The sequence below is a fragment of the Hibiscus syriacus genome, unplaced genomic scaffold (genome assembly GCF_006381635.1).
Source record: "Hibiscus syriacus cultivar Baekdansim isolate YM2019G1 unplaced genomic scaffold, ASM638163v2 tig00110840_pilon, whole genome shotgun sequence".
In the NCBI taxonomy this organism is placed as follows: Eukaryota; Viridiplantae; Streptophyta; class Magnoliopsida; order Malvales; family Malvaceae; genus Hibiscus; species Hibiscus syriacus.
Window position 1 is genome coordinate 215,244 of NW_024062887.1, and position 72,089 is coordinate 287,332.

The following is a 72,089-nucleotide window of genomic DNA, read 5'->3' on the forward strand; positions in this document are numbered from 1 at the left end:
TAAATGGATTAAGTAGATTGAATGGGAAACGATAAATGGTAAGTAATATTGAAGAACATGTACTTTTTTTCTCTTAAGTTATTGATTTTACTCTTAGAGAGGCTTGGTTTTAAAACCAGTTGTCTAATCTTAGATTATTTAATTTCGATAATGCATAAGTTAAATTAAAAATTAATTTCGGTAATGAATGATTTATCATGAATTAAAATTAACGTTATTTTTAATTAACATGTTTAACTTGAAGTCCAATTTAAAGCAGTACAATTTTAACTGCACCGGGACTAATTTAAATATTATAGATTGCACTGTTTTTTATTTGCACCTTCTTTTAATTGAGGTGGTTCTCGTACTAACGAATTAAAAAAAATAAAAAAAATTGAGCAACTCTCTAAAGAAGTTGAACCATCTATCTTTATTTCATGTCTCACAAGAACGAGGAATCACCATTTCAATTATACAAGGTTTAGAAATAATAAATGAGTTATTTTATATGCTTGGTGAAGTTGTTTGGACTGATTCTGAATTTTGTAAAGTTATAGTGATTATTTTGCATATTATGAAAATTTAGGGATTTAAGTGCAATTCTTCAATAGATGATATACTATGCTTGTAACATCCCAAACTATGGGTTAGTGACCAAATTGTAAAACTTCAGGATTTGGTGATTAAAGTAGAATAATTGAATAGTTCAATGACTTATTTGAGAATATTTTATGAAGGATGTTTAGTAATTATCAAATGAATTAAAGGGTAAAATGGTTATTTGACTAGATATATTTTTATTTTCCCTTATAAAATAAGGGAACCACGTGGAGAAGAGGAAAGAGAAGAGATTTCTCTAGAGCTTTCTTCTTCATACGAGAGAGCCAGAGCAAAGGTGAGTTTTATGGTTAGTTGATTATTTGTTGATTTTAAGAATGAGTTTTGATCATTAGGTGATACTTAAGCTTAAGGAAGCTTAGGTTGTCTTAAAATCAAAAGATGAAGAAGTTATAAGAGATTAAAGATAAGAGGTTTCTAAATGAATTTCTGGAAAAGAGTTGACAAGTTAAATTTGAAACTAAATTTGACTTGTTATCAACTTAATTAAGAGACATGAAGCGATAGAATTGAATTTATAATATATTGGAAAATTGGTATGATTATTGATTTCCATATGGAGAAAGGAATTTTGATGTTAATGATGAATTGAATGAGTAGAAATTGGTTTAAGTATGTGTACTTGAGTTAATAATATGAAAGGGAATGAAACATGAAGTATTGAAGCTGAAAAGAGTGAATTTTCGTACTTAAAATGTGATTTCTGGGTAAAGTGTATCGGTACACATTCAACAGGTACCGATACACTCTTAAATGAAAAACATCGAATGCAATAAGTGTATCGATACATAGGTAGTGTATCAATACCCCTTGAAATGAGAAATTTCGAATGTAATTTGTGTACTGATACATAGGTAGTATATCGATACATAGGTAGTATATCGATACATATGTTAAGGGATGTATCGATACACTATAGAGTGTACCGATACCTACTTTAAATAAGAAATGAAATAAGCCTTTCTTTTAGTTTAAGAAATGGAGGATTAGAATATATCAATTAGAATACTGATATGTATCAATGTATAACTATGTAGATATTGAACATACCTCTGTTCCGGAACAATCGAAGAAGTAGAATCAATTCGAATCAAGTGAGGCTAAGGTGAGTGCTTATTGGAGTTATAGTTCAATGGAATCAAGACTTGTGATAAGTCTATTCCTTATGTTAATTTTCATAGTATAATAGTTATGAACATGCATACATGATGATTGCTCTAATACATACATAAGTTATATATGGTTACATAAAATGAGAAATGATACATGATTCATGTGATATGTGATAGAAGAAAGACACATGTGATTACAAGAGAAATGACATGAGTACATGAACATATGAAACATAAGAATAATGCTCATGTTATATGATATGAGAGCTATAGGTATAATTGGTATGCCAAGAGTCGAGGGTTCTACGTGGTCCTTTGGGACATATATGTAATCATATGGAACACATATGCGGTATTTTGGTACACTTATTTGGTCCATTGGAATATGTGTATGGTTCTTAAAGAGTGGTCCTTCAGGACATATACAGAAGTCATTCGGGACAAATTCATAGGTCATTCGGGACAAATTTCACATGCCCCTAGTGGGACCCCATACGAGCTGTGGTGACAGCATAAGTGCACAACCTCAATGTACTTGCGTACCTTAAGTTCTCAGTAATGTACATGGGCCTACAAAAGGTATCAAAGGTGATTGCATTATTATTCGTCATCATGTTATTAGCATTTACACTGAATCATATGTGATATGATTGAATGATTAGATTACATGTTCATATTTATAGAAAATGCATTATTATTATATTTTATACCTCACTAAGTCTATGACTTAGCATGTAAGCGTTTTACACGTAGGCACTGAAAAGCAGAAGGATCCGATATAAGTTCAGCAGAACAACACATCTCCACTCAAAGATCAGATCAGAAGTAAATTACACAATATGTCTTTTTATGTAATAAATAAGTTGGCATGTAAACAAAGTCATTAAGTATGTATGCTTGAGTATTTTGGGAATTATATATAAACCTATGTACATTATCGTATTTTCTTAATATAAGTCCAAATGTTCTGTGATTTTGTTAAGAATATTGTTTTAAAAAGTCAATCTGACATCTCGGACTCGTATTCGGGTTGTGTACGGGTTAGGGGTGTTACAATGCTGGAAATTAATGTTAGAATGTTGAATTTGATGTTAGTGTGAATTTGAATTGTTTTGGAAAGTTGGTAAAGAATAAGGACCTATTCATATAATTTGAGAAACTTAGAGATTTATGTACAACTATGTAATAATTGATGTATTATGTTGAAAATTAAATGTTGAAGTGCTAAATTTGAATAATTGAAATATTGATTTTGGATTAATTTGGAAAATTAATAAAATTTGAGGACTAAATCATAAATAGGAAAAATGGAGACTAAAGTATATATTTTGTAATTATGGAGGTATTGTGTTTAAATTAAATTACTGGAATTTTAGTTGTGTTAATTAAAGCTTGAATTGAATTTAAATTATAAGATTGTTAAAGTTGGGGATTAAATTGCACTTTGTATAAGTTATGGGTATGAAATAGAAATTGATATAAGTTAATGAGTAGAAATTGAACATGTTGTAAGAATGTTCAAATCTGTTTTAAGATTCTTGAATTTGAAATTAAATGATAAAAAGGATTATATTGAATAAAATGAAAAAGTTGAGACGAAATTCTAAAAGAATTTATTCTATGGCTAAAATTATAGATTTGGAATTTAAATTGGAAGGTTATAAGAGTATAAGGACTAAACCATAAAAATGGAAGAAAGTCGAGGCTTAAAACGACAACTGCGTAGTTATTTAAAAATATTAAGTACTATGTTGGAAAAGAATATTAAAATATTGATTTAATATGGAATGTTGATTTTTGGACTAGTTTGTAAGTTTGTTAAAGTTTGAGAACGAAAAGGTAAAGTGCTTAAATAATGAGCTTAAAATTTACTGAATAAATATGAGCATTAAAGTACTTGAGAAGTAAACAATAGAATGGTGAATCTGAAGTTAAAATATTAAATTGGAACTGATTTGGAAATATGTATAAGTTAAAAAGCTAAATTGTAAATATGGAGGAATTATGGGTTAAAATAGAAATTGAATATAAGATAATATATGAAGTTTAAAAAGAATATCAAGGTATAATTTAGAATATTTTCAAAATATTTGGTTATATTTGAAAGAAAAGTTTATTGATGACTAAATGTGAAAAGAAGTAAAGTTAAATCAATAGTGGTAAGAAATAATTATTTAAGGTACTGAAAATGTTAATTTGATAAAGTTAAAGTTAATTATTGATCTAGTGAAAAAAATAACATTGAATATACATTAATGATATTGTTAGTATATCTATTCAAATATGGATTTATTATATTAGTTATAATTTTAATACATGAATAAAATAGTATATGAAATTAATAAAATATTTTATACATGTTTCATATTAAAATTTGTATAAGATTTAAATAAAAGCTCATTGCATAAAATATATGAGTTACTTATGCACGAGGTGAAGTGATTACATATTACCCAGACAGCATCCGAGTTTCGGATCACACCTCTGCAAGTTGCCAACCTCGTATCCTGTCGCCATCCTCCATCAATGTTCAGCTTCATCCACCCATTTGGGAGGGGGCACACCAAACCACTGCCCGATTCGTTGTAGCTCCCGGCTGTCTTCGCTTCTAGATACGACTTTGGTTCACATGAATTGCTTCCTCCTTCATGCGTGTACTCCTCTGAATAATACCATCAGTGACCGAATGATCTTTGTCAAAAATCAACTGGTTACGTCGACTCCAAACACACCAAACCATCGTGCCGAACAGAATGTCCCAATCCTCCTCCATAACTGGAAAATAACGAGGCTGTCGAAGGTTTTTGTCCACCCAAGCAACAAGATCTAGCTCCATAAATTCAGTCAAACGGCTAGGCTTTATCAGTCCTATCCTCGACTCCAAATCTAGCAGATACTCCCGCAAGATGTGAGAACTACTCTCAACAGTCGCACCACACAAGGAGCAGCTAGTGTCCGAAGTTAGATGCCGACGCCCTCGCTCCTTATTTTATTTTCTCACCAAATTCAAACTCATTCTATAAAAATAACTTATTAAAAACTATTGGTTCAATTATGAATTTAGAATCTAGATATTATTGTATTTTGGGATATTTTTGTAATTTTAGAACATTTTTAATTAATAATATTTTTAACTTTTTTTAATTAAAATTTCAAATAAATAAATAAATGTGGCATATATTAGATAATGATTGTTACGGTGTAATTAAAATTAGAAACATTAGACATTTATTTTAAATAAAAATACTTTATAAGTGAACAAATAGTATAATTGAGACACTTACTTTTATTAAATTTACAACAAATCAAATCAAATCAAATTTGAATTTATATTTAAAAAAAATCTAAATTTATTTATAAAAACCTATTTTTTAAACTTAATATTTTTATCAAGAACCTTATAAATTCAACCGAGTAACCTTCTAAACTCCTATCTGCCTCTAACTTCGCGGATTGTCTTAGGAAAGGCGGGCTAATATACGGTTAATATACGGCGTTGCCGGATATATTATAATATATTTAACAAATTCGGTTTAGCGTTACCTGAAATATCGAGTAATAACAATGTTGTAGGTGGAAATCATGAAGAAAATATTAAAAATTCCGATAATTAAATGTTGTAAAATATTATGTTATAGCTGGATGAGCATGGCCTCAAAACTATCTAGGTTTATTCACAAATATAGCTATTGAGACAACTATTAAATCAGTAAACAAACTGCTGGAATCAAACTTCAAAAATTAAAATTTATCTACTGTAATAAACATTCAAACCTAGCCTCAAAACCGTCTAAGTTCATTATGTGAAAGTCAAAATTAGAATTAACATCTAGCACAACTACAACTAATAAATACAAAAGATTAATTTTCGGATTTCCATCAATCCGACAGATAATTTCAACAATTAATTTGACTGATTTTAAAATTTATTTTGCCTATAAATATGTTTTAAAAACTCTCATTTCAATTTTAGTTTCAAATAAATTCTTCCATGCGACACGCATTACCATTACTATTACCATTACTCTGATCCGACTTGACCTAAGCCAACCAGACGACAATTACACGCGCGTGCGAGAGAGTCGTCTAATCACATTCAAGAAGGGAGGGAAAGAGTTACTCTTTAAATACCTTCCCAATGGTAACTTTCTTCTCAATGTGAGATAAGTGTCATTAACTTGTGGGCACAACCAACAAATATTACATCACAAGAAAAGAGACCCTTATTAAGCAAGAACACAAAAAATAAACGAGGAGAAGAATGAGAGGAGTTTGACTAAGCATAAAATAGAACTCTTTTGATTGATGTTTTAGCAATAGTTTAAGGGTCAAATTAAATATTAATTTTTTTTGTTAACGTTACCACATCATTTTAACGGGATGATGGTGGAGTGATTATTTTGTTACAAATCAATATATTAATGACCAGTATGTTACTTTTGAAACTTTAGTGGAAAAAAAATATATTTAAACATTAGTGACCATGAAAATTAATGAAACTCCCATTTACAGAAAGCTCTATATTTAGTTTCAACTAAACTAAAAAGAATAGACAGTCGGTTACTGGCCAGAACCAGCATTGCATATTCCCAAGAAAATACTAACTGATATGGTTTGCTTTCTGTTGAAAGATGAAAATGCTAAAAATATATTTAAATCTATTATAGTAATTAATTTAAATTTACAAAAAATTCTGTAATTAAATTGGCAGGTGCGAAAAATGCGGCGTTTAGGGATTTTAGAGCATTCCAACAAAAGTCCACGACGGTATTGTATACGATTAAAATAAAATGTTACCGACAAAATTAGTAAAAATGATCAAAAATATTATTTTTTATCGATTTTAATTATTTATATAAATAAATGCAGTAAAAAATTTAGTCAAAAATGATATTTTTGATAAAACGTTACTTAAAATATCATATTTTAACCGAAAATTTTTATCACTTTTACTTATATAGTTAATTAAAATCGATTAAAATAATAATATTTTTGATCAATTTTTATTAATTTTATTATTTAAAATAATAGCAAATTTGGTACCAACTTATTTTGGCCGTGCGCAGCACGTTAGCGAAACCGGGGACCGAATCAGCTGTCAGACTCATCTCCGCTTTGGTATGTTAGCGATATCAAGCGAATAATAAGCGTCACATCTCCGGGAAACCGCACCCCATCTAACTCCACCGCCGCAGCGCTATGGCGGCCACATCGCCGCCTCTGCCTTCCACTTTCCTAAACCGAAGAAGGCTTCTTTCCAATCTCACTTCCTTTAAACTTTTATCGATTTCCTTACGCGACGAGAGACGCTGTCGTTTTCAGTGTCAGATCAAGAGCTTTGAGAATCAACCTCCGAATTGGAGTGTTGACTTTCACTCCGGACCCGAACCGGTCCATTTGAATTCTACATCGCCGATGTCAATGCCCGCCGCTTCCGCCTCCGATTTCTCGATCAAAACCGTCAAGAGAGTCTGCCTCTTTTACTGCAACGAGACCAAGGCGCTTTCCGAGAGAGTCGCTGCTGAGTCGGACACCATTGAACTCCGCAACATCAACTGGCGGTAACCTCATCGAATATCTATCTATCGATAACCTTTTAGATATTATTGTTAATTAAATCCTTATTAATTAAGTTAACAAGTTTCAATTATATTTATTTTAGGTCTTTTGAAGACGGATTCCCCAACTTGTTCATACCAAATGCGCAAGGGATTCGAGGTCAAAATGTAGCCTTTTTAGCCTCATTTAGCTCGCCATCCGTGATTTTCGAGCAGTTATCGGTCATCTATGCATTGCCCAAACTGTTCATTTCCTCCTTCACGTTAGTTCTCCCGTTTTTCCCCACCGGAACCTCCGAGCGAATGGAGGACTAAGGAGATGTAGCAACGGCTTTTACTCTGGCTAGAATTTTGTCTAATATACCTACTTCTAGAGGGGGACCGACTAGCTTAGTTACATTCGATATCCATGCTTTACAGGTTTGTAATTTCTTATAATTATATGTACATATACATGTATGTATCTCCCAAAAGCTTAGTGGAAAAAATGACTTGGTTTTGTGTTTTTGCAGGAAAGATTCTACTTTGGTGATAATATACTGCCTTGCTTTGAGAGTGGGATTCCGTTGCTTATGAATAGGCTTCAACAGCTCCCTAACTCTGAAAAAGTAAGATTGATGACCTTTTCTGTTTGGTGTTTATGTGTTCGTTTTGTATGAAGGTGATTTCACTTTTATTCCAGGTCACTCATAATTCTGGTGAGAGTGTAAAATATGGGAATGCTCACAGGAATATTAAAAAATTTCCAAGTTTTTCCATATATTTGGAGGGACCCGGAGGTCATCAAACCCATGCCCTAAATATGTGTGTTAGACAAAGTTACTTAGATAGTAATGAAAAGTTTGAGCAATAGAACTAACGTAGCTTTGTAAGATTTGGTGTAGGTTGATTGAATGATTTTGTAATGAAAGCATGAACCTTAAGATTAAATAAGGAATTTCAGGGTTATCTTGTCTTTTTTATTTCTACACTTCTAAACTTCTCAAATTGAGAATAGGTTAATCTTTTCTTTTGTCCTGCATTATTGGATTTTAACTCATAATTCAAGAATATTGGTTTTGGTGGAGATTGTTATTTCTCAGTCAAATTAATTTTAAAGTGTGGAACTGGTCATTCTGTATGCTTAAAAGAGCTTTTTTTTTAATTTTTAATATTCTGCTATAATATTTCTTTGGTTTTCAGATATCCATTGCATTTCCGGATGATGGTGCATGGAAAAGATTTCATAAGCAGCTGCAACATTTTCCAACGGTATGTAACATCTGCAAAGAAAACAATGATATGCTACATCATTTATTGTTGTGTTTAGAGTTCATTGATTCATTCCTGATGTCATTTCACTAGCCTGAAAATGTTGATTCTTATTGTTTGTTTGCATCTGTGAATCATTTTTCAGCTATTAGTATTACCTGTTACACATGAGCTGATTTATCTGACCAGTTCAGGCAGCAACTTGTCTAATAGCCTATTCACTTTTGCGAAAAATCATGCAGGGTATGTAAGGAAAAAGGCCCTGAGGTTTTGTTTTATTATACATTTGAAACCTATTATTTTGTGTTTATAAATGGACAGACCTCTACGGGCATGGGTTTGATCTTATTAAGGAGAATATTATGTTGGGTTCATATTTCTTACTTAAAATATAATGTTTCCTGTCCATAGCATGGCTCAAGAGTTCTTGTTTCCTGCATTAGTATCATGCAAGTGGTGTATGAAATATCTAAATATGTTAGAAAGGCCCTAAATTCTACTGTAAAAACTTTCTAGTCTGCTGTTTTACCATGTGGATATATTCATGATGGTGAATGTTGTTTGCTTTTCTTGCATGTGTTCTCTGTGACATCTAGTTTTTATCTCATTTTGGAATACAAATAGAATGTTGTTGGAGCCAGTATTCCATCAGCGATTATTCTCCAATTTTTTTATTTGGGTGGACCACAAATAATATGGATGAACATTATGTGGAAGTTTTCTTTCAGCTAATTGGAGTTGAAAAAACTCTATATTCGTGACACCACATGTGCAGGTTTCTTATCCTTTTTTATGGAAGTGGTCAAGGTCTCCTTTTGGCTTTAGAGTTGTATCTAGATGTTTTTTAGATTTTTATGCGTTATTTAGTTAAACTGTCTCTCTCTCCATTCTTAAAGGGGGGAAAACATGTTAGTTGCATATGATACTGGCATAATCTTCTTGAATTGGTAACAGATTATCTGTAACAAGGTTCGGATAGGGGACAAACGAATCGTACGTATCAAGGAGGGAGAAGCTGCAGGACGGCATGTTGTGATCGTTGACGATTTGGTTCAATCAGGCGGCACTTTGATTGAATGCCAGGTATGTTACTTATAAATAGGAATTCCTCCTCACTAATTCTTTTTTCATATGCCAACCTCCTAGTTTCAATCTCATATTTTTTTATTGAATATAAAAAGTCTGTAATTCCATACTAACATCTCATTGTATTGATGTCTTGCAGAAAGCATTAGCAGCCAATGGAGCTGCTAAAATAAGTGCCTACGTGACGCATGGTATTTTCCCTAACAAGTCATGGCGACGATTTGAACGTGATAATGGAGGTAATGCACGCACCTATACACAGCATTTTGGAAGTATCATTACCTACAGTATATAGACACAATCACACACGAGAATATAATAAACTGAAAACGGTACCGGATGCTCTAAGTGTAGAACATTCAGATGCTTTGGTTTTTTCTTTATTTGTGGATTTAGTTTAAAACTTTTGGGCTGATGTTGTGTCAATTTATGTAGGGCACCCTGAGAATGGGCTGACCTATTTCTGGATTACTGATTCATGTCCTGGAACAGTGAAAGAGGTAATGAACAAATCTCCATTTGAAATTCTTAGCCTTGCTGGTTCCGTAGCTGCTGCTCTCCAAAAATAAGAACAAATTCATTAGCAGCTCGCACTTGTAGTGGACAAAAGTCGCTGTCTATGAATAATGAGACCAAACTTTTCTCGGCTGCTGAAATTTTCTATTCAGGTTTTGTTGATGTGGAAAAAAATTGAGTAACTTTTGGGTTGATAATGCTAATAAGTCGTTTGATCTTGTCCAAATTTCCAAGTTTTTATTTAATAATTTGGGAGATCATATCCTGGAAGAAAAATAAATCAGTGTAACATCTCCCAAATGATCTATTAATGGGTGTTCAGTCACACAAATAAAAAATACAACACTAATTCAATAAATGTAGTTAATCATCTTTAAAATTCACCATCGCAAGCTGGAACATTTTATTTGTTATATCTCAAAATACGATTTGTTGTTTAATTTTTTTTAATTAACAATAGACGTCTAAAGTTTTCTCGTTATATTTTTAGGGTTCTACAGTTTTTTTTCGTTATACTTTTAGTTATATTTTTAAAATTTTTTAATAATAAAAATATTATTTTTTAAAAGAAATCAAACCTCCACACCGTGTTGTCCCTCTCTCTTCCATCCTCCCACTGTCGGCAGCAAAGGGTCACAATCAGTTGGATTTTGTTCGGAGCAACACAATGAATTCAACGGTGGTGGTGGTATAACGTACAAACGGCTGTAGTCATCGAAATTGTCGGAAAACAACAAAAAAATTTAGAAATTCGAAGACCCTTCGAGGCGGTTTTTACGATGTTCGACTCAGTTTCATGGTAGGTGAGGGAATGGGTTTTGGTTGCAGTGGCGAGACGGTTTCAATGGTATCAACGATGACATTAACGGACTGACGGTGACCGATCAATAGTGGAAGATGTAAAATTTGGATGGCTTTTGGTTTTTCTTAATTATAATATTAATTTCATAAAAAATAATTTTTGAAATTTTAATTCGTGACGCATGTTAGATAATTATCAAATTTAATGACCGTTACGGTCTAATCACCTAAAGCTGTAATGTTGAAAACAATAGATATCTATTATTAGTAAAAAAAAATTCTTTAGATACCAAATCATATTTTAAGATATAATTTGAACCCTAAAAAGTGTATTAGTTCTATTTATAAACTTTTATACACACTGGCGGATTCGAATTTGTTCAACAATTCATTAAATAAAACATACTAACGTTCAAACATATATGGTAATAACTTTGAAGCCCCTATTATAATTTTGGATTTGATCATTTCTCGCTCGTGAGTCGTGACCTGTTCAAATCATTAAATAAAACTTTTTTCGTTTAAAAATTGAAGAAATAAATAATTTGCGGTTTGGATTCTGTTTAAATTTACCGAACATTTTTTTTTTCAGCGATCATGATTTGGCTAAAAATAGAGTTAATACCCAACTAAAAATATACAATTTGAGTACCAAAATGAACCTATTTGGTTAAGATAAAAGGGTTGATTCTGATGTAAGAGGACATAGCAAATAGAATCAAGTTTGGTAGAAGTCCATTTCTCCTTTCACACGAGAAATAAAAGGTTTTGTCCCTAAAAGACATGAAACTGAACAAAGCTGGCACACGTGAAGAATGCGGCTTAATTCAATTCATGGTTACTTGATTGGGTATGGTTTGTGTCGTCTTCTTAAAAACATGTTTTCTGCAACGTTTAAAAATGCCGTCGTACACAACGTCGAATTGAACGCCTCCTCTCTCTCTACTCAATATGAATAACAGGTGATCTCCCTCTACTATCTTGTAATACCTGCAATTTTTTCAATACGTTTCCATGTCAATCTGATGCAACACCACACACACACTACACAGGTAATGATCAACTAAACCATATGCCCGGCTGCAAAGTTTGGCACTCCGAATCATTTGTAACGGGACAGCTTGGGTGTTCGACAGGGAGACGAGGGTGAGTCATGGATATCGTATTCAGAGCTCCATCGTTCTCCAGCCAATACTCGTCCCTGCAAATACAGACTCAAAACCATGAGCATTGAGATCAACTCAAAAGCAACGAGATGGTTTATATGTGTTGCTAGGGGGCGCACCGGTAGCCTTTATATGGCGGAGGAACGTCGAGAGGATGATGATACAGGCTCATCTGTAGAACTCGCATAAAAAGAATAGGGTGTATACCAAGAACGCCGGAAGGAACTGTGAAACCAAGGAACTTCCTTGTACGCTTCGTGGCATAGCTGAAATAGAACGTGTTCGGAAAGGTTTGCAGATCACGGTTTAGCTTCATGGATCCTTGAATCGTAAGATCGGGGAGGATCCAATCTCCGGTAGCCCATGGCCCTGCATTCCCCAAGAGACAATCAACAAGACCCCATAGACCTACTTTCCTCCATGACAAGTTAAAGTGATCGAACCCGAAATTGTAGTAGGTCTTTAGCAAGGGGATATCCAACCAATCATATATTACAACTCCTATCCGGCAAAACTGCATCACACATATTCGTCTCAAATTTCTCCCATCTTCAGGCCTGAAACCAATCATAATCACAGCAGCTCTTATTCGGGATACCGTTTCTATTTATATCATTCGATTTAAAGAAAAGAAGATTGGTTTAAAAGGGAGCTCACAGCATGCCATCTAGATAAGTTCTTGTAGTCCCATTGAAGGCACCGGATAAGGCTGTTATGCTTAACACCCAATTCTCAGAAGTATTCTCATGATCCTTGAATGCCTAAAGAAAAAATGACTAATAGAATTGATCAGCACTCGAACGGAGAAAAATGTCGGTAAAAGACAACTCTGCGTACAAATTGGAAATGGACTAACTTTATCAGCAAGCATCTGCTGCAATACCCGTGCAACCTGAGCGCCTGCTGAATGGCCAACGATGTGAATAGGGTGATCTTCATCCCATTCTGGGTAATGCCCTGCAGTCCAAATATCACAGTACAACAACTTAAGCCATTCTTACATGGAAAACGGATCGATTCAGAACAAAGAACAAAAATTGAAAAGTACATCACTTAGGGGGCGTTTGGTTCGCAGAAAAGATCATTACCAATGGAAATTATTTTTTCCGAAATTGTATTCTCATGTTTAGTTCACAAAAAGATCATTACCAGCTAATAACTTATTACCGATAGTAGCATTTTTGGAATAAAAAGGTAGAAATGTCATTACATCTAATTTCTTTGGTAATGAACAATTCCTACCATTTTGGACAAAAATACTATTGAAATAATAATTTTTTATAAAGATCATTCTCAATTCTTATTCTTCATGTTTTACTCTAAATTATAAACTTAATAATAATAATAATAATAATATACAAAGAGTTTAATTTAATAAAATATTAATAAATTTGAGTAGTTAAAATTATTTTATAATTTTATGAGATGAAAATATTATTATTGTAAAAATGTAAATATTTAAAATAATATTTAATTTTAAGCTATTAAAAAATAGATTTTATACATTAAAAAATAATATATTTGTCTACTCGAGATTACAATATTATTTTTCATGTTATATTATATTTTATATAAATAAATATGATACTTATGAAAATTATTTAAAACTATAAGTTTGGTATACTAATTATATTAATTATATGTTAAATGTATTTTTTTATTTTAAACTTATATAGTGTAATAATTAAAATATTTTTATAATTTTTCATTCAAATATTTATAATTTAATATTAAAGTTTTATTTGTTAAAAAAATATATATCACAAGGATAATTTGGTAAAATATGCATCCAAGTAATCTTATATTCCTCCAACCAAACACTATAATCTTACATTCCTACTAAGCAAACCAAAAAGATGATACAATATTCCCAGAGTAATATTACATTCCGGTAATCTTATTCTCAAAGATAATCTTACATTCTGTGAACCAAATGTATCCATAAGAGATAGTCTTCTCTGGTTAGGGATGGGCATGGAACCAGTGACGGATGCACTAAGCCCCCATAGGGGCCAAGTGCATCCAATTATTTTGGAAAATTGATTAAATTCAACTTAATGTGTTAAGGGAAAAAAATTACAATTTTTGCATACCTATTATTTTTACGAAAAGAAAATTAAAATTTTGGATCTCCATTCTTAAATTTATGGATCCGCCATTGCATGGGACCCGAACCCGAGGGCTTCTGACCTGACCCAATTAGACCGGGTCGGATTCGGGTTTAGGATGAAAAATACCTGACCTGACCTAAGAAAAAAATATAATTTTACCTTATATATTTACGAATAATTACAATAATATCCATCTATATATTATTTTTTTCAATTAAATCACTGTTTTTATTAAATAAAAATAATAATTTTTATTATTTCAGGTCGGGTCGAGTCGGGTTTGGATTTTATCTAAAAAAATCAGATGGTGTTCAGGTCGGGTGAAGGGTATATATTTTTCGGGTCAGGTCAGGTTGGCCAAACCATAACCATGCCCATCCTTCTCTCTGGTCCACTTTAGTCATGATGGTTAACAGCAATATCTTACAAGTATATACTACTTGTTAATGGGGTGCAACGATTCGGAAATCGCCGGAGAGATGCCTATTTCGAGCAACAAACACTTGTTTATGCTAATCGAGTGGCCAAATTCATCCATTAAAACACATAAACAGCACTAATAGGTTAAAAAACTGGGAAATTTGAGCTTACCTTGTTCATAAAATCGTCCGAACTGAGAGTGGCCACAAGCCTTGCTATGTTCTTCACCATAGTCAACACTCCCACCTTTCAGATAATAGAACAATTCACGAGCCCTGAAACCAAAAATCCCATATAAACATACAATAATCAAACTAAATGGCAACCCTTAATGCTTACATGATCGACTTACCTATCATATATGCTTGTGAGAGACCCCAAATCAGGCACAAGAACCCTCTCATCTTTCTTTTCAGCCCCTCCAAAATACGAAAAACCTCCAAGTTTCTGCAAACAAAACCCAACATCAGATCATAAATTCAGTTGAAAGGAGAAAAAAAAACCAGAACAGCAGAAGAAAGAAGATGAACATACTCCTTCGCCAAATCCAAAAATGCCATGAATCAAAACAATAGGAGGCAGATCATCAACGTTGGTCGTAGAGGGATCTTGTTTTTTCACCTCTGAGATTGCATTAGCCTTGAAAATCCGGTCACTCAGAGCCTGTGGGAGGTCCACGGCAACGGCGGTGCTATATACGTAGAGCCCATATAAAAGATGAACCATTAAGCTAACAAACAGCTCGGCCAATTGGAAAGCTGAAACCCACCACCGTTTTATCATCTTCTCAAAAACTCCACCCAAAAGAATCAAAATTGAAGAAAGGATACAAAACAAAGCCTCGAGTTTCTGGGTCTCCACTGTGAATAAGATGCGATAAGTATATGCTACTCTGCCGTTGAACAGGGTGGAAGGTGAAACAGGTTACCAATTTCTTCGGTTTTGATTATGGAGTTCTCCTGGGTTTCAACTTTCAAAGCTTGAAAATTGTTTAACCGCAAAATTTTCCACCTCTCCAAACCTATATAAGAACTGACCAATAAGGAATAGGGTAAAGTATATAAATGGCCACGAAACTTTTAAGATGCTTGCATTTAGGTCCATAACTTTTAAAACTTGCAATACAGTCACCAAATATTTAGTTCGTTTGCAATATGATCCCGACGTAATAGCCGCTTCATTGACGATAGGGTAAATTATATAAATGGTCACTAAACTTTTTAGAAACTTGCATTTAGGTCCTCTAACTTTTAAAACTTGCAACACAGTCATCAATTACATTCTAAACCCAAAATCCAAAATACTTCAATTACATTCTAAACTTCAAATTCCAAAATACTTCAATTATAAGCCCAACCCCAAATTCATAATCCATTCTCAAAATCTACCATAACAAACTAAACTTGAAGCAACAACCTAAACCCTCAAAACATAATCATTTCAAAAAAAATTAACCAACTATAAGTGAACAATAAGTGATTATGTTGGGTTTAAGGTTTAGGGTTATGTTAGACCTAAATACTCAATTCAGTTTATAAAAGTTGACTCGAATTTTTTTCGATTTGAGTTTATAAAATTTAAGTCAAGTCGAATTGAATTGAATTTTCGAGTTTCTGTTTAAATTTAATTATAAATATTTATCATATTATAATATTATTTTATTCTAATTCAGTTCAATTTATAAAATAATTGACTCGAATTTTTTTTTATTTAATTTTATAAAATTTAAATAAAGTCGAACTGAATTGAATTTTCGACTGTTTAAATTTAATTATAAATATTTATAATACTATAATATTATTTGATTATAATTTAAATAGTATTTTAACCATATACAATACATATTTTTCTTCATATTTTTCCCATATGTGATATACATATATCATACAGAGTCAAGAGACTTGACTCAAACTCAAAAATTAATCCATTAATTACTAAAAATTGAGATATTCGAGTTGTATTTTACAACTCGATTTTAACTTGAAATTTTTTTAAGTTGAGTTTATGAAATTACAACTCAAAGTCAAATTGTATCAAATTTTTTGAATCAATTCAAGTCAAAAAATAAATTTTTTGAATCAAATTGAGTATTGTTCACTTAAAGTTGTTTAAATCTAACTTTTAAATCCTAAACCCAACATAATCACTTAGGTGGCGTTTGGTTGGATGGAATCCCTTGGAATTGGGGGGAATTGAAATCCAATTCCACCACTTTCCCATGTTTGGTTCAAGTTTTCCAAGGGAATTGGAATCCCTCATGGCTTTAACTTTCCATCAAATAAGGGAAAGTGAATTCCATCCAAGAATGGATGGAATTCAATTCCCTTGTTGGAGGGAATTGAAATTTGATCATACTACTCTTATCAATCTTTTGGTGACTTATTCATATATTGAATAAAAGTATTTTTTTATTATTTCGGGTAGGGTCGGGTTTCTAATTCATATATTTGGGTTGGGTCGGGTAAAACTTTATTTTGGTTGGGTTGGATCGGATCGGGTTTTTAAGTGTGATATTCGGGTCGGGTCGAGTTCGGGTTTAGGGTGAAAAATACCCAACCCGAAAATATATATAATTTTACCTTATATATTTAGAAATAATTACAATAATACCCCTATATATATATATATTTTAATTAAGTCACTATTTTTATTGAATAAAAATAATTTTTTATTATTTCGAGTCGGGTCAGGTCGGATTTCTAATTCATATATTCAGGTCGGGTCGGGTGAAACTTTATTTTGTTCGGGTTGGGTTTTTTAAGTGTGATATTTGGGTCGAGTCGGGTCGGGTTTTTTTAAGTGTGATATTCGGGTCGGGTTGGGGTTAGGGTAAAAAAATTGGACCGACCCAACAAATATATATAATTTTACCTTATATATTTAGGAATAATTACAATAATACCCCTATATATATAATTTTTTCAATTAAGTCAATGTTTTTATTGAATAAATTTTTTTTTATTATTTTGTGTCGTGTCGGGTCGGGTTTCTAATTCATATATTGAATAAAAATAGTTTTTGGTATATTTTTGGTAACTAATTAACATACTCCGATTAGAATGTATCGAAATATTGCTCTATCTTTTGATAACTTATTAACATATTTTGATTGCGATGATTTTAACTTATGATGTTTATTAGCATGATTTTTATAATTTATTGAAATGAATAATCAATCAATAAAATGAAAATTTAATATTTTTTAATTTTTTATAATATATTGCTACATGTAAGTTGTAAAACAAACTAAAATAAAGCAAAAAAAAAAGAAGAAGGGCAATTCTGTCATTTTACATTACTGAAATCAAATTCATCTGACATGTCTGCGAACCAAACAAAATATGGAATTGGATTCTAATTCCATTTCCTGCCAACCAAACAGAATATGGAATTGGATTCTAATTCCTGACATATTCCAATTCCTTCACAAATTCCAATTCCCTCATAAACATTCCAGCAAACCAAATGCCACCTTATTGTTATGGACCCAAGATGAACTAAATGTTGTTGATTATGTTGGGTTAATTGGTGGGGAAATTTAGCATTTAAGGTTATGTTTTGAGGGTTTAGGATTATTGTTTTAAGTTTAGTTTGTTATGGCTGATTTTGAGAATGGATTATGAATTTGTGGTTGAGCATGTAATTGAAGTATTTTTGAAATTTGAGGTTTAGAATGTAATTGAAATATTTTATAATTTGGGGTTTATAATATAATGGATGATTATGTTACAAGTTTTAAAAGTTGGGGGACCTAAATATAAGTGATTGAAAAGTTTAGTGACTATTTATATAATTTACCCTTAACGACAATGAAATGGTCGTTATGTTGGGGACCATATTACAAACGAACTAAATGTTTGGTGATTGTATTGTAAGTTTAAAAGTTTAGGGACCTAAATGCAAGTATCTGAAAAGTTCAGTGACCAATTATATACTTTACCCTAAGGAATAGGGATATAAAAAACTGACATGATGCGTAAAATTGACTATAACCAATTTGAATTAAAATTGTTTATGACTCAAGGTGTGGTGATCTAAAATTGATTCAAGTTTAAATTAGAGTTAACCTGAACTCGAGTTGGACTTGAAAATTTATGACTTATGCCCAACGTGCACCCAACCTGAGAACGACCTGAACCTGATAAAGTGATAATCGAACTCGACCTGCATCTGACCTGATATGAATCTGAACCAGAGATTAACTCGATAAATAATTGATATTACCTGACCTGTTATAAACCTGATATGTAATTGACTCAACTTATAAATGATCATACATGTTATTAAATGGAATTGATATTTACTTGACTTGTAAGTTACAATTGATGTTGTGAGATTTTGAAATTATAATAAACTATTATAATTAATATGATTATTTTTTAAAAGTTAAAACAATTTGTTAGTTAAGATAATTTTTTAACAATTAAATAAATTATGATAATTAATATGATTACTCTTTAAAAGTTAAAATAAATTGTTAGTTATGATAATTAAATTAATAAATTTATTTTCTATTTTAGTTATAATCCTTATATTATACATCTTAATTATAATAATTAAATTAATTTCATTAAATAATTTATTTATTGAACATTATTTTATTAGATTATATAAAATTAATTTAAATATTTATAATTTGAATTTATTTTTATGTACTAATTAATTAATAATTTAAATATAATTTAACTTAAAATTTTAATATATATATATAAGATAAATTTAATTAAGATTAAAAAAAATAAAATTTAAAATTTAAGAATCAATTTAAAATAAACAATATATATATATATATATATATATATTCACATGAGTGGTGTAGACACTCATTTTCGTCTGATTTATTTTTAATATATATATATATATATTAATATAGTATATTTTTTGAAAATATATATAATATATAGTTTTTGAAAACATTTTGAGTATATATATAATGTATAGTTTTTGAAAACATTTTGAAAAAATATATATATAATATATAGTTTTTGAAAACATTTTGAAAAAATATATATATAATATATAGTTTTTAAAACATTTTGAACACTTATATAATATATAGTTTTTAAAAATATTTTGAAAAAATATATATAATATATGGTTTTTAAAACATTTTGAAAATATGTATATAATATATAGTTTTTAAAACATTTTGAAAATATGTATATAATATATAGTTTTTAAAACATTTTGAATATATATATATATATATATAGTTTTTAAAACATTTTGAAAAAATATATATAATATATAGTTTTTAAAACATTTTGAAAAAATATATATAATATATAGTTTTAAAATATTTTTGAATATATATTATATTATATGATTTTGAAAACAATTATTTTAAAAACGCATATATGATATATAATTTTAAAAATTTATTTATTATTATTATTATATATTATATTATTATTAGTATTTATTTAATTTTATTTATTTACTTTTTTTTTGTTTTTACATGTACAATGGGTCCAAGGTTTGGGTATGGCAGAAATCCAATCAAGTTTGGGCATAATACAACCAGTGTAAGTTAGGGTTTGTAAAACCCTAATATATTAAGTTAACGGTACCGCAAGGGAGCGCGCGTGAAGCCATGCGCCAGTCAACACAGAAACGATCGGCCGAGATCCCCGGGACTGAACCATCTCGGGGTGTTCGGTCAATAAAAACCCACAACGCCGAGATCATCAGGACCTAAACGACCCCTTCAAAGCCTATAAAAGGGAGCCTCATCGGAGGAACATGAAACACATCAGTGAACCGTATATAGAGATAACAACAACCAACCACACATCGAACAAGAGAAGTAAACAGAGTCAAACACAACACAATGAGGGGAACCACGAAAAATAACAGAAACCAAAAATCAAAGCATCAACAGTCACTAAAAATTACAGAAAAGCGAGGGTTAGATTCGGTTTTGTTCACCGAGAACACGCAAGAGCCTAGCCAAAACCTAAGAGTCACCGAAACTCAAGAGACGCCGGTTTTAAAGGGTAAAAAACTAAAACTTTCACTTTAGATCTACGTCGTTTAGGGGATCTTTGTGGGCTTTGGGCTTTGGATCGGTGTTGGGGTTGTTGGGATTTTCAGAAGCTCGAATCGACAACCGGAATGGTTTGCAAAGAGGGGTCGGAACGATTTTGTGTTTAGGGAGTAAGGAGATTGAAAGATAGAGAATTGCACAACGATTTATAGTGGTTCGACTTTTGTTGAGTTAATCGATTGACGGAATCGACCAAGAGGGGGGTGAATTGGTAATTAAAATTTTGTGGAAGCTTTTGCAGAAAATTGAAAGTAGTTGCACAGCGATTTAGAGTGGTTCGACTTTCTCAATCAAATTCTACGCCCACTACCTTAGCTATCCACACTAAGGATTTTCCAACAAATTCACTAATTTGTTCTTTCTTTTGAGGCCAAAGAGATAACCTTACAACACCCTCAAGAATTATAACACAATTCTTGAGAACACTCTTTCTCAAAGAGAAGATTACAAATTTCGCAAACTTACAGGAAAAACCTCACAAGGTAAGATGTTTGCACAATTCTAGAACAAAAAAAGAACACTCAAGAATAAATATAATTGAGCACAATAAGTGTTCTTGAAAGTAAAATGAATATTGAATGAAAAATAGGCTTAAAATGCTCAAACTTGAGGTTTGATGCTTTCTCTTTGATTCTCTCTTGATTCTAGTTGCTTGTTGTTTCTTGTTGTTGATCAATGGCTTCTAAGCTTGCTTAAATACACCTTGAATCACTTCTAAACATTGGGGATCATTAATGAAGTTATTGGAGCCGTTTAAGTGTGAAAACAATTAATATTTCTGCTTGGAGCGTAGGGGGAATTGGTTCCCCCTCATGGGGAATCGGTTCCCTAAGTGTAAAATTCAAATATTTTGACCGTTGAACAGTGGGGGGAATCGATACCCCCTGGGGGGAATCGGTTTCTTACGAGCATTCTGTTTTTCTCGGAGTAAAACCATTCAGGGGGAATCGGTACCCCCTTGGGGGGAATCGGTTCCCTCTGAGAAATCTGGAATTTTTAGCTTTGAAATGGTTCGAAATATTTTGTAATTTTGAAATTATTTTAAGATTAAAACTTAATTTTACACTTGAGTAAGGATTTAAAATGAACTTTGAAATACTTTGAGTAATATTTTGATATTCGATTTAATATATCGAATATGCTTAGAAAAACCTTTTTCAAAATTAAAATTCTTTTAAATTAATTTGTTATATCGAAACATCAAAATGTTTTCAACAATCTCCCCCTTTTTGATATAACAAAACATTTTAAGATTTTTTAATTTCAAAATGAATTTTGATTTTGAAAAATACTACTCCCCCTTACCTTAACATTTTCTCCCCCTTTTTGTTAAATCAAAAAGACCCTATAAAAAAGTTTTAAACAAGAATTTTGAAAAACGTAAGCCAATTGATTTATTAATATAAAGCTTAAGCTGCTAAGATCACAATCAAAAGAGAGGTTATCCATTAGTTTCATAATCAATATTCATAAACATGTAATGGATAATTGGTCATATATGTCTAAAGATGCAAAATAAAAACAAAATCCAAATCATATGTATTAAACATCAGTTCGAACAACCAAAAATAAACAATCCAAAACATTCAAAATGTTTTAACAATAATGCAAATATCCAAGTTCAATCCAAACAAGCAAAGCAAATATCAAAGTTCAAGAATCTGTAGGAGGATCGGGAGGTGGGAAATGAGCTCGCATAGCTGCCATTTCATGAGTGAGTGCATTAATACGAGCGTTGGTTGCTTCATTGTTTGCACGTATCTCCCGTAGAATTTCCAATTGTTGAGCTTCCATAGTCGAGAAGTCAGATTCTAAGGATGTATAATGGAAATCAAATGTCTCCAAGAAATCATTAGATGAAGAAAACGATCATGAATATCTAAGACACTCACACTATCCCTTCTTTTATAACGAGAACCTAAAAACTATTTTTCATTTGATATACCATCATTATCTAGTCCTAATTCATTGGCTATGTAAGCTGAGTCAATATGGAAGAATTGTCCTAGAAGATAGGAACGAACACTTATGGTTTTGGTTTGAGCTCGGTTTTTGATACAAACGACATTAGAATAGAAGATGTAAACAAGTTGATGGTAAACTATAGGTTCAAGGTCACAAAGTTTATCAAATTTCCACTCTCGTAAAAGAGGAATATATCTAAAATTGATATCTATCATAGCATGAAGAGAAGGGATACGTTCTTCTCTAATTTTGTAAGAGTCAAAATATTGATAATACCAAAAACGATGATTTCTAGGACCAGGATGATTGAAGCACGAGTTTTGGATAGTCATATTAGGATCAACGGGATTAGGAATAGGAATTTCAGGAATAGGAGGAGGATTTAGAGGTGGATTTGGTTGTTGGTTTGAACGACTAGATGAAGACCTAATACGTTTAGGATTGGACATGGTTTAGGAAATCGAAATAGAATGGATAACCTGCAATTTAGAAAACACATGTATGCAATTCAATCAATCCCAAAACTCAATTGAGTTCTCAATATTTCAAGGTTCTAAAAAAATCCTAATGGGCAAAGTTTTGAAAAACTATTGAAAATAATGTTTGAAAAACCATAGTATGTATAGTTTACATGTAAATAACATAACTAAATAAAAAATCATCAATTTTAAAATTAATTAAAGATTTTTGTTTTTTTTATTTCGAAAATTCAAAAATTAATAGAAAATTTGTGGGATTTACACTAATAATCAATGTACGATCACTATTTCTATCTAGAAATAATTGAAACTAGTCTTATGTTCAAAGTCAATAAAATAAATAGTTTAGAAAAATTTACCTTGAAAGATGAGATTGAGTGGATTTTGATGTTGTTTGCACGATTTTAATGATGCTAGCAGGTTTAGGATTTGAAAAATGATGAAATTCTGACTAGAAATAGATGTTATGAAGCAAAGAGGAGATAGGGAGAGAGAGGAGAAGAGCACGGCGGTAATGAAAGAGGATAAAGAGGGTTTGAGAAAAATAGGGTGTTATGCCCGTAAAAACCAGAACCCCAGGGGTATCGATTCCCCTTCAAAGGGGGAATCGATTCCTTCTGCCCTATAATTCAAAAATCTATATTTTAAACACTCAAAATGCTAAATTAATCTTCTCTAGTGCTATTGGCAACTCATATATCAAAAATTAATATGTTCAATCAATCAAATTAATCCTTAAACTACATTTGAACATAAAGTTAATTTTTCATCAAGAATCATAAACTCCCCTAACTAATAGCAATGAATGTAATAAGAAATTACTATTATAAGCATTTTTCATTTATTCTTTAAAATGATAAAATTATTTTAAACACTTAGTGAAGATAGGTCAGTTAAACCTAATTCTCTCCTAAGTGTCCAAAAACGTTCCTTGTCTAAAGGTTTTATAAAGATATCCGCTAATTGATGCAAAGTATCAACAAATTCTTCTTAGTGACATGGTCTCTAATGAAGTCATGTCTTATTTCAATGTGCTTAGTTCTAGAGTGTTGGATGGGATTTTTAGTGAGACAAATAGCACTAGTATTGTCACACTTGATAGGAATAGTACCTACTTCAATTCCATAATCAAAAAGTTGTTGTTTCATCCATAAAACTTATGCACAACAACTACCAGCTGAAATGTATTCCGCTTCAATGGTAGATAATACAACACAATTTTATTTCTTTGAAAACCAAGAAATCAACATATTTTCAAGGAATTGGCAAGTACCGGAGGTGCTTTTACTATCTAATTTGCATCCTCCATAATCCGCATAAGAAAAGGCATGCAAGCTAAAGCTAGAGTCTCTAGGATACCAAAGTCCTAAACTAGGAGTGTCCTTAAGGTATCTAAAGATTCTCTTAACAACTAGTAAATGTGATTCCTTAGGGCAAGATTGAAATCTAGCACATAAGCAAACACTAAACATAATGTCCGGTCTACTTGCAGTTAGATAAAGTAAAGATCCAATCATTGACCTATATAATTTAATATCTACACATTTACCTCCTTCATCTAAGTCAAGCTTTGTTGAAAAGCTCATTGAAGTGTCATGAGGCTTGCCATTTTCTAGTCCAAATTTCTTGAGCATGTCTTTGACGTACTTAGCTTGATTGATGAAGATGCCATCTTTTCTTTGCTTGATTTGGAGTCCCAAGAAAAATGAGAGCTCCCCCATCATGCTCATTTCGAATTCGCTTTGCATTAGCTTAGAAAATTCTTGGCAAAGAACATCATTAGTAGAACCAAATATTATATCATCAACATAAATTTGAACTACTAATAAATCTTTACCTTTATGCTTTAAAAACAATGTAGTGTCAACCTTCCTTTTTGAAAAACTTTTTCAATTAAAAAGTTTGACAATCTTTCATACCAAGCTCTAGGAGCTTGTTTTAAACCATAAAGTGCTTTTGTCAATTTAAGAACATGATCCGAGAATTTTGAATCTTCAAAACCTGGGGGTTGTTCCACATACACTTATTCTTTTATAAAACCATTTAAAAATGCACTTTTAACATCCATTTGATATAATTTAAATTCATGAAAACATGTAAATGCTAATAACATTCTAATTGCTTCCATCCTAGCTACGGGAGCGTATGTTTCATCATAGTCTATGCCCTCTTCTTGAGTATACCCTTGAGCAACAAGTCTAGCCTTGTTTCTCACTATATTACCACTCTCATCAAGCTTATTCCTAAATACCCATCTTGTACCTACAGTAGATTTATTACTAGGCCTTTCAACTAATGTCCATACTTTACTTCTCTCAAATTGATTTAACTCTTCTTGCATATCCATAATCCAATGTTCATCATTTAATGCTTCTTTAATATTATTAGGCTCTATGCATGAAATAAATGCAACATAATTACAAATATTTCTAAGAGAAGATCGAGTTGTTACCCCTTTGGATGGATCACCTATAATCTCACAATCCTTGACATGGTTGTACTCTCTTGGATAAGATACTTCACTTTCTTCAATGGTTGGATTATTGAGAGGATCATGAGTTTCCTCATCTTTTGTTTCTTCCTTTGATGATGATTCTCCAGCGTCATGTCTAACGTTATTTGTATTTATAATACCTACATCATCATTAACACAAGAATCCTTCCTCGGAAGGAGATTGTCATCGAAAACAACATGTATAGACTCTTCTACAACTAAAGTTCTTTTATTAAATACTCGATAAGCTTTAGAATTTAAGGAATAACCCAGAAAAATTCCTTCATCACTTTTAGCATCAAATTTGCCAAGGTTTTCTTTATCGTTGTTTAAAACAAAACATTTACATCCAAAAGGATGAAAATAGCTAATGTTAGGCTTTTTATTTTTGAAAATTTCATATGGAGTTTTCTTTAAAATTGACCTAATCATTACTCGATTTACAATATAACAAGCGGTATTTGTGGCTTTCGCCCAAAAATATTTTGGCAAATTATTTTCACAAAGCATGGTTCTAGCCATTTCTTCTAAAGTTCGATTTTTCCTCTCAACAACTCCATTTTGTTAAGGGGTTCTAGGTGCTGAAAAATTATGGCTAATACCATTAGAATTACAAAACTCATTAAATCCAAGATTTTTAAATTCAGTGCCATGATCACTTCTAACACTAGTGATATAGTAACCTTTTTCGTTTTGGATTACTTTTGAAAATGTGATGAAATTTTCTAATGCTTCATCTTTAGTACTTAAGAATAGAACCCAAGTATATCTAGAATAGTCATCTACCAAGACAAATGCATATTGTTTTCCACCCAAGTTAGTAGTCCTAGTTGGCCCAAAAAGATCTATATGGATCAATTGTAATACTCTACTAGTTGATACATAATTAATAGATTTAAAAGAAACTCGCTTTTGTTTTCCTTTAGCAAAAGCATCACAGATTTTATCATTATCAAATTTTAGTTTAGGCATCCCTCGAACCAATTCTCCTTGAACTAACCATTGCAAAACACTCATGCTAGCATGTCCTAGTCTCCTATGCCATAACCAACTATAATGCTCATCCTTAGCAATTAGGCACAAATTAGCCATATCAATAGAATCTAAATGCACCATGTATATGTTTCCTATTCTATGACCAACAAGCATAATCCGATTAGATGCAATGTCAATGACTTTACAACCATTAATTTCAAACATGACATTGAATCCCTTATCGCATAATTGACTAATAATCAATAGATTATGCTTTAATCCATTCACATATAACACATTTTTGATTTGTATGGAAGAGGTATTACCTATAGTACAAATACCTTCAATGTGACCTTTTAAATTATCACCAAAAGTCACTTCTCCTCCATTTTTGGCGTTAAGCTCTATAAACCGGCTTTTGTCTCCGGTCATGTGTCTCGAGCATCCACTATCAAGGTACCATGAATTTGGATTTGTTTCCCGTGCCTTGTAGCAATGCTCTTTTTCCTACAAACATAGATTAATTTCTAATTTTTGGTACCCAAATTCTTTTGGGTCCATATTCATTAGTTTCTAAAATCCTTGTCCCCTTTGGTATTCATTTATGAAAGACATCCTTATCTTTAGTAGTAATGAATTCTTTAGGAACTCATATACTCCTAACAATTTTACCATTCAAGGTTCGTTGAGGACTTCTATGAGTGTAGCTTCTAAAACTTTTCTTAACAAAGTTGGATTTTGAATTCTCACCTTTTTCAAAACTTTTTGTTCCAACCTTATTAAAAGAAGTTTTAAGATCATCAATTTTCTTTTGATGATCATCATGAACTTTTGAAAGTAAGTTATGCAAATCAATATTTTTCTTTTCAAAATCATTAATTTTGATTTACAATTCTTTGATCTTACTTTCAAGCTCATTGTTGGTCTTGGATATAAGAATATTTTCGTTTTTCAATTTTGAAATATCATTTTTGTATTTTGAAAATAGAGTCTTATAATCCGAAGCCAACCCATTATAATCCTCTAATAACTCATCATAAGATAATTCATCCAAATCGAATGAGTTAGAGGTTACCTTAGAATCTTCCCCGATAGCCATCAAGCACAAGTTTGCAACTTCTTGTTCCTCTTCATCGGAACCTTCTTCATCGCTCCATGTAGCTACATGATCCTTGTGCTTCTTTTTGGATTGACCATTTTTCTTCAATTGTGGGCAATCATATTTGACATGTCCTGGCTTTTTGCATTCATAGCAAATGATCGGGTCTTTCTCCTTCGATTCAGTTTTAAAGCCTTCATGATGTTTGAATTTTCTTCCTCGGTTGGGCATCATCAACTTTCTGAATCGTTTGGAAAATAATGACATTTCCTCGTCATCATCATCGTCATTCGAATCACTATCATATTTTGTGGATTTTAGAGCAACTCCAATGTTTTTCTTATTCTCCTTCTCCTTTGGTGTCTCGTCAATCTTATCGCGGTCCACTTTATCTTCAAGCATCATTTCATGAGTGAGAAGGGAACCGATTAGTTCTTCAAGAGTTAAAGACGTTAGGTCCTTAGACTCAATAATTGTCGTCTTCTTTGATTGCCACGATTTTGGAAGGGAGTAGACTAACTTCCTTACAAGGTTTTCATTTGAAATGATCTCTCCATATGATTTGAGACCATTGACAATCGTTGAAAATCTATCCTTCATAGCTTTGATATCTTCATTTGGTTTCATCATGAAACTTTCATAACTATGCGTTAGAATACTAATTTTAGATTTTTTTACCTCATCGGTGCCTTCATGAGTGACTTGAAGTTTGTCCCATATTTCTTTGGTGGTTGCATAAGATGAAACTCTTCCGTATTCATCTGGTCCAAGAGCACAAAATATGATATGGATGGCTTTGGAGTTGAGCTGGAACATTCTTGTCTCTCATTCACTCCACAATCTTGGATGAGTGAGAGGTTTGATGTATCATTCTTCTACTGCATTCCATGCTCCCATATCACTTGCTTGAATGAAGTACATCATCTTATTTTTCCAATAGACATAGTTAGCCCCATTGAAGAAAGGAGGCTTATTGACGGGCATCGAATCGAGACCGGAGTCGAAGTTTGAAGTAGAGGCCATTGATGACTTTGATTATCGATGTAACTCTTCCTGAATCGACTCAAGAGGCGATTAAACCTTCAAATGAGTTAGATTCTGATGCCAATTATTGAGTTAATCGATTGACGGAATCGGCCAAGAGGGGGGTGAATTGGCAATTAAAATTTTGTGGAAGCTTTTGCAGAAAATTTAAAGTAGTTGCACAACAATTTAGAGTGGTTCAACTTTCTCAATCAAAGTCTATGTTCACTACCTTAGCTATCCACACTAAGGATTTTCCAACAAATTCACTAATTTGTTCTTTCTTTTGAGGCCAAAGAGATAACCTTACAACACCCTCAAGAATTATACCCCAATTCTTGAGAACACTCTTTCTCAAAGAGAAGATTACAGATTTCGCAAACTTACAAGAAAAACCTCACAAGGTAAGATGTTTGCACAATTCTAGAACAAAGAAAGAACACTCAAGAATAAATATAATTGAGAACAATAAGTGTTCTTGAAAGCAAAATGAATATTGAATGAAAAATAGGCTTGAATTGCTCAAACTTGAGGTTTGATGCTTTCTCTTTGATTCTCTCTTGATTCTAGTTGCTTGTTGTTTCTTGTTTTTGATCAATGGCTTCTAAGCTAGCTTAAATACACCTTAAATCACTTCTGAATGTTGGGGATCATTAATGAAGTTATTGGAGCCGTTTAAGTATGAAAACAATTAATATTTCTGCTTGGAGCGTGGGGGGAATCGGTACCCCCTCATGGGGAATCGGTTCCCTAAGTGTAAAATTCAAATATTTCGACCGTTGAATATTGGGGGGAATCGATACCCCTTGGGGGGAATCGGTTCCCACCGAGCATTCTATTTTTCTCGGAGCAAAACCATTCAGGGGGAATCGGTTCCCTCCGAACAATCTGGAAATTTTGACTTTGAAATGGTTCGAAATATTTTGTAAAATCGTTTTGAAATTATTTTAAGATTAAAACTTAATTTTACACTTGAGTAAGGATTTAAAATGAACTTTGAAATACTTTGAGTAATATTTTTATATTCGATTTAATATATCGAATATGCTTAGAAAAACCTTTTTCAAAATTAAAATTCTTTTAAATTAATTTGTTATATCGAAACATCAAAATGTTTTCAACAACTTTCTCAACCAAAGTCTACGTCCACTACCTTAGCTCCTCACCAAGGATTTTCCAACAAATTCACTAATTTGTTCTTTCTTTTGAGGACAAAGAGATAACCTTACAACTCCCTGGTTTTTCCGGGCTAAACTAGAACCTTTCCTCTTTACAAAAGGATAAGAAATGTAAACAAGAAAAACCTCTCTAAGGTAGGTGTTTTCAATAATTAAGCTCACAAGAATAAAATATTTACAAGAGAAAGATGAAATAAGAATGAAAAACTCATCTCTTGTGTTTGATTGCTTGGATAGTTGTTCTCTTACTTCTTCAAGTGTTTTTAGCTTGTATTTATAGCTTGGAATGTGTTTGATGTCGTATATAACCGTTGGGGATGTTTTGGAGCCGTTTGGGGATGATTTTTCTACTCAAAAAAGGCTGCCCATAAAATGTTGTATCGATGCACTATCAAGGTGCATCGATACCCCTTCATTAAATTCAAATAAACTAGTCGTTACTAGCCATTGCAGCCTTGGTGCATGGATGCACAACAGTGTGCATCGATACACTAATTGCATTCGAAATGGAGTGCATGGATGCACTACATGGTGCATCGATGCACTAGTGGCAGGTGCATGGATGCACTAGTGGCAGGTGCATGAATGCACTAGTGGCAGGTGCATGGATGTACTGTAGGGGTGCATGGATGCACTTTGACACCCTTTAACATTTTTGCTCAAATCCAAATTTAATGGACTTTGAATTCTTTTTGAAACCTTTTTAAAACTTTGAATAAATTCAATTCAAGTCCAAAAAATTTTTGCCTTAAATTTGTTATATCGAAACATAATTCAACAATCTCTCCATTTTTTATATAACAAAACATTTGAAAAATTGTTTTTGGCAAAACTCTCCCTTAATAAAATGTTTAATGAAAAAGATACCAATTGTTAACAAAATGATATCAATAGTTACCAATTGTTTGAAAATATATGAAAGTGTTAAGCTCTCCCTTTTTCATTAAAAAATTGAATTTTTCAAACCAAACTTCTCCCACTTTTGTTATATAAAAATAATTCAATCTTTGAAGTTCAAAATAACTTTGGAGAGTAAGTAGTAAATTTGAAATTTTAAAACTTATTTGAAAAATCAAAGCTCCCCCTCAATAAATGCATTCAAAAAAAAAATTTAGCTTTAAGAACTTGACACTTAAACAAAATTGAATTTCAACAAAGAATAACAAACATGTTAGTAGTACATGAAATTCAATATATCCAAGTCTAAAATATTTTATGCAATATTAATTATTGAAATTAAGTGCATATGCATAAAGTTTTCCAAAAATGTTATGCATTTGAAAATTTTGATATCAATTGTTAGAGAGATATCATTTTCATTTAAATCACATGCATAAACATTTAAATTTAGGTCAAAAATTTAAAATTTGTAAAATCAAAGTTTTTGAAAAATTGATATCAATTGTTAGAGAGATATCATTTGCATTAAAACCAATTTTGACCAAAATTTTATTATGATGAACTAAAAATAAAAAAATCATTAAAAAATTAAAATGTTCATCACAACCATTTTTTTTAACATACATGAGATTAAAAACAATGCATAATCATTTAAAATCAAAACTCATGCATGCATAAATCCTATGAGCAACCAAATAACTAAAATTAAAAACATTAAGCTTAGAGGTTACTCATTCTTTTTCATGTGTGGCTAGCGCATCTTGAATATCATCATTTTCATCACCATTGATCCCACAGACTTACAAGAGACATTTAAGTAGATTTTGGTATCCAAATTGCTTTGGATCCTTGAATGTTAGTTTCAATGCCAATTGTTCCTTTCGGAACTCATACTTGTCTAATTTTAAAACGTTTTCCTTTCTTCAAAGGACAAGTATGTTCCTTATGACCATGATAATGACAATGTGAACATATTGTCATTATTGAACTAGATGAATTATTTAAAATGATCTCTTTTTCTTTTGTTAAACATTCAAGCTTAACTTTCAAATCAAAATTTTCTTTTTCAATACTTTCAAATTTCATTTTTGAAAGCTCTAAATCCTTCTTGAAGATTTCATTTTGATTTTCAAAATCAATTTTGGTTTCTAGAAGAAGTTTGTTTAATTTGAAAATTTCTTTTTCAAAGTTTTCAAAAATTTTTTTGAAAGCTCTAACTCCTTTTTCAACATTTCATTTTGATTTTCAAGTCTGTTTTAGCTTTCAAAAGAAGATCATTTTTAGCAATAAATTTAGAAATCAGATTTTTATATTTGGAGTTCATGGTCTCAAACTCCAAAAATAATTCATCATAGGCATCTTGTAACTCATTAAAAGAACGTAAATTTAACTTATTTGAGTTTGTAGATACCTTTGGCTCTGTTAGAGCTAATAGAGACATCACTGGAATTTTCTCTTCTTTCTCGTCTCTATAGATTTCCTCGAGCTTATTCCAAAGCTCCTTGGCACTTGAACATGAAGAAACTCCTTCATAGATTTTAGGACCAAATGCACACAACACCATGTGCATGTCCTTCGCATTAAGTTGAGCTTTCTTCAGTTCTTTGCCACTCCACTTCTTCTCATTCTTCTTTGGAGAAGAGTAGTCATTCTCGATAATCTCCTATACATCAAGATCATTGGATTGAATGAATACCTTCATTGATTTCTTCCAATGATGATAGTTGACTTAATTAAAGTATGGAGGCATAACCGTTGGTAGGGAGTCTTCCCTGTGGAAGGAGCCGGAGGTGGAAGCCATCTTCTCGGTTGTGTTGGGAATTGGTAGAGCTTCTTCGAGGATCATCTCAAGGTGGTTAAACCTTCTTAACGAGTTAGACTATGATGCCAATTGTTGAGTTAATCGATCGACGAATATGGCCAAGAGGGGGGTGAATTGACAATTTAAAATTTCAGTGGAAGCTTTTGCAGAAAATTGAAAGTAATTGCGCAACGATTTAGAGTGGTTCGACTTTCTCAACCAAAGTATATATCCACTACCTTAGCTATCCATACTAATAATTTTCCACAAATTCACTAATTTGTTTTTCTTTTGAGGAAAAAGAGTAACCTTACAAATTCCTCAAGAATTATACCCCAAATTCTTGAGAACACTCTCTCCCAAAGAGAACAATACAAATTTTGTAAACTTACAAGAAAATCCTCACAAGGCAAGATGTTTTCACAATTCTAGAACAAAGAAACAACACTCAAGAATAATACAATTGAGCACAATAAGTGTTCTTGAAAGCAAAAATGAATATTGAATGAAATAGGCTTGAAAATGCTCAAACTTGAGGTTTTATGCTTTCTCTTTGATTCTCTCTTTATTCTTGTTGCTTGTTGTTTCTTGTTATTGGTCAATGGCTTCTAAGCTTGTTTAAATACTCCTTCAATTGATTCTGAATGTTGGGGATGATTAGTGGAGTCAATATAGCCGTTTAAGTGTGAAAACAATTAATAAAACAGTTGGGAGCGTCTGGTGCATCAATGCATAAGGCTAGTGCATCGGTACACTATGTGTAAAATTCAAATATTTCGACCGTTGGACCCTTAGTGCATTCGATGTTTCAAACAAGCCAGAGTGCATTGATGCATGATGTGTGCATCGATGCATAAAATGCATTCGATGTTCAATTTATTCAATGGTGCATCGGTACACTCTTTTGAAAATTTTATTTTAGGCTTGTTTTTTGTTCGAAATACTTTATGAAAATTGTTTAAAAATATTTTAAGATTAAAACACAATTTTACACTTTAGTAAGGATTGGATTTGATCTTTGAAAGACTTGGAGTAATATTTTGATATTCGAGTAATTAAATTGAATATACTTAGAAAATCATTTGTAACATCTTAAAATTAATTTATACTTAATTTTGTTATATCGAAACATCAAAATCTTACTCTTGATATACAAGAACGATTTCCTCCTCCTCCCAATCCTTCTATGGACTAGTAGACCTTGCTTTGTTTTTGTTTTGGATCAACTTAGAACTTTACTTGTTAAAACATTTTGAATACTTTTGGATTGTTGGATGTTTGAAATTAGTTTGGATTTATATTTTGGTTGCTTTGGATATTAGATCTTAATATATATATATATATGTTTGGTTTGAATTTTCTTTTTACTTATTTTTGCATCATTAGATATATATGGCCAATTATCCATTACATGTTTATGAATATTGTTAATGAAAACTAATGGCTAACCTTTCTCTTGATTTTTGATCTTAGTAGCTTAAGCTATATATATATATATATATATATATATATATATATATATATATATATATATATATTTAAAATAAATTGGCTATGTTTTTCAAAACTTTGTTTAAAATGTTTTTAGCGCCTTTTTGATTTAACAAAAAAGAGGAGAAAAAGATGTCTCATAGTAAGGGGGGAGTAATTTCAAAATTTATTTTCAAAGAAAATCTTAAAATTACATAAATGATTTGTTGTATCAAAAAGGGGGAGATTGTTGAAAACATTTTGATGTTTCGATATAACAAAATTAACTATAAATGAATTTTAAGATTTTACAAATGATTTTCTAAGTATATTCGATTTAATTACTCGAATATCAAAATATTACTCCAAGTCTTTCAAAGATCAAATTCAATCCTTACTAAAGTGTAAAATTGTGTTTTAATCTTAAAATATTTTTGAAACAATTTTCACAAAGTATTTTGAACCAAAAACAAACCTAAAATCAATTTTTCAAAAGAGTGTACCGATGCACCAATCCATGCATCGATGCACCATTGAATAAATTGAACATCGAATGCATTTTATGCATCAATGCACATATCATGCATCGATGCACTCTGGCTTGTTTGAAACATCGAATGCACTAAGGGTCCAACGGTCGAAATATTTGAATTTTACACATAGTATACCGATGCACTAGCCTTATGCATCGATGCACCAGACACTCCCAACTGTTTTATTAATTGTTTTCACACTTAAACGGCTCTATTGACTCCACTAATCATCCCCAACATTCAGAATCAATTGAAGGAGTATTTAAACAAGCTTAGAAGCCATTGATCAATAACAAGAAACAACAATCAACAAGAGTCAAGAGAGAATCAAAGAGAAATCATCAAACCTCAAGTTTGAGCATTTTCAAGCCTATTTCATTCAATATTCATTTTTACTTTCAAGAACATTTATTGTGCTCAATTGTATTATTCTTAAGTGTTCTTTCTTTGTTCTAGAATTGTGCAAACATCTTGCCTTGTAAGTTTGCAAAATTTGTATTGTTCTCTTTGGGAGAGAGTGTTCTCAAGAATTTGGGGTATAATTCTTGAGGGATTTGTAAGGTTACTCTTTTTCCTCAAAAGAAAGACAAATTAGTAAATTTGTGGAAAATCCTTAGTGTGGATAGCTAAGGTAGTGGACGTAGACTTTGGTTGAGAAAGTCGAACCACTCTAAATCGTTGCGCAATTACTTTCAATTTTCTGCAAAAGTTTCCACTGAAATTTTAAATTGCCAATTCACCCCCCTCTTGGCCATATTCATCGATCGATTAACTCAACAGGGGTGTTGAGGGGAACATTTTGGGAGAATTTGATTTTTTTGACTGTCAGAGACGGCTGCCAGAGCGGCGGTGGACAGAGGATTGATCGTCGGAGCGGTGCCAGCCATTCCCTCCGGTGAGGGATTTTAGAGAGAGGAGAGAAAAAAAACTTTCTCTCCTTAGTAGAGAGAGATAGCAAATTGAGAAAATGAGGATTAAAGCATTTAAAGATCGGTTTTTGGGGTATAAATACCCCTCACCATGCGACGTCGTTTTGGGGAGGGGTTCCTATATAAATTGTGAGTGGGTAAACCCCACCCCCAGTCCTTGTGATTTTGCACATTTACATTTTAGTCACCAAAGTTAAGTTTCATTATTTTTAATTTAGATTTCTAATTTAATTATGTTTATATTTTAGTCACTATTTGGTATTTAGGGTTAATTATTGTTTAGTCCTCCTAACCTTTTATTTTTTTTGTTTTTGCAGCTAATGTTTAGCATCCATTTGATTCATTAATTTTGATTTATTTCAATCTGATCCTTTAAGCCTTTTTTCGTAATTTTAATATGTTTTCTTTTCATTTTCTTTATTATTATTATTATTATTATTTATTTATTTTCTGATTTATTTAATATCTTTTTACTTTATTTTATTTTATTATTTTATTATTATTATTTTCCTTTCATTTATTTAACATTGATTTTTTTCTTATCTAACATTTTTTTACCGTTTAGGGATACTTTCAATCGATCAGAGGTAATTAATTAGAATTAAATTTTTTAAATTTAAATTTAAATTTTTAATTTTCGCGATTTAAAACAACCGACAAATTAATTGGTATCGAAAGGGTAGTTCAAGGGTGCTAATCCTTCCTTGACTGTAACAGACTCCCGAATCTGACATATTTTTGGTAAAACGCAAATCAAGTAAGATGGTGTCCGATCCACCTAAATGTTTTTAAAATAATCGGTGGTGACTCTAACCCACTTATTCAAGTCGAAGCCCAATTCCGGGCCCAACCGAAAGACGGTCGTGACAAGTGGTGTAAGAACTTTTTAAAAGAAATATTATTTTTTTTGGAAAATTTAAATTTTTAGGAGTTTAGAAGAGGAAATTGCCACAAAATTTATTTTTTGCCAAAATTTAGCATAGGAAGAAATTGATTTTTTGAATATTTAGAAGATGAAAGGGGGATGAGTCTACAATACATGCTACACACTGATATTACCAATATAAATTTATAAATAGTCATTAAACTATGATAAAATGATTTTTTTTATCATTCAACTTTTAAAAATTATAAAATGAATATTAAATTTTAGATTCCATTAAAAAGAAGAATTGGCACTTGACTCTCGTTAAGGGCTAATGTGATATATTAAATTAATAAAAAATCTCATTTACTCCATCAATTGTGACTAAAATTTTGTTTTTGATATTTTTAACAATTTTAAGTAATAATTCCAAAAATATATATTTTATTAAATATATGGATTTTTAAAATTTATTTTTGAAATTATAAATATATTTTTAAAGTTATATTTAAAACTATTAAAAAAAGTTAAAGAATTGAAGCACATTGTTTAATAAAAAATGGTTTCATTTTTATAGCTAGAGTTATTGGATTTCAAAAATTATAAATTTTCAAATATAATCATAATTTTTAAAAATAATTCTATATTTTATGAATTAAAAGATTAATTATAAAGTTATAATTTTAAAAAATAGTTTTATGATTTTCAAAATGAATAGTAAATATATGTATAATTGATTTTTTAGAATTATTGTCTCAAAATATTGAAAATATCAAAATGAAATTTAGTTTATAATTGAGGGTTGAATGAGATATTATTTTAATTAATTTAACATGTTATCCCTTTAACGATAATTAAAGATGTGATATTTATTTTGTAATACAGTTGAGGGACTAATTGAATAGGATATTATATAACTTTTAAATGTTCAATGTTCAAAATGAAAATTTTACCTTCAAAATTAATGGTGCATTTCAATACATGACATGTATTGTAGAATTTTTCGAAAGAGGAGAAATTTAGAGGGAAGAGGGAAAAATTGGTTTTTGGACAAATGTTGGCACGTTGTTTTAGTGCCCGGTAGATATTTTGGGTTAATTAGGGACATAATTTTCTAACAATCATTGGTTTTCTATTTTTTTTAATTTTTTTTAATTTTTTTATTTCAGTCATGGTCTGATTATAAATCTTTTCTTGAAATTTTCAATTCAATGCAATTTAGTATTGTATACATTCTAATTACTTTTAATTTTCTTTTCTTTCTTTAATGAGCACAATTATTAAATGTGAATATTAATTTTAGAATATTTTATTTTAATCACTTATGTTTAATGATATATATATACTTTTATACATCATACATATATACTTGTATATACTTATGTATATATATATATATATATATATATATATATATATTTGTGTACATACATCATACATATATACTTATCTATATACTTATATTGTATACTTACAAGTATAATGTGAATATATTAAGTATAATGTATACATTATAAATATAATGTGTAATTATATTATATAGTTATAAAGTATGCATAAACATAACATTATATATATATATATATATATATAAAGTACATTGTACATTATATATACATGTGTTATCATATTATCATAACATTCGTCATACGTAGTATTAAAATTGTTTTAATTTTCCCTCAACTTTTAAAATAAATGCAATTCATTCTATTTTTATATTAATTTTAGTTTCATATTTTATAATTATTTGTTGTGTAATTTATTTAAATTTATAATTTCATATTTGTTTAATTTAGTATTTAAAATTACATTTGTATATGAAATTGTCCCATACTTATTTATATTTCAATTCGATTCCTCATACATGTGTGTTGTTTAATTTATTTAATTTTTTGTTTGTAATTTTTTGTTTGTTCAATGTAGTCATTAAAATTATGTTTATATTTTTTAAATTTACTTTGAATCATATACAATTAAACCTTAAAATTCGTTGTTCATGAAAGATGAAAAATAATTAACCCAAAAAATGACCCGACCAGAAGTCAATTCGTTTCCGGTAAGATCCGACATGAATTTTGTTTGTTAATGATGTGACCCGATCTGAATGAGATCCGACCTGAAGTTCATCCGAACCTGAATTAACCTAGAATTTAACTAATTTGGGCATAAATCGACATCGATCAGAACTGAAAGTAACTCGATCCGAATCCAAACTAAATCTGATGTTAAAATTAATCTAAAAATGATCAGGAATGATTTAACCAGAACCCAACCCATCTCAATCCGAATATAACCATCAAATTAATCTGACACAATCTGTATATGTATGTGCTGTATCTGATTTCACATTACCAAACCTGATTTTACATCGCCAAAGAAGACTCACTGCGAATGACCCCACACCCATTTCTCGCCCTTCCAAACGTGCACAATCATCTTTTTTTCAAGCTGAAAGTGACCTCCCAACTATGCCCTTTACCAAAATCCCACTCAAACATCCAAAAGGGTTAACTACATGGTTTGTCACTTATCTTTTAGTTTTGTATAGTCTTGGTCACTGGTTTCAAAATTCATAAGATATGGTCACTTATATTTTTATTTAAACAAGATTTGGTCAACCGAAGCTAACATCCGTTAACATAAGTTAAATATTTTGATATATTCATACATTTGGTCCCTATTATTTATATATTCTCTCAATTTAGTTATACTTTTAATAAATTAAAATAAATTATACATTTTCAAATGAAAATAAAAACAAAATATTTTTAAATTAAGTTAATAGTAAAATATATATAATAAGTTAATATAAAAATATTTTAAGTTAATATATATAAAATTATATTATATATAATTCGGGTCACGGGTACTCGGTTCATAATTTTTTTTTATTTTTTCATTAAATTATATATATATATATATATATATATATATATATATATTAAGAATTATATAAAAATTTCTAAAATTTAAAATTTAAAAGTATATGATATATATAATCCACACATAAAATTCAAATTACATAATTGAAATAAAATGTATTAAAATTTAAAATAAAGAAATATAATTAAATTTTAAATATTTTGAATTTAAAATAAATATTTTAAAAACTAATTTAGAATGTTAATATGAAATAATTTAAGAAATTAAGAATTTAGAACGTTATGGTGTCAAATTTTAAGAAATTAAGATTTTAGAATGTTAGAGTGAAATAATTTGAGGATTATGAATAAAAATGAAAATATATAATAAATCGGGTACTGGGTCAGAAGGTACCTAGTTAACCAACAACATTTTTTGACCCATGCTCGACCCAGAAACCTGGTCGGGTACCCGACTCGAAAAATTTGGTATTTTTATTATAAATACCCGATATTTTTTAACTGGGTTAGCGGGTCGATGGGTCAGCTCGATCGGGTCGAATATTTTTAACAACATTACTGGCATGACATGTGACATCGTTCGATTGGACGATTAAATTTATTTTAATTTATTAAAAGTATGACTAAATTGAGAGAATATGTAATAACATCGATCAAATGTGTGATTATATAAAAAATATTTAACTGTTGTTAACGGAAGTTAACTCGGGGTGACCACATCTTAATTAAATAAAAATGAAAGTGATCATATCTTATTTAAATAAAAACGTAAGTGATTATATCTTATATATTTTGAAATCAATGATCAAAATGAACAAAACTGAAAGATAAGTAATCGACCGTGTAGTAAACCTGATCCAAAAAGCAAAATCACCACTTTTGCTTTTTAAAAATTTAGATTTCATGTGCTGATTAAGACTGTATATTGTTTTAACATTTAAACGAGATTATATTAAGAGATAAATTTATAAAATTTAAAAAAAAATATATTTATAAAATTTTAAAGATTAAAATAGATAAGATTATAATACGATTAAAATTATGAGACCGAAGACGATCTCAACGTCTTTATTTTCCCTCTAATATGGATATTATTATACATAAAGAATTATGACCACATATTTGGAATCCGTAAATAATTTTATGAAATAAATGTTGAGAGCTCTAGTCTTGACTTTTGTTCATTCAAAGATGAGATTGCGGTCGTTTTAAACTATCGATGTTATTAAGGCCGGAGACTCTACCATGTAAGCGGTAGTTGAAAGTAAGGGTGTTCAAAATCGGATATTTGACTTTTTTTTAGTAGTATATTTATCCGCTTATGAACTGGCCCGTTAATTCGATATCCTTTAGTTGGATATCCGTAAAACTTGGGTACTTATATTTTTGGGTGATGGGTACTCGTTTATATATTTTTTTAATTTTTAAATTTATTATTTTTAAATCACATAGAAAATATATAAAAAAAATTATAAGTTCATTATACACAATTCTTACACAAAAATTAATGATTTGAAATTAGTATTAAGAATAAATATTTAGATATATATATTAAAATTTATTTCTAGAAGAAAACGTTAAAGTTATTAATATCGATCATAATTTTTTTCAAATATCATATTGACAAATTAATAAAAAATTTTGTAAAATTTCAAACTTAAAAGTACATGGTTCAAATCTAAGAAAAAAATTAGAAATTTAAATTTAATTTTAAAATAAATATATTAAGAACCTAAAATAAAAATATAATTTAAACTATATAAATGTGTGTTGAGTATCCCGTTATAAAAAAATTCAGCCCAAACCCACCCAATTACTTGGGAAAAATCACAGATCAGGTACCCGACCCAATTGAGTAATTTTTTTTAAAGAACTACTTGATTTTTTTTTAATTTAAGGGTTAACGGATACAACCAGAGTCAATCGGGTTGGATATTTTTAGCCCTAGTTGAAAAGTATGTACGAGAGAGCTTATGGATCATTATGCTTCGGCCGGGAAAAAGGAGTCGCCTCACCTTTCTCTCTAAGCCTAGGGGTGTGTTTGTAAGGAGTGAATAATTAATGATTTTGATTGTTTTCGTAGAAAATTAATTTTAAGAAAAGAAAAAGAATATAACGTGAATATGTTGGTATCGATTTTACGTGAAGACAATCGATGATTGATTATTGGTGTTAATAAGAAAAATTTAGTACACAAATAAAATTGTTTAATTATTTCGATTGTTGGTATTCGAAGCAGTGAGCTCTAAGAACAATAACGATTCCTTTAATCACTTAGATAAATTGATTCATATAAAAACTATGTTATTTTGTTAATGACATCGCAATTTTTAAATTTTTACTGTTTAATAACATAATTAAAATCAAAATTTAAAACTATAATCAAAAGAAATTGAAAAACTTAATAATACAAATGATACATCATTTAATGTTACGTGGTATTTGATGATACATCATTTAATAAAAAAACAAATCTTAAATAATATATATTATTGGTAATATAAAATTAAACAAAATAATATTATTCTATAAATTTGGAAAGAGATTTGAGGAGAGGTATCGTGTGGTGGAGCAGAGCTGTCAACCCAATCAGTATCACCCATCTGTTCACCCCTTGTCTATTCATTCATTTTTCTTACTAAACCCATGTGGGCCATGTCCATGCGTTGAACACGTGTGTATTTAAATCCGAAACTCCCATTATTGTTAGAGGTGTTCACATTTAGGTACTTGTAATTTTGTTGGCATCCAAAATGTTAGATATTGAGATTTTCAGATATCAGAAGGTGGTGTTCGCATTCATGTATTATTATATTATTTGAGTCGATCCAAATTAATCGGGATAAAATTTTAGAATTAGAGGACAAAAAAATATGTAATATATAAAATTTAAAAATTCTAATTAAATAATTTTAAAAATAAAAAGTAATTAAATTTGGAATGTTTTTATGCTAAAAGAAATAATTTAGAATGTTAGAATGAAATAATTTAAAAATTATTGATTTAGAATATTAGAGTATAAATAATTTAAGAATTGAGAATAAAAAAATCAGTATAAAATAAAAAAATATATATAAATAATCGAGTACCCACTGGCCCTATGGATCGAAAATTGCATCCCATTATTCGACTCGTGACTAGTAAAAAATAACAGACAATATACCAAATCAGGGAATTCAGGTATTTTAAATAAAATTAGTTGATTATTTTTATCTGGGCACAGGTTAAATATGTCAGTTTAAATAATTTTGAACACACTTAATTATAGTTTCTTTTTTATTTTAAAATAAAATAATTTTATTACCACATCAATTGAATATCATAATTTTCATATTTTATTTAGATTAATTAAATAAGATAACATAATATTTAATAATATACGGCGAAATTTTAGTTATTAAAATTTCATGATTTTTTTAAAATATATTATAGAAGAATAATGATAATAATAATAAATATTATGAAAATATATAATATGGATATTATTATATTTATAAAAAAACATAAATAATTTTAATAATACAAAAAATATATATATATTTGTATTAAATAAAAATTATGTTTGAAAGTTGAGTTTTTACACTGTCACCATGTATATTAGGGGAAATTGCAGTTTAATTTTTTTTAATTTTTAAAATATAACATTCATGCTTTTATATTTAAATTTATTGCATTATGAACAGTAAACTAAAAGATGGTTTGAATACAATCCATCTTCCCTCTTCATTTTATTTTTTCGAATACAAATTATAAATGAATAGTTTACAACTCGTCTTCACTATTTGAATAAAAAATTTAATTGCTACAGTGAAGATGGTTGGTTTACAAGCCGCCTTCATTGTTAATATTTATTATCTTAAAAAAAGCAACAATGAAGAAGGTTGGTTTACAAGTCACCTTCACTGTTAATATTTATTATCTTAAAAAAAACTAGAATGAAGAAGATTGGTTTACAAGTCGCCTTCACTATTCATAAAAAAAGTGCTACACTGAAGATGGTTGGTTTACAAACCGCATTCACCGTTCATATTTACTATATTAAAAAAAACTACAATGAAGAATGATGGTTTCCAAGCCGCCTTCATTATTCATAAAAAAATGTAAAGGGTGATAGGATAGGGTGGTATTGATATAGGGATATGAATTATTTATTAAAAATTAAATTATATTGTGTAAGTGTAGATGATAGGGGTAAGTAACGAAAAAATAATTTGTTTTGTTGAGAGAGTTGATTTTTTTTTATTAATAGGTGAGGTTGAAGATAAAGTGTAAAAAAATTGGAGTAGAGGAGAAGAAGAAAAAGGAAGAAGGAAATAAGATTTGGAGCTTTGATAGAATATTTTGGAGCAAACAAGTAAGTAGGATTTGATATTTTAATTTTTATTGAGTTAATATTATATTTATAATTTTGTTTTAAAATTTTCGATTGTATATTATTGATATAATTTTAATTTTACACATGTAATTTTGATAGATTTTGAGCAAAAATGAAGGAAAGAAGATTTTGAGCTTTTAAAAAATATTTTGAAGCAAACTAGTAAGTTGATTTAATTTTTTAATTTAATTTTTTTTATATGTATCTGTCCATTATTATTTTAAGTTTCTCATAATCTCAAATTTAAATTTTATGTCTTATTTTTTTTAGAATTTTAGCGATTTTCAAGTAGTATGTTTTTAATATATTGTTATTTAGGCTTAAGGGTCACCTTTGCCCTTGTAATAGACCAAATTTATTATTTTTGCCTCTATCGTATTTTCGTATCAATTTAGCCCTCAAAATTGTTTAATTGCATCATTCTATGCCCTTTTCCCTAACTTAAAACCCACAATTCTAAACCCCAAGTTAATGTTTAAAGATAAGAGGGTTATAGTTTAGGGTTTAAGGTTTATAATTTAGGATTTTAAGTTAGATGTAGGGTTATAGAATGATGCAATTGAGCAACTTCGATGACTGAATTGATGCAAAAATACGATAGGAGCGAAAGTAATAAATTGATCTACTACATGGAAAAAAGTTACCCTTTTGCCTATTATTTATTAGTTAAAATTAAGGGCAAACATATTATTAGTATATTTATATTGTTTTAAATATATATGTTTTTAAACATGAAGAGAAAATGAGCAACAAGTTTCTCACGATTGTCCATTACAATGCACAAATTGTGAAAACTCATGTCGGGGTTGTATTTGATTCTGAAAGCCCAATTAACTGATGTTTACGAGGGACATCACACTTTAAGAAATAAAGGAAAGAATAAAAATGAAAATTGGAGCTGAGATTGATGATTTACGATAAAGGTGGAAAATATGTAATAATCCAATTATATATTTTGCAATATCTCTTCAAGATGATAGTGATGTCGGAAGCATGATTACATTACTTGAATCAACAAATACTCAAATTATTGAGTTATATGTTCAGGTGCGTGGGTTATATGATGTTCCCGACTCATCTAGAAATGTATTTGGAAATTCATCTCAAATGAGTTTTCGGTAGTGCCAGACATAAATCTAGAAACAATTTTGTCGTGATGCTGGAAAGTCAGACATCGAGTGCATTTCATCCATATGGTTGGTTTTTGACATCAACTGTTGATCTAAATGTTGACGTTGAAAACCTTTGAGGTCGATGGGGGGGAAACACTTGTTGATTCTAGTGATGATGAAGAAGAGGATCCCGATTTTATTGGTGATGACATTGGTGATGATCCTATTTTTTGTGACTGCGAATTTATTTCAACCAGTGACACTATTGCATTCTGTCAACCTCCCGCTCACATGAACTTAATATATTAATATGACCACCGACACTTCTGGATTCTCTCCCCACGCATACGGCCAAGCGCTTGAAGTATTTTGTGTTATTACGACTTCATTTTGAGATGATGTCGTTTTACTCTAAGATGTGCATGCTCCATTCATAAATGATTCATTACGACCACCATATTTTTTATAGTTACAATATTTTTCTCGTTATTCGATCGTTGTCAAGTATGATATTCCATTGGCAAAATAATAAATCAAGTACTCTGAATTCTCCTAATCAAAAGCGTCATGTTCAATGGGGTTGCAATATTGCAACAATAAAGCTCTGTCATTCCATATATCAATATAGTCAGCATGTATGACTTCCCAATTATCATTGGACCTGCCCCGTCCATATATATCATGGAGATAATCATGATTGCATGGAATCTATGGAATGGGTGGTAGAAGCCAAACTACCCCAACACCCTATCACAAAACTGAAATTCGACTTCACAAAAGTGAATCATCGGTGTAACAACACACCAGGGAGTAGAATCCACCATCAAATAATCTAGTGCATCTTTCAATATGTCAACATTATCGTATGACCTCCAAATAAACTGTAAAAATTATATATAAATGACTACACACCAAAGTAAATTATAAATAAAAATATGTAAAATTAACTTTTCATTCATATACACAATTACACACCAAAGTAAATTATAAATAAAAAATATGTAAATTATAAATACTTTGATGTTGTTGTGTACTAACCTCGTGCCTTGTTTTTTCTCACACCATCTGTAAACAAATAATATGCAAAACTAATATTTATTTGATAACTTTTTCTTCTATATGAAAGATACTTTGATATAAAGTAAAAAAAATTAAATTAAAATCAAAATATTACCTTCCAATAAGAGGAAAATGAATCAAACTTTAGGTAATTGGTGTAAAAAATGGCAGTCACTGGCAAGTTCACGCTTGCAATAACAACAAACATCCATTAATGTTCATTCTCTTTTGACCATTTTCTAATAAAGGGGCTTTCACAACTCATGGTATAAGAACATTAATATTGATGATCCCCTACTATAACTGTCAGCTTCCCAAAACATATTCATAAATTGTAGATAATGTGCATGACCCAGATTATCAGAACTATCTGGCATCAATATCCCTCCCATAAGTTGCATAAGATATGCTTGAGCTCCACTGTAACACCCTAACCCAGTTTGACTCAAAGATCCATTGATTACAATGTTACACGGGACTACCGAAATAATGACCCCAAAATTTTCTTTAAAAATTGTTTATAATCATTGAAAATAATTCATCCATAGTAATAAAAATAAAATATGATAATATGGGTTTTCAAATAATAAGGAGATCCCAAAATATGTCTCAAAATAATACAGTACCAAATACAATTCAAAAATACGACTGAATAAACACAGGGGTCCATAAATAGTACTTGCCCTCTAAAGATGACTCAAGACGTACTTGGATGGTCTGGTCTGTTGCACTAGAATGTCTAGTGACGATAAATCCCCACGAACTATCCTTAATAACCTACGAATGGATACACATTCAGAATGTCGAGCTTACAAGCTCAGTGCCTCAATAATAATTGTACTATACTATATGCATTCACTAAATGAAATGGGCTAGTGACACAGGTCTGAAACATGAAAGTACTAAACTACTAATTATGGTTGGTATCATGGTACGATTAAGGGATCTGTATCACGGAGCTTACACACCCATCTAGCATCGTCGTTATATCCTTGGGTACACCAGGGTGAGATTCAAAATCTGTATCGAAATCTAGCGATGAGCTCCTTATACATTTTTTTATTGCCAGGGTATACTGAGAGTGGAATGTAATGCACCTCATGAAGAATCTTATTGTGCAACTGAATGTCTGCAGATATGCACAACCGACCCCTAAAGTACAACACATCTCCATCACAGAGCTAGAAGCCTGAGACCTCATCTTGATAAACATGCTCAACCTGAGTCCTCAACCGGTCATCTGAACTCTGTAGTCATTTGACTTCACCTATCAACTCTGGCTCGACTCATAACACGGCTAACAATCCATCATCACTGGATAAACTCAACCATGCTAGGAGGCTTGCAATTATGATATTGACTTTCTACTCAAGGCGTCTGCTACAATATTGACTTTTCCTATATGATAATCTATCACATAGTCGTAGTCTTTAAACAACTTGACTCACCTACTTTGTTTGAGGTTTAACTCATTTTGAGTGAGAAGATACTTGAGGGTTTTATGATTGGTGAAGATGTGTCACTTCTCACCAAAGAGATAGTGTCACCAAATCTTCAAAGTGAACACCACTGCTACTAGCTTAAGGTCATGAGTGGGGTAATTACGCTCTTGAGATTTAATTTGTCAGGATACGTAAGAAACAACTTTACCCTCTTGCATAAAAAAACATCCAAGTTCTTTCAATAAAGCATCACTGAAAACTGTAAAAACCTTACCCGTCTCTGGTTGGGTCAACACTAGGGCTTGGGTCAATATGACCTTCAATTTTTTAAAGCTCTCATGTCATTTCTCATTCCACACAAAGGAATCCTTTTTTTGAAGCATTTTAGTTAGCGGGGCAACTATCATCGGGAAACCTTGAACTAATCGACGATAGTACCTAGTTAGACGAAGAAAACTACGCACATCTAACACATTAATAGGTGGTTCTCACTCAACTATGGCCTAAATTTTATGGGGGTCAACTATGATGTCGTCTACTGATATGACATATCCTAAAAATGATACTTCTGATAGCCAAAAATCACACTTTCCGAATTTGGCATACAACTGCATATCTTTGAGAGTATGAAGGACAATACATAGATGCTGGCCATGCTCATATTCTGATCGGGATTACACTGGAATATTGTCTATAAACACCACAATAAACTGATCTAAGTAGAGGTAGAAGACTCGATTCATTAAGTCTATGAATATTTCGATAGTGTTGGTGAGTTCAAACTTCATCACCAAGAACTCATAATGACACGTACCTTGTTCTAAAAATTGTATTTACGACATCTTCATCTTTTACTTTCAACTGATAATAGTTGATCACAAATCAATCTTGGAGAAAATGCATGCTCCTCTCAACTAGTTGAAAATGTTGTCTATCATAGGGTGTGGGTAATAGTTCTTGATGGTTAACTTGTTCAATTGTATGTAGTCGATGCACAACATCATCAACCTATCATTCCTCTTAATGAATAAGACATGTACTCCCCAATGAGAGATGCTCGGTCAGATAAACCTTTTTTCCAATAACTTCTTAATCTGAGCCTTTAACTCTTTTAGTTCTATTGGTGTCATACGATAAGGAGCAATTTACATCGGAGCTGAACCCAACATTACTTCAATGCCAAACTCTAACTCACGCTCGGGTTGTAAACCCGATAACTCTTTCAGGAACACATTGGGAAAATCTCACAATGTTCCGATATCCTTGAATGTTAGAACTAAAATTCAGGTGTTAACCACATGAGCCAAGAAGGCCTTATAACCACGGTCGACCATCCTCAGGGCTTTCATGGTTGACACTATTCGTAGATGACTAGGTTTTCCACTGGTCATCACCAACTTGATTTCATCGACTGTTCTAAGCTTAAGTTGTCTGTCCTTGCACCTCAAACTGGTATCGTGTTTGGTTAGCCAATCCATCTATAAAATCATATCGAATTCCCTAAAGGGTAACTCTATTAAATCTATTGGGAAAGTCTAATCATGAATTCAACTGGGCATCATTTGAAAATTTTGTTCACAAGGACGTCTATACCTAAGAGGCTTAAGACTCTGACACCTAACTTTAGGTCATATGCTGAGATTTTTATTTCTTACACTATGTCGGAGCATATGTAAGAGTGGGTGGAACTAGAGTCTATCAATGCGTTAATTGGAATGAAAAATATGATAAATGTACATGATATCACATCTGTCGCATCAACCTTCTCTCAGGCTCGTACCACTTACTGTTTAGAAGTCACTTTAGCCTCTACGTCGGCTATTAATCTAATTTTCCTACGAATCTACTGCCCAAATATTGTACTGTCACCTTTAGCTGGCCCTTGGTCCTTCTGCACTGATAATGTCGATCGCTGAGTTACCACTGATGCTACACCCTGGGCTTCTGGGCATTATTTGATAAAATAGTCCAAAAAGCCATAATTGTAGCAACCTCTAAACCCATACTGACATATCCATAGGTGTTTCTTCCCACAATGAACACACATGGGATGGGTGTACCCTCTAAATAGTTCATTGATAATACTCCCAGAAGCTAAGTTTAATGGCCTCCTCTAGGATTCAGACCTATCTCCGTATCTCAAATTTTTCTCAACCCTTCTCGATTGTGCTGTTGAGTGCCTTGACAAACCTCGACTGTCCCTAGCCCTCTTGGCCAAATTCTGAGAAGGACTCGTTGGCTCATAGGTTCTCATAGTCTATCTCATAATTTAATTTGCTTGTCTGACTTGTCTAAGCAACGCTCTCTCAATCGTCTTTTCCTGATGGGTCAATTGGGTGAAGATCCTAGGAGGATCGACTATAAGGTGTGTCAAAATGTCGCAGTAAAAATCCTCTCTAACCCTATGATAGTGATACTCCTCTGTCAAAATTAGTTTTGTACCATATTTGCTAAGCATGGGGAACTCTCGCTCATACTCTATCACTGAGTGATCATCTTGAGTCAAGTGGATAAACTATTTCATCAAGTCATTTGTATGAATATTTCTGATATACTTCTGTCTGAAATCTGAGAGGAACTGCTCACATGTCGGCCTCTTTGGATCTATAGCCATCTCGATCTTCTCCCACCATACTATGACATTACTCTTGAGTAGGGCGGTGACACATTCTAAATTATCCTCTGGGGTAAGGTGTAACTGTCTAAGGGTGCAGAACGTCTCTCTGAGGCACTAGTCGCATGCTATTTGATCATTATCCTCGATATCGAAAAACTTGATGGTCTTGTATATGCGGAGTCACTCTACTGGAACTCATGATAAATTGTCACTGGCTAAGCTAGAGGTACTGATGGAGGAGGTGGTGCAGCTAAAGAAATAGGGATAGACCTAACTATATGTCTAAGTACATAGGTGATGTCCCTGAAGAATGTAGCCTCCTCAACCCTTACATCTACTGGAGCCTATCGATAATAGGTATACGGGATAAATCCCTCACTAATATCTGTTGACGGTGAGGTATGACTTTTATATCTTCCATTTTGACTATAGGATGGGTCGTCTGTTATAGGTTCTATATGAAATTAAAAGAAAAAAGGGTCATTATTGTCATTTTAATATTTATAGTACTATTAATTACCTAGAAGCTTATACATATACAAACACTAACTGACTCCATCATGTGGGCCCAAGAACGACTAAATCTGGATGCTTTGATACCATTAAATGTAACACCTTAATCCAGTTTGAACACGAATATCCATAGATTATAATGTTATACAGGACTACCAAAATAATGACCCAAATTTTTCTTTAAAAACTATTTATAATAACTGAAAATAATCCATCCATAGTATTAAAAATAAAACGTGATAATTTGGGTTTACAAATAATGGGGAGCTCTCAAAATATGTCTCAAAATAATATAGTACTAAATTTAATTCAAAAATATGACTGAATATACATAGAGGTTCATAAATAGTACATGCCCTCTAAAGATAACTCAAGACATACTCTGATGGTCTGGTCTACTGTACTAGAATGTCTGGTGATGATAACTCCCCACAAAATACCCCTAAGAACCTGTGAACAAAAACACATTCAGAATGTTGAGCTTACGAGCTCAGTGCCTCACTAATAATTGTACTATATTATATGCATTCACTAAATGAAATGGGCTAATGACGTAGGTCTGAAACATAAAACTATTGAACTACTAACTATGGCTGGCATCATAGTGCGGTTGAGGGATTTACATCTCGAAGCTCACGCACCTCTCTAACAATGTCGTTATATCCTTGGGTACATCAGGGTGAGATACGTAATCTACATCAGAAACGTACACACACCAACTTACTCCATCGAGTCTTAGGGTATCTACACCCGGTCGACTACTGAAGTGCCTTGATACTAACTTGGATATCCACTGATTGTCGTAATCTGCTAAGGAGGAACTCGAGTGTCATGGTTGTTTCACGAGCGTCAAACAAGGCTAGTTTTATGTAATCCTAGCTATTATTGTTTATATTGTTTTGATGTTTATTTATGTTCTCGCTTGAAGTCATATTTATTGTTATTATGAGTTTATGAGGTACCTCGGGTCTGATCCCTTAATCATTGGATTATTTATCCAAATCTTTTTGTGGGTACCGATACTGACCCATTCATATCGATACAAAACCGTTGGTATCGATACTCCTTTACTGACATGGATTATTTTATTAAAGTAGTTTTGATACCCTAGGATGATTATCGATACTCTAGTGTTGGGTTATCAATACTTGACTGAGTATCGATATCAAATTTTGGTATGATATTTTGAAAAATACCTTAGTATTGATACCCCTATGGGGAGTATCGATACTCCTACTCTGATATCGATACTTAATGAATGAGTATTGATATTACCCATATAAAATTGTTTAATTTATGCATAACTGAAGAACATTATTGATATTGTTCTTACAATATCGATACTATCGCTACTGGGTGCCCTGCTGTGGCACGGAAAATCCTAGATTTTCATCCTAAATGCCCTATTGAGGTCCCCAACTGATGTTTAATTGTTTATATGATATTAGGCGTCATAGAGAGTCTGTAAACATCCTGAAAACACTCAAATGATGCAATCTACCATGAATTCTTTAAGCTTATGCTACTTACCAAATATAATCTAAATGAACTACGTGTGGTATAGATGAGTTAAGAGCGAGTTGCCTAATGATTCTAAACTGCTAAAGGTGTCCAACAGTCAACCTGAAGTGATCTTCTCTTTCCCCTTGCTTGAGAGCTTTCTCCAACCTCCCTCATTAAATAAGAACCAAAGAACAAATTACTAACTGAATATAGAGGCTAAAAAGGGTTTAAAAACACTTCTCAAGGTTAGAAATCACTGGAAATAGACTGAATTCTCTGAACTTATTAAACCCTCTTAAAACTCATTTTTGATATTCTTCACCAAACCTTGCAATAGTGGGTTTGATAGAAAGCTTGAAAGGAGTAATTTCAAGTTCTTACCTTGTTGTTTCTGATTTAGGCTTGAAAAACTATAAAGTTCCAATCTTTAGCTAAGCTTTTGGGTAAAAAGAAGATAAGAAGGAAGAAAACAACTTGAGGAAATGAAAAAGAGGAATGAGAGTTTGCAAACGTGATATCACTATTTCATAAATGGTTTTAGCTTTAATTTTTGAACCATGATCTAATTACACATTGGATTATGCTGATTTAAGCTGTAAAATAAAAATACCCTTTTTTACTCTCTATTGGGCTTATCTCAAGCCCATCCACTTTATTTTGGGTCAAAACTTACTACAAGCTAGATATTTAATTCAAGGTCTATCTCGGGTTACCCAAATTCTTCTAACCCAGGATTCGGGACATTACATCCATGCTTAATCTCCTCCATGTATTATAATCGATGACTTTAAATTTATTCTCCAACCAACTCATTTTTATACGAGAACCTCTTATATCTCTTCCATATGACATTTTACCAAGATATTTTAAACAAAGTTGTTGAGCATTGAGTTTAGTATGAGCAATCAATGGCTTCCCATTTATCGGCACCACAATTTGCATGACCACGTCATCTAGAGTAATGGTGCATTATCCACACGACAAATGAAAAGTGTGTGTTTTCGGTCTCCACCTTTCAATTTAAGAATCACACCACATTTTCTAACATGTTTTTACTCATATCTAAAGCTTCTAATCTCTTATTTGCTTCCTTGACAAGTCAAAAATTCTAATAAACATCATTAAAAACTCATATTCCAACATATCCTTCAAAACCCATTTTCTTTAATCTCTAATAACTCATTCATCTCCTAGTTTTAACTTCATTTAACCTTTTCTTAAGCTTACATATCACTTAAGGTTGTAATAACAAACCATAATCGAAAAAAAAAACTAATTAAATGAGATTTACCTTTTGCTATGGAGAAGAGTACCACCCATAGAAAGACAAAGAAGATGAGTAATTAACTTCCCTTTCCTCTTTTCCCTTATTAAATCCCTAATAAGAATATGTATTTTAAATTCATTTTATTCCAAATGACCAAAATACCCTTTTAATCATCCATTGTTACAATTTAGTCTAAACTACTATTCCAAATTATTTCTCATCTTTTATCATTTAATCAAATAAATCCTCACATTTTAAATATTTTCAATAGTCACTGATCTGATATTTGGGGTATTACAATTCTCTTCCCTTAAGAAAATTCATCCTCGAATTTAAAGACTATGTTTTTACCACAATACTTCAACTAGAGTAATCGTTTTGTTACATAGTTTCTGGATTTCTCAAGTCCAGATCTGCATTTGTTCTTTTTCATAATTCAAATCGGATCAAATCTCTATTTTACATAATGTAAGAACATGCAATGCATCTGATCAGTAATTAATAAGCAAAGACACATGAAAAACATTATAGGACTTGTCCATTTCAGGAGACAAAGCTAACGGATAAAATCTCATAAGGTTAAATAAATTCTTGGACTCAGCCCAAACCGCAATACTTCCTTCCAAAGCGGTACTTTTAGAAAAACTTTATCACCTTCCTGCTATTTAATCTCTTTTCTCTTTAGATCAACATAATACTTTTGTTAATTGGAAGCTATTTTAAATTTATCTTGGGTGACTTTCATTTTATAATCCATTTCTTTCATTAATTCTAGGCCAACTAGATTTAGATCTTTTAACTCAACCCAATTTAATGGTGTTCAACCTTTTTTTCCATATAAAGCTTCATATACAACCATCTTGATGTTCGATTGATAACTGTTATTGTAAACAATTCTTCTAAAAACAACTATTTTTCCCATGATCCCTTGGAATCAATTACATATGCCCTCCATATACCTTCCAATATCGTAATAGTTTGACATCTAAGTTCTTCTCTCGAAGAGTCATATTTAACTACCAAAATCAATGCATAACAACATAGGTTTATCTTTCTTTTCGCTAATAACACAAATACTTCCCAAGATAAAATACTCGGGCTGATAAAATTTTGATCAATCAACTCTTATAATTGAGTCCCTAATTCTCTTGGCTTTCTTAAGTCATTTGATACTAAATCAGAGAAACATGTTCAATACCTTAATAATCATCACTTTGAATTCCACCTCTCGATCTGGAGGTAACCCCATGAATTTATGAAAAGACATCTATAAATTCCCAATTTTGTGAAATTATCAGACAATTCTACTTTAATTAATTGAGTATCTATCACATTAGCCAGAAAAGCTATATATATATATATATATATATATATTTCTGACATCATTTTCTTCAAATTATTATTGATATCACCTTGAACGATGATTTTACTTTCTTACCAAAACTATAATATCCGTACTCTATGCATCTTTCTGAATTAATATTCTTTGGAGACAAACAACCTATATATATATATATATATATATATATATATATATATATATATATATATATATATATATATATATATATATATATTCTGACATCATTTTCTTCAAATCATTATCGATGTCACCTTGAATGATGATTTTACTTTCTTACCAAAACTATAATATCCATACCCTATGCATCTTTCTGAATTAATCGTCTTTGGAGACAAACAACCTATACACATTATGATTTTAACTCATCAAATGATAATTCCATCAGGTTCACCAGGAACATAGCCCCTGGAATCTTTATCAAATGTTTACTATCTGTCCCGCTCACACTTGCACTATGACCCACTAGGGTTTACCGCTATTATCTCATTTGAGATTAAATTGAATAAAAATACTTTTATTTTATTTTAAAAAAACTTTCATTTCCTTCTTGAGGAAATCCATGTAACTTTTCCGGATCCATTTAAATTATTCTCGTGCAGTTGAAACATTTTCTATCTCAACTATGAAAGTCTAATTATCCACATCTTTTAATAGGAAGACTTGACAAATTTGTAGCAATAACTTCATAGCAGTTAACGCTAAAATTAGACTAGTAACCAAGTTTTACTCTTTTTCCTATCATTACGAACTTGACACTTTTCCAAGTTCTCTAGAATTAATCTCGCTTTGTAAATAATAATTCATTGAAGTATAAAATGGGTAGAAAATCCATTTTCATAAATTACCTTCTAAAAGTAACTCTATTAGGTCTATAAAACTTAACATTTATTCTTAAACAAACTCATAATCAGTTGATCCACTAATAACTCATCTTTCTATAAGATTTTAACAGTCAATGTATTTACCGCTTACTCATTTCCTGTTACTCAATTTAACAATACTTTGAACAATTTAATGCTTCACTAAAATATTTTTTCAATTTTTTATGCTTACATGAAGAAATCTCATAATCATCACTAGATTCAGAAATCTCCTCTGGATCCTTATCCGATTCAAATTCTCTTGTAAACCGTTTAAAATTTTTAATAGATTCCTCAAATGCAAAAATATCGTTAAACGCTGGGGCATTCCTTCCACAGAATGGAGGAAAATCCTAGTAGCTTCTACCCTTCTACGTCATGATACTGAAATCATATTGGATTCTCTTAGGTCGATTTTGATCTCGACCTTCTTTTCAATATCATATACTTTCTTACATTGTCCTTAGTTTTCGACATTTATTAGGACATAATTTTCGACATCTATTAGGACATACATAAGAATAACACTCAAGTTAATCAAGAGTGACATCAATCATACTCTAATTGACACCATATCACTAACTTTGACAATCTTAATGGTATGTAATCCTTTTGCTCAAATCAATTAAACTCGGTTTCGGCCTAGAATCGGCTAAACCTGTAGCTCTGATACCAATACATATAACATCCATCTCCCGTATACTTTTCCGTACAAGAGATATAAATGTCACATCACCTTTAAAGTAGTTTTTTATTTTAAAACCCATAAAATTTTGTTTCGAAATTTAATCTAAATCATTTTAGTACCATCCTAAAATAGTTGTTGAAATATACTACCAAAATTTCCACTTTACATACTTTCTATAGCATTTTTTCTTAATTTTGATTACATGCCAACAATGTACAAAATAAAAATAATTGTCCTATCGTTAATGATGAGAGTCAACCTTAGATTTATGATAGTTGCTATTGCACCCCGTATCCAACTAGTCTTTGCTTTTTCCTACGCGTGAAATCAACACACGTTAAATATTTACTTAGTGAGACATAATATTATAAAGAAACATAAATTTATACATATGTATCTCATGACTATTAAATGACGAATTAAACCGCCTATTCCATAAGGATCAAATAAATCCTTCTCAGTTCAACAAAGTTTCTTTTATACACTCATCGAATTTATTCTTAGTAGGTCCATCCTACCTATCATTTCGTATATTCTTCCCAATTATTCTTTATTTTCCCTATGTACGTTGAATGAGAAAGTAATGCATGTGTATTGCACCAAAGTGCCAATTAGTCCTTTATCTTTTATAATTATCATGAGTGACACCTTATACACCATTAATACATCGTTATGTATTTTTATTTATGGTATCCTTTCATGCAAATTATGCACTATTATATATATATATATATATATATTCATTTATGACATTCTCCCATACCAATTATGCGTGGTTATACATTTCCATTTATGACATATTTTCATATCAATTAGCACGAGTAAGCAATTAGTCTTTCATCCAACTTGTGTTATTGGCATCTTTCTGCCAAATACACCGTTAGACATTTAGTCTTTTACCCAAAGGTATTTAACATTTCATCTAACTGGCATGATTGACATCTTTCTGTCAAATACACAGCTAGACCATTAATCTTTTATTTTAGAACAGATCATACTCTAATAATTACTCATATTATCAATTAACTATTTAATTTCATTATAATTTCTATAGTTTACACTTGTAGTACCAAAACAGTCATTTCCCAAACATTACTATAATTTACATGGGTTGCACACTTAATATCAATAAGGAAATTCATAAACTTAATATGAATTTCTTAGTTCTGCACACATATTGCCCATAAGGAATTTCATAAACTTATTATGAATTTCTTAGTTTTTAAACTAATTTGTATCATCCATAAGGATTAGATAAGTCCCTATTATTGAAACCAAACTTCTTTTATACTATAAACATCCTTAGTATGTCCAACATTTATTTCTTTCTTATATATTTTTCTTTTCATTTTTCTTTAGTAATTATTCGTTAATTTCATTTAGGGCATCATTTCATGCCTTAATGCATCCTTTCATGCATTTCATTTATGGATTCGTTTTAGAGTAGTTTATACTCAAAAACTCATTCATAATATCCCTTCTATACATATAATGATAACATATTAAATACTATAAAACATACATTAACTTAAAACATTCTAATTTGAATCATGGCGAATCTTATTCATCTCAAATAATTACAATAAATGTACTCACCTGGCTTGCCTCGTGATTATATCCAAAATGCAAATCTGATTACTCAGCTACTTCGCTTTTACCTTTCGTTTTATTTGACTTGGGAGTTTGATTTCGATCTTCTCAAGCATCCATTAAAGAAACGTACAATATCAAATGTTAGTATATTTCATAACATTTATACTTTAATAATATTCACAAGTACTATTATTTACATTTCTATAACAATTTCAACATATCTTATAGTTTCAGGCTCAATAGTATCGATACCCCTACCATGGTATCGATACTTATATATTATGGTACCAATACCTTTCTCTCAGTATCGATACTAATACATTGTGGTATCGATACTCTCTTTCAATATCGACACCATTTAGACATTTTGTTATCCATGGTATCAATACTTTCCTTTGTAGTATTGATACCCCATCAGTATCAATACCACTTGCATCGGTACCGATATTGTTCGTCACATTTCTACCCATTTAAGCCTATAGTATCAGCACTGATAGAACAATACCGATACCCTTACCCATATTTTCCATTTTTCAGCTCGATTTTTACCCAAATTTGGTCAAATTTCCTTAGGTTTACACCCAACAATACTATTAAACTCTTCTTTACTTATCCTTACCAACTTTCCTTCATTTAGCTTCTTAAAACATCTAAAATCTCCCAAGAACATTTCAATCTAAGAATCACACTACTTTTTCTAACATGTTTTTACTCATATCTAAAGCTTCTAATATCTTATTTACTTCATTGACAAGTCAAATATACTAATAAACATCATTAAAAACTCATATTCCAACATATCCTTCAAAAACCTATTTTCTTTAATCTCTAATTACTCATCCATGTCCTAGTTTTAACCTCATTTAACCCTTCCTTAAACTTACATATCACTTAAGGTTGTAATAACAAACCATAATCGAAAGGAAAAACTAATTAAATGAGATTTACCTTTTGCTATGGAGAAGAGTACCACCCACGGGAAGAAGAAGAAGATGAGTAATTAACTTCCCTTTCCTCTTTTCCCCTATTAAATCCCTAATAAGAATATGTATTTTAAATTCATTTTATTCCAAATGATCAAAATGCCCTTTTAATTATCCGTTGTTACAATTTAGTCTAAACCACTATTCCAAATTATTTCTCATTTTTTATCATTTAATCAAATAAATCCTCACATTTTAAATCTTTTCAATAAAGTCATTGATCTGATATTTTGGGTATTACACATGCAATATCAAAAAATGAAATAATAAGCTTGTGTGGGTCATTATTTCTCATCCCTTGATGTCGAACTGCTTCCATTATATCCTTCAATGAATACACAACCAACCTCAAATGAGATCGTGTGAGGCATAAAACTACATAATTTTTTTCCTAATAAATAAATAATTTATCAAAAAATTATATTGGTTCATTTGACATAAGACCATTGATGTGTTTATTTTGTAATCTCAACAGTGGATGTTGATCCGCCATCCTTCTAATAACTTCCCACCCTACATGACAAATATCAATATTTTTATAAAAAGATTTAAATAAAAATACAATACAATTTAAACATATACCATGCAATTTAAATTATAGAATTTATTTAATAAAAATGAGAATAAAATATTTGAATCTAAATTTTAAAAAATATTACGTATTTTATTGTATACAAATATTCGAAAAAAGTAAAATAAAATACATAAAATATAAAAGAAGGGGAATTCTAGTATCAGAAGAAAGTTTAGTTAAGCTTAAGGAACAAATAGTTTCCATAGATTTTCTTTTTTCTTAAAAGTTTTTATTCAATTGTGAAAATAATAAGACATGATGGAAGGAGATGATGTACACATCGTTGTGCTACGGAATCAACTGGAGCTGTAGTTTTTTTCTTCTCAAGTTTGTTATATTCTTTATTTTATTGTTATTGTTACATTCTTATTATTAGGATCTTAAATATTTTTATTTTAAGCAAGTTGAAATCAATTTTTTAGATAAACTTATATATTCAAATTTAGTTTTTTAATTCTATCTTTTTAAAATTATATAAATTAATTTTTTATACTAGTCAAAATTTGTTTTAAATCTTTCTTCTCTTTTCTCTCTCTTAAATTAATTTTAAAAAAAATACACTACATCATAAATAAATATATAACTGAAAAATGAATTATATCATACATACAAATTTTATACATAAATATATAATTTATTTAAAAATTAAATTCATTTAGACTTTTTTCAAACAAATTTCAATAGATTTGTTCTAAATCTTCCTACTCTTCTTTTTATGCATCAAATCTTCTCAAATTACATGCATAATACTAAAATTATATTAACATTCATTAATAACAATTAAATTAACTATAATATATAATTTAAAAAAATTAAAAATATAATTAAAAATATAATATTACATAATTAAAAATAAAATATACATTCACTTACTATATTTTCTCCTTCTTTCTCTTCTCTCCTTCATCCTTCATCTCATTCTTCTTCTTTCACAATTTTTTCCTAGGATTTCTCCTACAATTTTATCTTCAATCCCCCGTTTAACTCAAAAATTTTAAATTTCAACCACATTTATTTATCCGTCCACAACCATTCAATCCACAAACTTTGTATATTTCCAATGCTCATGCATGCAGCGATGAACTTAGGAGGAGCGGGTGCGGGTGGGGCGACCTAAATATAAAATTACCATATATTTTAGATTTTTTATGTAGATTTTATTGAAAATATATTTTTTCTTCTAAAATTTTATAAGTTAAAGTTCACCCTTGAAATTTAATAAATTTAAGTTCGCCCCACCTAACTTAAAATCATGCGTCACTCCCAGCATGCATGACTCATGCTCCCCTGCTGCCATGCTGTTGTTTCCCTGCAGTCTGCTGTATTATTTTTTTGAACAATTACAATTAACAATGTCAATGGACAGTGCTAATGAATAATTTCAATGAACAATGAATTTTTTTTATTTAAACAGTGAAGGCGGCTTGTAAACCAACCATCTTCTCTGTAGCAATGAATTTTTTTATTTAAACAGTGAAGGCAGGTTGTAAACCACCTGTCTTTATTTTTTTATTCAAAATTAATAAAATAAACAGTGAAAAGGATTGTATTCAAGCCATCTTTTATTTTATTGTTCAAAGTGCAATGGACTCAAAAATAAAAACAAAAATGTTATATTTTAAAAAAAGCAAACTGCAATATTGTATAAATTAGCCTTGTATATTAAATCAAATAATATCCTTTAGTTTTTTTTAATATCACTTCAAATTGAATTTAATTAAGGAATTTGGGTTTTTCAAATCCATTTTGAAATTCCATGTATACTCTCGTGTATTTATATTATGAAATAAATATTTATTCTGTATTAAACTAGTACAAATAATTTAGTAAATTGATAAAAAAAAACCCATAAAATTAGACAGTAAAAGTTGTTTTTATTTTTTTTTATTTTTTATATCTTTTAGATTAATAATTAATAATAAAATTTAATAAAATTAAAGAAAGGACCAAAATAAAAATAATATAAAGACTCATTTTGTGAAGTATTAAACTTATTTGAATAATATCATTATCACTAATACATAGGAGTATTAAACTTTTTGAAGTTGCTGGGGTAATATCATTATTACTTGTTGGTTATAGAAAATGTACATTTTAATGATACTACATTTTAAATATTTTTTTGTTATGTTAATTAAATAATATATTTTACTTTTTGATTTGATGAATCAAATAAAATAATATAAATATGTCAAATCATTTTATGTTTCGTCAACCAGATAATTAATAATATAATTTTATATATTTTTAATAGTCTTAAATGATTATGAGATAATATATGTTTAAAATTTGACAACATGCACATACCCTACCTAATAGTTACTCGAACCTAAAATTTCTAAGTAGACAATATTTTATTTTATCGCTTATATCACTTAATAAATTCATTTTACATTTAGATTAAATAAACCAAACATAAAAGTATACCATACCTAATAATTTATCACTATATAATCTTACTTAAAAAGTTTAGGCATGTCCCAAAAAAATATGTGCTTCATGTGTTACTTTATTAAAATGATACTCCTAAAATATTTTATAATAAGATAAAATTATAAAATATTAAAATTAGGATGGACATAAATAAGATTTTTTGTCCATTAGACGCTATAAATTTTATGTTTTTTTTAAGAAAAAATTGATTACAATTAAATTCACGAGACAATAAAGGAGAAAATTAAAATGTTTTTTTGTTAAATCTTATCAAAAGAAAATAATATTATTTTTAGGTAAGCAGATTTCTTTTAAATTACGGGACCCCAAAATTCGAGACTATGTGAAGTATCACATGGTACACTTGTGGCATAGTAAAAACAATATTGTATTATAAAAACTAAATCGTCCTTGGTCAGCAAAATCATTTTTCATTAACATTTTTCAAACCTATATTGGGCAAAGTAAATTATTAATTTGTCACGTGGAAGCGATGCCCAAAGTTTGATTCTCAATTAATATTGCGTGAATCCAGATGCAGCAAGCACGTCTGGTGGAGTTGTGAAGGTCTGAACACCAAAGTGTAACTCCCATATGAATAAATTTTTCTAAATTATTTATAGTTTGTTTATTTTTTAGATCGAGTCAAATTTTATTCATCGTTATTTTTTAGAAAAAATTTAGATGACGAGAAATTCGGATAAGTTAAATATTTTATATAAGCATGCATATAAAACACTGAATCTAAATGATCTCATTTGTGTTACTACACTAAATTAAATTATATTTAATAAAAATGTGTATAAATTTAAAATAAAATCCAATAAAAATTGACAAATTGGTTGAATCTTTCCGGGCCATGTTTGGTGAAATGGGCTAAAGTAAATTTCAAGTCCGAAACTTCATAAACCAGTTTTGAAGAAGTTGAGGTTAAAGTAGTAGGCACATTTTCTGGTCATCAAATTCATATGTTTTACCAACTGGTTGTTTCAAGTGGTAAGTAGCTTGATATCGTTTAAGTAAAGTCTCATATTCGAGTCTTTATATATGCAGAAAATCTCCTATGGAAGACTCACTCACCGAAACTAGATATGCGATCCGAGTTAGTCCAAATTAGTCAGGTCAAAACCTTGGAACTAAAAGAAAAAAAAAACTCATGGTTTAGTTTGTTTGAACGTTTGGATTAATAATAAATTTGCGTTGGTTTAATGGTATATAAAGCCTTTATTTAAAAGAAATCAATGTAATTTTTAAATTTATTTAATATTTAATGTGATTTTTAAATTAAAAAATAATTTATTTCTTTATTCAATAAGATTGAATATTGAATGTCACTTTATTAATGTTATAATTGACAACATTAATACAATTGTTTACAATACTGACAAAATAATTGACAATGATGATGTAATAAATTTAATAGAATTTTTTTATCGAATTTGAGGTCTAATTAACTTTTTAAGAAAGTTAAAGAATTTATTTAATTTTTAAAGAAAACAATTACATTTAAATATATAATATAAATAATTACATATTTAGTCTTTATTACTTATATATTCTATCAATTTGGTCATAATTTAAAAAATTTAAAATAAATTTAAACTTCAAATCAGATCATGACACATGTCATCACTCCAATTGAAGGATTTAATTTATTTTAATTTAAATATTTAGTTTCCACCAATCAAATGGTGAATGTCACCTGAATGAAAATTGAAGGTGCCAAAGAAGGGTAATGGGAATCAAACTTAGGTTGGGTGAATGGCAAAGAATAGCATCAACCACCGGGACAAAGCTAATTCTTTGCCTTAAGTGAACTACATGTAATATATAACTTGTCTCTTAGTTTAATTTTAAATTCTTAATATCATATATATCTTAGCTTAAATTCACATCTAATAAAATTCAATATATATTTTATTCTTAACTAAAATTAAAAAAAATTATTTAAACTTAAAAAATACATATTTTTTTACCTTAACTTAAATAATTAAATTTTATTCTTATTACATTTTACAATTAAGATAAAAAAATTATAGTTAAGATAAAAATAAAATATATTTATTAAATTAAGATAAGAATAAAATATAAATTTTTAAATTAAAATAAAAAATATATTTTTAAACTAATATAAAAATAAATAATATTTAATAATTTAGGTAAAATATAATATATTTAATAATTTATAAGTTAATATAAGATTAAAATATATTTTTTAGTCAATATAAGAATAAAATATATTCAATAAATTAACGAAAAATAAAATATGTTTTAAATGTTAAGATGTGATTTTAAGTTAAGATATATTCAATATTAAGAATTTAAGATTATACTAAAAACAAAGATACATATTATACGTAATCAATTTTAAACCAAAAATTAAACTTGGCCCAATGGCTGAGCTATTGCTTTCTCTCTCAAGCGTTGCTGGTTTGAGTCCCTATGGCCCATATTTAGCGCATGTAATTTTCATTCACTAAGAGGGTGACACCTGTCACCCGTTGATTGTTAAAATCTAAATATATTAAATTATAATAAATTAAATCATCCAATCAAGTGGTGACCTGTGTCATAATATTTGAAATTATTGACACAAGATATGACTTAATTCGAAGATTAAATTTATTTTATTTTTTTAAAATTAAGATGAAATTGATAGATTTATAAGTAACAGTGACCAAATGTATAATTATAACAATTTTATTAGTCGCCAGGTCATCACTTTTGTTAAATGTTAACGATTAGTGGTCTCATTTGATGCATTTAAATAATTAAGTGGTCTGATTGACAAGAATTTAAAAACGATAGTCAAAATGAAAAGGGGTTATAGTTGGGTGGTCTCGAATTTACCCTATATTTTTTTTGTACTTTTAACAGTTTGTGATTTTTATGTAATGGATTATTATATGGTGTGCAAAGGCATGCGAAAATCTTTAAAGCATTTAAATTATTATTAAAGGTTTATATTAATAGAGATAATTTATGTTATTTTTAAACTATATATTTAGATATAAAATTAATAAGTCTAAGTTAATTTAATAAAAATATTTTGTAAAAATATTAATGATATAACTTTATGATAATGGAATTATATTTAGTATATGTACTTATATGATATAAAAATGTATTACATATATAATGATGGTTGATATGGATGTGAGATTAAAAGTATATTAATTTTTTAATTTGATTATATAAATAATATTTTTAGTATTTTTAAATTTTATAGGAATTTAATTTTTTACTTTTAATCTTTTATATTTATTTTAAATTATTTTAATATTTAATTTTTAAAACAAGCACTAAAATTTTCTAAAATATATTAGATCCTTTGCCTTGACAAAATAATCAATTAATTCATTTTTCATATTATCATTTATCGTGAAATGTCCATATTATCATCATATACTGCCATATCAGTATTGTAATGGTTAAATTCTACATCAAATGCAAAATAAACTCATTGGCCACATTATTTTTTTTAAAAAAAAGAACGATCTCATATATCATTAATCTATATTTTTTGGTACAATATCATTCATCTATATACAATCATACATGGGATGGGATCATGTTACACAATGTAAAACTCTTTTATTTTTACATAGATTTAGAACCATTGAATGAGTGAAAATAGCTTATTGAGATTAATAGTAGAAAATGTGAATATATTCATTGGAAAAAAATGAGTCAATCTCAACCATCTATTTTCACTCATCTAATGATAAACTCTTTTATTTTTACATATGATATATATATCAAATAGTTTAAGATTTTGGTATTTAATTTTAATATAATTATATTTGAAATAAAACATAATATTATTAAGTCTAATTAAGAAATTTAAAATTTATATTTACATATAAATATATTTATGTCATGTATTTAGTTGAGATATAGTTGTATATATATAATATATTTTATTAAAGAAATAAAAATAAATAAAATAAATAAAATAAATAAAAAGGAAAATAATTACTATAAGAATACTCCAAATCTCAAACTTACTCCATAAGAAACCCTATATCACCCAAGAAATGTTGAAAGAAAAAACAAATAATATCAACCCTATAAACATGAGTGGGTCCAAAAGAGGCCCTTTTAACAATCTTAGTCGTCTCCTAAAAAAATATATTTCCATCCCCCAACTTTTTATATTTAAATCTTCTTTTGATACAAAATTCTTAGCTTCGTCCTTTCCTTCACGGACACCAGACGTTTCTTCCCGGTCCTCCATAGTAAAAGTAGTGCCCCCAAACTCCATTAATCCCACCTCGGATATCATAGCAATTGGGATGATCCGCCAGGAGTTTAAGATTCGGTAATGGTATAAAGTTATTATCCCAATCAACCACTTGTAGGTTTCGGAAATAAGATGCCTTTCTGAAGCCTTCGCCGGAGAAATGACCGCTTCCCATTGCGGTGGAGGTGTGGAAACCTCGGGCCCTCGAGTAAACAATCTCGCCGCCGAATTGAACCATGGTTGCATGACCCCTCAGGTGAGTGAACAAACAAGCCGGCCAGTATCCCGCCAACACACCCGACCCGAATTCCAACCACCAGTTCCCATGCTTCGGATCCTGCACCGAACATAAAGCTGTTGAGTTTCGAGGATGGAATGACGGTTTTTGATGGATTATTGACTCGTGAATAAACACAACAAGTAAAGTCAATTAATTCCCCTCATTCATTGAGGGCTTAATACCCTTTTTATACAACTTTGTTATCTAACAAACTCATGACATCTCAGCACTATAACCACCTTATAACAGAAGGCTATGCATTCACACACTCATTGCTCAACAACCTCACATGATTCATACCAGCTCAGCTACCTCTTTAGCTTTATTCACACTCAACCTTATTTGCTAACATTCTCCCATCTTCTTCATTCTTCTGTTTTTTTTTTGTTTAACAAGGACGAACATGAAGCTTGTCTCGAAATACTTGAAATGGTGCCTTTGTCAGAGGTTTAGTAAACCCATCAGCAAGCTGAAATCCAGTAGGGACGTAACTCACCCTAAGACAGCCTGCTGCAACCTTCTCCCGAACAAAGTGTATATCAAGGTCAACATGTTTTGACTTCGCATGATACACAGGATTAGCAGACAAAGCAACCGCACTTGTATTATCACACCAAACAACCGGATCATCTGGCGATTTCACCCCTAGATCACTTAGTAAAGTAGTGACCCACGTTACCTCTGCAGCAGCTTCAGTAATACTACGATATTCAGCTTCCATCGTCGAACGTGAAACTGTTTTTTGCTTCTTGGAGACCCATGTGACTAAATTGTTACCAAGGAACACTCCATAACCAGTCATCGATCGCCTATCGCCAGCATCTCCAGCCCAATCAGCATCGGAAAAAGCCTTGACACATAGTCTAGTATCGTCAGCCGAAAATAACAGACCATAGTCTGCTGCACCTGCCAAATAGCGTAAGATACGCTTAACAGCTACCATGTGTTCTTCACACGGTGCTTGCATGAATTGAGCCACCCTATTAACGGAGAAAGCAATGTCTGGTCGAGTATGACACATATAACAGTGCACCAACAATACTACGATATTCTCGTTCATTGGACAAGAATATACTCCCTTTACTTGACCCTTTCAAGGACTCTATCATAGGCGTGCAGGTTGGAGTGGCTCGAAGCATGTCTGTTCGTTCCAACAATTCCAGAATGTATTTCTTCTGGCTAAGTGCTAGTTCAGCACCTTTCCTTTTAACTTCAATGCCAAGGAAAAACGAAAGTTCCCCAAGATCTTTGAGAGAAAATTTTTCGTTCAGCATTCGCACAGCAGCATTAATGTCATCATCCGAATTTCCAGTAATTATTATGTCATCGACATAAACCAAGAGAAATGTGCAAGAACCATCCATGAGTCTGACAAATAATGAAGCATCAGCTCGTGAAATTGTAAAACCTAGCTCAAGCAGACTGTTTTTGAGCTTCTCATTCCAGTTCTGTGGCGTCTGTCGAAGCCCATACAAGGCTTTGTTCAGCTTACACACCAAAGGCGAGCCACTGGAGTCAAACTGTTCAAAACCTGGGGGCTGCCGTATATAAACATCTTCAGCCAGATCACCATTCAGAAACGCGTTATCAACATCTATTTGTATTAGTGACCAGCCCTTAGCAACTGCAATTGCAAGTACCACATAAACTGTTGCAAACTTAACAACCAGGCTGAATGTATCGATAGAATCATGACCAGGAACCTGTGAAAAACCTTTAGCCACTAACCGAGCTTTATAACGATGAACAGAACCATCGGCATTCTTCTTAAGCTTGAACAACCACTTACAGCCCACAAGACTCTTATCTCTTGGCATCTCAACCAGGCTCCAAGTTTTGTTCTGAACTAAAGCTGAATATTCAGCATTAATCGCAGCTGCCCAGTCAGGTGACAGTAAGGCATCATGAACATTAGCTGGAACGCTATCACTAACGGTACTGGAATATGCTTTAGGCTTGTAAACTCCACATTTACTACGAGTCAACATGGGGTGGTGATTATCAGTAGACCTCTGCGCAGATTCAGTAGGTACAACAATTTCTTCTTGAGATGACTCATTAGTATGAGCTTCATTAGTAGAAGGTGACTCATTCGAAACCTCAAGACCACTGGACGAACCAGCAGAATCGTCATGACCACAAGCACAAGCCTATTGATTGCCAAACGTCTCAGAGGCTACATTACCAACTCTACGAACGTCCATTACAACATCGAGAGAGTGACTAGTCGTGCCAAAACATCCATAAGTACCAGTACTGCTCTTAGTTGCAAAAGGAAACTACCACTCATCAAATTTAACATGTCGAGACACATAAACTCGACCATTTGCTCCGAGGCACAAAAAACCTCTATGTTGAGAACTAACTCCAAGAAACGTGCATGGCTGCGATCTAAACTCCAATTTATGACGATTATAAGGGCGTAAATACGGAAAACATCTGCAACCAAATACTCTTAGCACGACATAGTCAGGTTTCTTATGAAATAACACCTCAAATAGGGACACTCCTTGCAAGACTTTAGTTGACAGTCTGTTAATAAGATGAACTGCCATGACTACAGCATAAGCCCAAAATTTAAGAGGCATAGATGCTTGAGCAAGGAGTACTAGGGAAAGTTCAATGACATGCCTATGTTTTCGTTCTACAACTCCATTTTGCTCGGACGTGTGTGGACAAGTTAATCGATGCGAAATACCAGCTGTTAGAAGAACACGAGACAAGCTGCGATACTCTCCTCCCCAATCACTCTGCACAGCTTGTATTTTTGAATTAGATTGTGTAGAAACAAGCTGCTGAAATAACTGGAAAGCATGCACTGTCTGTGACTTATCTTTTAGCAAATACAACCACGTGTGACGTGTATATGCATCAACAAAATCCACGTAGTATTTGTAACCATTGGACACCACTGGCGAAAGTCCCCATAGATCAGTGAAGATTAATTGAAATGGAGTAGTATAGACTGTATCTGAGTCAGTAAAAGGAAGCCTATGGCTTTTACCCATATGACAAGCAACACACTGTTCATTCAAGTTCTTATCAACAACTATATGAATTGATTTGCAAATTCGTTCTAGGGTCCCATGTGCAGGATGCCCTAGACGCCTATGCCATAGGTCATACAACTTATTTGAAGCAAGTGCAGAATAATCCATCACCCCGGATGCCGTGACCAGGCCACCATCGTTGCCCGATGAAAACCTGGTGAAGTCGTCGAGCCCGATCTTCGGCGGAAGCCGAGAATTAGTTTGTGCTATCTCAGCGGAAACTAAAGGAAAAGGCACAATGAAACGGTGCAGGCGCCGGGGACCCAGGGAATCATCAGCTTCAAGGAAGCGATCAAAACTGACAAGGGAAGCAAAGAATTTCGGAAAGCTTATCGATGGAAAATCTGTGGCGGAGAGTGCGAAAATTTTAACAGATCGACTCGCCAGAAAGATAAGCAATGACAGGGCTGCAGATATGGCAAGTATCTTATTCGTAGTTAAGCTGATGATGGATTATTGACTCGTGAATAACAAATCCCGAGCACAGCAAATTATAATACCAGGTTGTTTCATATGCGTCGTTCTGCAGATTCATGAATTCCAACTTAGTATTAAGGAAAGAGGATTGAATTGTTTTTAAATCATTTTGTTATACATACTGTCCAATATGTGAAGAACCTAGGATAATTATCCCCATATAATTCTGGACTGGCCTGCATGAAACTTGTGTTATAATTATCGAATTAAATTGTGTCGAGTTAAAAATATAAAGTAAAAAAATCGAATTCAATCGAGTCGAGTTGAGAAAGTGTATGACGTGCCTGCCAACCAGCTTCAATGGTGTTGAGATCGTGGGCAAAGGAACCAGAGATGACCCAAAGCGGAGATAAGCTGAACTCATAGTGATTAGAGACACGAGGTGCCCACACATTTACGCTGCCCTTTGCTCTGTAATATTCTTGTCCGTTCACATATCCTACTGCATGCTGTAACCCTACCTTTATTATCATGATTATGAAACCTTACATTTTTTATTTTGAATGGACTTATCTCCTTTAAAAAAAAGGAAAAAGGGAAAGAAATTATTGAAAAGTTTAAAATTGAGTCTTACTTAGATTCGAAATCTCGTAAGCTTAAAATTAATAAGTTTGACTTAGATTTGAAATTAAGAATTGAAGATCGCCTCAAATTGGAAAAAACTCAACTTAAAATATTCACAGACTTAGTTCGATTGAAGCTTAAACATTAATTTGAACCCTATAAGTGTATGAACATATCAAAATGCATTTTTTTAAAAATATTTAAATGTTAATATTAATAATTTAATTTAAAAAAATATTATTTTTTTAAATTACTTGCGAGATTTTCGATTTAAGTATGAAGAAGCTCATTTCGATTTATTAAGAATTTAAATCAAATATATTTAAATCAAATATTAATCAAATTTTAACCAAATTAAACTTGAGTAACTTGCAAATGAAAATGCATTTGTAAAGGCATAGAAATGACAACCTCATGGCCATTGCTGGTTGAATGTCTTCTGACACGTCTTCTTGGTTTCCTTCCAAATCTTCTCACAGAACTAGCTCTCATCATGTCTTCTTCCCTTGTTCTTCTCATCGGAATCGTCCCTTCCGGACATCTTTCACCCGACACCCTCCATAGCTGAACATACTCTTCTTCCTCCACCATCACCATCCCTTCCGCTTCATAAAAACTAGGTCTCTCCTGTGGATCCTGGAGATATTTCATAAATCACAGCAACTGTTGAATCTCGTACCCATAAACACAACATGTTTTCCGTCGTGTCGTGTTTAATGTAGTTGTGAATCATAAGGACATCCAACATGATAAATAATTACTTACCAATATTCGTTGTCCTTTGAGTTGAGGATGATCGAAGGCGGGCTGATGATGCAACAAAAAACAGTCAATAAAATCACCATCTGGACTCTGCAACCGCAAACCAGAAGCAAGAGGCTAATAGTTAGAGAAAACATACCAAAACATCAACAACAACAAAAACCATGTCGGACACTGGAAATCAGATAAAAGATGAAAAATCGAGGGTCAAAACTAGATAAATCGAGGGCCAAACACAGTCAACTCTTTTTCTGGACGGAAAGTTTGATTCCTCCCACGGAGATTGTGGGGTTCCGATGAAAAAACAGGAGAAATCGAGGAAGAAACAATAAGAAAGATCACGAGAATGTGAATGATCGATCAAATTTTACGATAAGAAGAACCCATGGTTGTGCACCGGTGGAGTTGTCTTATTCCGTGATCGAAATGGCGACATCTGATCCGACATAAGATCAACATTGTAAGAGAAACTTTATCGACTGCTTCAATATTCTTTCACCATTTTCCGAAGCTCTTGAAAACATCCAAGAATGGCAAAAATAATATTTTGCAAGAAAAAACACAGTTCCCTATTCTTCTTGTTCTTCCCTTGAAGATTCATATTGTACCTTGGTTCTGATGTCTCCACACCTTTTTTTCTGATTTCTAAGCTTTTTAGTTTGTTAATGAAAACAAGAGAAATGAAATGTATGATATAATTCGAGACTACTGATGTAACTAATTCTTTAATCAATATAATCTCTAAGTATAAATAAAATAATTTAAAATTGATTAATTTTGTCAATCCGAATGAGAAATATATTTTTTTTATAAAAGACATCTCCCCCCCCCACACATTTTTTGTGTTATATAACATTAAATTTATAGGGTAGTGATATCTGTTATTGTTTTACTTTAGTTTGAGGAGAGACGTTGATACAGGGTTTTAAAAGTTCATTCTCATTTCCCTATATGTCCTTTGTGTCAGCTATATACTTGGTACCCATCAACCCAAAAGCTTACCCAATTCCACTTATTTTTAAATTTGGATTCAACTTGAATTATTCAGTCTATTTTTTTATATTATCGAGT

General features: G+C 30.9%; 1 protein-coding gene and 1 pseudogene across 1 annotated transcript; one reads left to right on the top strand and one right to left on the bottom strand.

Moving 5' to 3' along the window:
* The first annotated feature begins 6,824 nt into the window (after positions 1-6,824).
* On the top strand, positions 6,825-10,277 carry LOC120143290 (annotated as a pseudogene).
* A 1,317-nt stretch (positions 10,278-11,594) lies between these two features.
* LOC120143292 (lipase-like) lies at positions 11,595-15,606 on the bottom strand. The gene is made up of 8 exons (XM_039157651.1): positions 15,156-15,606; positions 14,974-15,068; positions 14,793-14,896; positions 12,947-13,047; positions 12,748-12,851; positions 12,210-12,647; positions 11,994-12,125; positions 11,595-11,914 (listed from the first exon to the last, which is right to left on the bottom strand). The coding sequence occupies exons 1-8, from the start codon at positions 15,402-15,404 to the stop codon at positions 11,752-11,754; spliced, it is 1,386 nt and encodes a 461-aa protein (XP_039013582.1). The 5' UTR covers positions 15,405-15,606; the 3' UTR covers positions 11,595-11,751.
* Between the last annotated feature and the right edge of the window lie 56,483 nt (positions 15,607-72,089).

What these genes read in the sequence shown, in the direction of transcription:
- LOC120143292 (XM_039157651.1), bottom strand. Translation starts at nt 15,404, where the DNA reads ATGATAAAACGGTGGTGGGTTTCAGCTTTCCAATTGGCCGAGCTGTTT. An exon ending in TTTTTGGATTTGGCGAAGGA is followed by an intron (nt 15,069 to 15,155) that starts GTATGTTCATCT and finishes TTTTGTTTGCAG; the next exon opens with AAACTTGGAGGTTTTTCGTA. An exon ending in CCGCCATATAAAGGCTACCG is followed by an intron (nt 12,126 to 12,209) that starts GTGCGCCCCCTA and finishes CTGTATTTGCAG; the next exon opens with GGACGAGTATTGGCTGGAGA.